Below are 72089 nucleotides of genomic sequence, written 5' to 3' on the forward strand. Positions count from 1 at the left end.
AGAAAACCCTAATTTAACTAATATAAATGGAACATTTTTGTACACATTAGGGGAGGCCAACTCCATCCACTAACCTAGAGTCAACACGTACAAATTCTCATACAAAAACTAACCTTTTTTATTATTTTTTTTTCTTCTAACAGAAAACCATTATAAACATCATCATCACCATCAGCTTAGGGGGGATTCGCAGCCAGAGGAGCAGGTTTATGGTCCGAAATTTCAAGGAAACGTGAATTTCGGTTTGCAGGTTTGGAAAGGATTCAAAGACTTCTGAGGATTCAAACATATCCCTGAATCATTCCTTGTCGTTCTCCAATCGCTAACGAAGCCAGAACGTCCAGAATCATTAACGGCACAGTCACGGTTTGCCAATTTTCAAAGTCTGATTTCAATCTTTCACGTGTTTTGGTTACAGTTTGACTGCATATATGTATTAGTATTGAGGTTTAGGTTGTGCCTGGGTTATTTGATTTGAGTTTTAACGCGGACATGGCGAGATGCCATTGTTAGGTCTTCGTGTTCTTCAAATAGGGGATCCCAATTAGAGGTGATTTTAGGACAAATCGGTAGGCATAATACGCTCGTGGGATTATGTACGTTCTTCCTGGAATGTTTTTGTGTATTTATTGATATTGAGTTGCAGATTTGGAGGGCGAATACCTATGGCAACGGAACAGAATCGTGGGAAAAACCATGCCTTTTTTCCAGAAAACGCAATAGGGACGATGATGCTCTACGTACGAATTGGTTTTTTTATTTTTAAAATATATTCGTGTTTTATATAAATTGTATAGCGTGCAATGTTTAATCAGCGTGGCGAACCAGCACAGTTGGTTGAGGCGTGTTGATGATAATCCAAGAGACCTGAGTTCGATCCCCAGGTCAGGTGTGTTTTTCTCCTTTATTTTTCTGAACTTGTTTTATGCTCACCAATGTACAAATCCCATGCGCGCACTCCATGAAAAGCTACCGTACACCCTCCCATAGCAGCCACAAGATCCCACCATTATCAGATCTGATGCGTGTGGATCTGCAGGTCCACCATGGACCATCAAGGATGAGCCACACAGGATCTCGCCCCAGGTTTCTTTATATTTTTTAAATATATTATTTATACAAATTGTTTAATTATATTAATATGCATTTAACTTATTTATTTAATTAGGTTTAGAATAATAAAAGTAGGATTACAATATTAAATTAGGATTAAATAATAAAATTAGGATTTGACTAGGGTTTAGGATTTCCTCCCGATTATATCGATTTAATCCATTTAAGTAAATTTTAAACTATTATAATCACAAAAACCCTATTAAAATTACCAACGCATTAGGGTTTGCCCCAATCGCATTTGGGCAAAAATTTCAATTGATTCTTGATTAATTTTAAATTTTCTCCTCGAACCGACTATACCAATTAGTCGCATTAGGCGAGAAATAATTTTGATCAATTCAATTTATTTGTTAATATAAATTTAATTAATTCTGATTTAATTCTCTCCTCGACCCGACTAAATCTATTAGTCGCATTAGACGAGAGATAAAAAATACATAAAATCCAAAACACATTTAATTTGCTGCCCGCGACGATCAATCTATCGATCTGAGTAACCAGCAATGCCCCTTAATCCGTTAGCTATACTGACCAAATCTATTGGTCATCGCATCTAACGGTGCCATATCAAATCAGGGTTGTACGCCCAAACATTCAAAACATACTAAACCACGACACTACGGATCTTCATCCTTTTCAATCAGGCAATTCAAAATGTCTTTCAAATCACAACTTCCAAAACTACGACAGGCCATTCAAAAAGCCTTCAAACACCTCCATAATCAATTCTAAGGCGTACAACCCTGTGCCCGAACTACGTTGACTCTGATTCTCCCTAAGGAGATACGTAGGCACTTGGATAACCAAGGCGAGTCCCCCTCCCTAAAATCTCAATTTTCCCCTATTCAATTCTTTAGCTATTAAACCTCAATATTTTAGCCATAAACCTTTGCCTTAGATTCAAAGCCAATAGGAAAGGGTTGAGGGTGCCTAACACCTTCCCTCGACCTGATTATAATAACTTACCCTGAATCTCATAACTGCGTAGGGTTTCCTATTCGCCCTTCAGAATAGGTGGCGACTCTAAAATCTTTAATTTTAGGCAGGTTGCTACAATAGTTCCTTCACTTTTATGATATTTGTATTTAACTGCATCGTGTGTGTGTGTTTAATTTTACAGTTACTTTGAAGTCTCTGGTTTCTACTTGTACAAGGCCGATTCAAACCTACCCATCTCCCACATCAAGTCTAACTCAGGTTAGTATCCCTTTCTTCTTGCTTATAGTTTGTTATTTTCTGCTTATAGTTTATTGTTTATGGTTCTATTTAATATCAATTTAGTGTCTCTCAACCAGTTTTTTGGTTTGTGGACTTATATTACCTTGAAATAAGGTAATGTCTTCTTTAAGAAATCGGGTATTCTGATTAGGTATTCTGATTAGGCATTCTATTATTCACACTTTATAAGATCTCATTAGGTATTCTGATCAAGACATAATGATGATAGCTATTTATTATCTTGACAGAATTCCTTAGTACCTGATAGAGAAACCAAGAAGCATTTGTTTAGCTTAATTAAGACATGGATAAGACATGGATGAATTCAAATCGATTGTCGAAAGAGTACGAGAAAGGGGTATGGGAATTCATTGAGTTTGCGGTTGCGTACTCCGAAGACCCGATTCGAATGTCGTGTCCTTGCTTGGGTTGCTGTTATGGGGGTAAGGTTGACGGGAATAAGTTGGCATCCCATTTACTACTGTTTGGAATTGATATAAGTTATACATGTTGGACAATGCATGGTGAGAAAAGTAACGGGAATGTTGAGTCGAGGTGTAATAGGAAGTATGCTTCAAACGACGATTGCACAGACACATACGATTGCGATCGAGTCGAAGAGATTGCAGAAGCGCTTGAAGAAGATCTTGAGGATTGTCCCAAAATGTTTGAGAGGTTGGTAAGCGATGCAGAGAAACCGTTGTATGATGGTTGTTCAAAATTCACGAGATTGTCTGCGGTGTTAAAGTTGTACAACTTAAAGGCGGACAATGGATGGTCGGATAAAAGTTTCACAGAGTTATTAGCCCTTATGAAAGATATGCTACCAAAGGATAATGTTCTTCCCAATCGAACGTATGAAGCCAAAAAGATGTTGTCCTCTATTGGCATGAGCTATGATAAGATACATGCATGTCCAAACGATTGCGTTTTGTTTCGAAACGGGTATGCAGCGTTGAATGAGTGTCCTAAATGCGGTGCCCCTCGATATAAGAAAAAGTTGTCTCCTGCCAAAGTCTTATGGTATTTTCCTATAATTCCGAGATTTAGACGCATGTATCGTAGTGAGACCGATTCAAGACACTTGACTTGGCATGCAGATGAAAGAATTATTGATGGAAAGTTGCAACATCCGGCAGACTCACCACAATGGATGAAAGTTGATACTGATTATCCTGAATTTGGAAAAGAAGCAAGAAACCTTCGCTTGTCATTGTCTACTGATGGAATGAACCCGCATGGTATTCAAAGTATCTCGCATAGCACATGGCCTGTGATTCTTATGATTTATAACCTACCTTTGTGGCTATGTATGAAGCGTAAGTACATGATGTTATCTATGCTAATTTCTGGGCCTAAACAACCAGGGAATGACATAGACGTATACTTGGCACCCTTAATCGAAGATTTAAAGTTTGTGTGGGAGAACGGTGTGGAGGTTTACGATGGGTATAGGAAGGAAAGTTTCAACTTGAGGGCGATGTTGTTTGGAACAATTAATGATTTTCCAGCATACGGAAATCTATCCGGGTACAACAATAAAGGTCAAAAGGCATGTCCTGTTTGTGAAGATGAAACCAATACAACACGATTGGAGCTTTGTCAGAAGAATGTCTTTCTCGGCCATCATAGATTCTTAAATTCTAATCATCACTACCGTGGGTGGAGAAAAGCATTCAATGGAAAGGCCGAACATCATACAGCCCCGCCTTTTTTGTCAGGTGATCAAATTTTTGAAAAGGTGAAAGATATGAGCACTCAGTTTGGCAAGCCTTTTGCACATTCACTTGTCAAGGGTGGGTGGAAGAAGAAGTCAATTTTTTTTTAACTTCCATATTGGAAGTCGTTGTACGTAAGACATTTCCTGGATGTTATGCATATTGAAAAAAATGTATTTGACAGCGTCATAGGTACGTTACTCAATCTACAAGGAAAGTCTAAGGATGGCCTTAACATAAGGAAGGACATGGTAAACATGGGAATGAGAACTGAATTGGGACCCGTGACGAAAGGAAGACGAACATATCTGCCACCTGCTGTTTACACTCTATCTAGAAAGGAGAAGAAAACATTGTGTAAGTTCCTCAGTGAAGTTAAAGTTCCAGAAGGCTACTCTTCAGATATTAGAAGACTTGTGTCCATGAAAGACCTCAAGTTAAAGAGTTTGAAGACGCATGATTGCCATGTTATAATGGAACATTTTTTACCAATAGGTATACGTTCTATTCTGCCAGAAAAAGTAAGAAGCGTGATCTTACCAACATTGCAAAAAGAGATAGTTGTTACTTTATGTGATCTTGAAATGTATTTTCCTCCCTCGTTTTTTGACATAATGGTTCATCTAGTCGTTCATCTTGTGAAAGAGACACAATTGTGCGGACCAGCTTATATGAGATGGATGTGCCCTGCTGAACGTTATATGAAAATATTAAAAGGGTACGTGAAAAACAGAAGTCGACCGGAGGGTTGTATTGCCGAATGATACGTTGTTGAAGAAGCGGTTGAGTTTTGTACTGAATATCTGTCAAATGTTCAATCAATTGGACTCCCCAAATCTCATATTGTCGAAAAAAAAAGGAAAAAGGCTAATTGGAAATAAAGCTGTGACAGTATCAATGGTCGAACGGGATCAAGCGCACTTGTATGTTCTGCACAATGAGATTGAGGTTGAGCCGTATGTTGAAATGCACAAGGTTATTCTCCGAGATTTAAATCCAAATAGAAATGAGAATTGGATAGTACGAGAGCACAATCGAAGTTTCATACCGTGGTTTAGGGATCATATTTATTCAAAGTATCGTTCAGATCCTGCTTCAGTAATAGAAAGGTTGAGATGTTTAGCCTATGGTCCAAGTGTAATTGTGTTTTCTTATAGCGCATACGCAATTAATGGATACACATTTTATACCAAAGAACAGGATGATAAAAGTACTATGCAAAATAGTGGTGTTACCTTGGTAGCTGAAGCAATGCACATATCAAGTGCGAATGACTTAAATCCGAAATTTGCAAATTTGACATATTTTGGGGTTATCGAGCACATTTTGGTGTTTGATTACGCGAAGTTTCAGATTCTTGTATTTGGTTGCAAGTGGGTTGAAAATAATAGTGGCATACGAATGGATAAGTCAGGATTTTTGCAAGTGGATCTCAATAGGGTAGGGTACAAAGATGAGCCTTTCATTCTAGCCTCTCAAGCTAAACAAGTGTTCTATGTCAATGATCCGACAAGTACGAAATGGTCTATAGTGCTTTTATCTAACAAAATAGTTGATGAAAACATTGAAGATCAAGGTGATATTGGTGTTGGCATTGAATCTTGTACAAGAAACGATCAAAATGAGAATGAATCTTGTATTAGAAATGATCATAATGAGGGTATTTGGATCAATCCAACCGTCTGCGTTGTTAAGAGACGCGTAGAACACAATCCTACCAAGAAAAGAAAGAGACGTTAGTGATAAAGGTAATAGTATACATATTCCGACTAATTTGCTTTATTCAATTTGTATCGATTGTTTTATTCAATAGTATAGTACTTATTCAATTTTGGTGCATATTCTCGTTTTGTACATAACTTTTGAACCATGTATCCGTTTGTCGACTTCTTTACATGTAACTATACTATTTTGACGATTCCGGAGCTGCTCATGCACTTATCTTTACATTTCGGGACTGTTTTTTATCGGTTTTGCTTCTGCCCGTAATCAAAAGTCGGGCTTAGGGTCTGAATTTCAGAAAACTGACTTTATTTTTGAGTCCGTGGGGACGTTTTACCATAGCCATGTAAATTTCGTTCAATTCCGACAACTTTCTTTTTTGACGCTTATTTTGATTTGTACCGATTTCGTTTCCGATTTACTTGTACATGCATGGTTTGACTTCCATTTGACTTGTATAGATTGTTAGCTTATTAATAGTGTACTAATGTGCTTTAGTTTGTTTGATACAGGTTCAATGGCTCCGGATATAGATGCTCCACCTGAAAACTCACAAGAAAACTCACAAGAAAGAGATGCTCAAGAAAGAGATGCTCCGGATACAAATGCTCCACCTGATACTGAAGCAAAAGAAGTTGCACGAGGCATCACCATTATGAAGGGAATCATTCGACATAGAGACCAAGGATTAGTATACCATTTGGAATGGAATTCTGAAAACCAACCAATTGGTCCTAATTCTGCAAAGTTGACAAGCTATATTGGTACACTTGTTCGTATGCATATTCCAGTCTCCGTAGCTAAATGGAATCTGAAAAGCGAAGAGTTGGATGCGGAAAAAAAAGCGATTTGGGACGAGCTTCAGGTATATATCATATATGGTTGTTGTTATTATCTTGACGATAAATTGTTTAAATTACTTATACTAACACACTATGCGTATGTTTTTTTGCAGAGGACTTTTGAGATACCAAATGATCGTAGACGCTACATACTTAGTTTGGCCGGAAAAAGATATAGAGGGTGGAAAGCTTTTTTGACAAACACCTATCTTAAGGATAAAGATGGAAACTTTCTTGAAGAGGCACCGGGACGGCCAAAAAAGTATGAGATCTTCATTGATGAAAAAGATTGGGTTGAGTTTGTAAATCAAAGAGATGAAGATTTTCGGAAAAGGAGTGCCACAAATAGTGCGAGAGCATCAAAACCCGCGTATCCATACGAAAAAGGGCGTTTGGGATATGCACGCTTAGAGGATAAAATTGTAAGTAAATAGAAATGTGTTTTAATTAATTGTCTAAATGTGTTTTATTTGACGATTTTATCATTTGTGTCAATGCATAGTTAGAGGAGACTAAAAGTGAGGAAACTTCACTTCCTGTACATGTGTTGTGGAAGGAAGCTCGTGTGGGCAAGAATCAAGTTGTCGATCCCGATGTTCAGAGAGTTTATACTGAATGTGTAAGTATAATATTGTGTCTTTAATTAAATCAAATGTTTTTTAATATATAAATGATTTTTTATCTCCACTAATAATTATTGAAATGTAAATGAATTACAGGAGACCTTGTCGCAATCGGTGTCCACCGGTGAGGACCAGGATGATAGGAGCGTACTTAGTAGAGCACTAGATGCTCCTGAGTATCCCGGTCGGGTGAGGAGTAAGGGTCATGGTGTGACTCCAACCTCTTTTTACAAGCATCCTAGGAGAAGAAATCCTACCAATCAAGAAATGTTGCAAAAATTGCAGGAATTGCAAGCACAAGTCTCTGAATTGCAAAGAGATAAAGATATGTATATGAGAGAAAAGTGCAATACTGCATCGGTGAAAGAAACTAGTGATAAAGCTAGTTTCAACTGTCAAAGAAAACTTCCCGAGGTAATTACAAATTTCTTTTCCTTACAAATTGTTCTATTTTATTAACGATAATGACTTTATATTTACTATTGGTTTAGGGCATTTCTTCTTGCCAACTATACTTATCGTCACCGTATTATCGCCTAGTTGGCAAGGGAAAAGTGCACAACACTGTGGGAGATTTACTTCACCATAGACCGCTCCCGGATAGACACCTGAAAGTATCAGTTGATGATGTATTAGATCATGATGCGGTGCTACCGGTACCTGACATGGTCTCAGAGACAACATTGATGCGAGATGCAATAGGGTCATTTGTTGCATGGCCCTCGGAGCTCATTATCATTGGTGATGAGGTATATTGAAAACCATTATGAATCATTTAATTTTCGAATGTCAAATCTGCACCGTTACGTTAATTATTTTTTACATTTTAATTTTAGACTGCTCCTACAAAACCCGCAATTAAGGGCAAAGGGATTTTACAGGAGGAGGAGTCTGTTGCATCACTAAAAGAGGTACATTTAAGGTGTTGATATATAATTTGAATCTAAAACTACATGATTTTATATTTTATCGATCGTTATATGATTTTTAGGCATCTGCTCGGGGGTCACAACAAGTGACACAGGTCGTTCGTAGCGTACCACCTAAGGGTCCTCCGAAGCAAGCGGCAAAAAAAGGTGGTGCTTTTGTGCCTCGATACCGGACGACGCTCGGAACACTTGTTGACATGTCCGATTTGAAGGAAGGTGCTCTCCGTCAAATCAATATGGAGGAAGGTATCTTTGGTGTTGAATTCATGTCACATATTGCAATAGATGACTTGGAAGAGATTTTTACGCAAGAACAACTAGGCATCGCTAATATGCACTCGTACATCCGGTAATATTCACTCATCCGATATATTATTTAATTAGTCGAACAATTTATTTACACATTATGTTTATTATGTTTTTCAATCATCCGGTAATATACACTAATATGCACTCATACATCCGGTTATTCACTCATCCGCTAATATGTTTATAATGTTTTTATTTAAGGTTGTTGCATGACAGAGTGTTGCGCGGGACTACATTGTCAAACAGATTTTGTTTCGTGTCTTCCACCCATTGCAGCGGAATGACAATTGCTTCGGAACCGGAATCAGTTAGACAGCGGTTAGTCGATAGATTCATGTCATCCGGCAATACAGAAAGTCTGATTCTTTGGGCGTATAATACCCGACCAGTAGGGTTAGTTTCTCATTCTTGGTTCATTTAATCTTTGTTTCTTTTACGTAGCAAAATTTTTATATAACCTATTGTTTTAATTTATAGAGCACACTGGTTGTTGCTTGCTATCAACCCGATAAGAGAAGTTATATATTTTCTGAATTCGGTAGATGGTGAGTGGAGCAATTATCCGGCTATGAAGGAAATTATTGATTTGTAAGTGGGATCGTTCTAAATATTCTTGTATATTTATATATTTAATTATTTGTGAGATTGATCTAAATATATGCTTTTATATTTTTGTTAGATCAATACAAGTGTTCCGAAGTCAACGAGACGCACAGGTATCCCGGACTAAATCAAACAACATTACTTGGATCAAAGTGCAGGTACATTATTTTTCACAATTTTGCTTATAATATTTATGCTTCTTGATAAAACAAGACAACTATAAAATCTTATTTGTTTTTCTATGTAGTGTCCGATACAGCGGAACAGTTCAGACTGCGGATACTTTGTTTTGAGGTTTATGAAAGAAATCCTTCAAATGAATCAATTAGAGATTCCAATCACGGTATGGATTTATAACTTAATTAGATAACTTCTTATAATTTATTACATTTAACTAAATCATTCATATTATGTTTTTATTCTGTAGTACTTTGACGAATTCCGTGCTGCTTCTTACACAAAACTTAAGTTGGAAGAAATCAAAGAGGAATTGTGTCAATTTTATATTCATCAGCTATTCATGTAGTAGGATTTGTGTCGATTTGAAGAGAATATTATAGTACTCTAGGATATATGGTTACTAACTTTGTTCATATTGTTGCCAATTAATATTTGAAGTATAATATTGTTGATGTTAGAGATTTAGTTTGATTGACATAATGATGTATATATATAATTTTGGATATTATAATGGTATTATATTAGTATATATATAGTCCTACCTATGGTTGAAAATATATCGTCGAAAATATATTACAGGTCGAAAATATTACAAGTTGAAAATATATTACAGGTCGAAAATATTACAGGTCGATCTGGGAGGCTAAAATTATAGGCTGCACTTTAAAATATCTCATTTAGCAACGACAGCGCTTTTAAAAAGCGCTCTTAAAGGTCCACATACGAAAGCGCTTTGTTACAAAAAACGCTGCCAAAGATTAAAAAAAGAAAAAAAAATGCAACCTACCAAAGCGCTTTTGGAAAAGAGCTCTAGTAGGAGGGGCTACCAGAGCGCTTTTTCCAGCAAAAGCGCTCTTATAGGGGGTCTACCAGAGCGCTTTTTCCAGCAAAAGCGCTCTTATAGGGGGTCTACCAGAGCGCTTTTTCCAGCAAAAGCGCTCTTATAGGGGGTCTACCAGAGCGCTTTTTCCAGAAAAAGCGCTCTTATAGGGGGTCTACCAGAGCGCTTTTTCTGGAAAAAGCGCTCTTATAGGGGGGTCTACCAGAGCGCTTTAAAAGCGCTTTCGTAGCCTACGCCAGCGCTGGCTTTGGCAGCGCTTTAAAGCGCTGTTAAAGGCCAAAAAAAGCGCTTTTGTTTGTCTTCCGTGTTGTAGTGATTGCTTAAACACACTGTATGTCATAGAAAAAATTATATTACAATTCATATTCATTATATGATTTTGAAATATTACTCTGTCAGTGCAGGTTGATATTTGTGGATTAAAGTTATTGTTCATCCCACTTAAATGGATTGGCATGAATGCGATGCTTGTGTATGTCATGGCAGCTGGAGGAATCTTTGCAGGATTTATTAATGCCTGGTGTAGTTCTGTTATTATCAGGTTAGGTATGTAATATAGGGGAAACATGCATAATGCCTGGTGTAGTTCTGAATAATTATAAATACACAAGTTGCAATTTCTAAACTAAGTTAAGAGGTTTAATGTTAAGTAAGGCTACATGTAATGTTTCTTCACTTACTGTAATGTAACAGATAGAAAAATTAAGACTAATGTTTCTTCATATTACTGCTCAATATATTTAATCCTCAATTCCTACTATCTAAATAAATTTCTTATTCTTACTCAAATAATATATATTAGATATGGACTTTTTATAGAGGAGTTTCGTAAATAAAACATCATTACCAGAGCAAAACAAAGGCAGCCCTCTATGAAAACTACACAAATTGGTAGGTCCAATATGGTACTATGCTTATTGTTTAGTCCTTCGAAGGTGTTCAATTCACGTTTATTTTCCTCTAGGGCGTTTATTTTTAATATTTCAGTATTTCATTACGTGTGTCTTCAGTTTTTATACCTTTTGTTGATTTATTAGTAAAACATCTTTTTTTAACTTATATTCATCTATTCAAGTAACTATTAAATCAATAATTTTATTTACACATTTAATAATCCTAATATCCTTCTATTTTGTCTTTACTGTAACAATTTATCTAACCGTCTTACTAGTTACTACTTGGATTTTTTACTTTTTTTTTATTTGACTTTTTTCATTTCATCCTTTTGTGGTGATAATTACTTAACATTAGTCACAATATTAATTAAACATATTTTTAGTTTTAACTTTAAAAATAATTATTTGGTCCAACCGATTCAGCCCACACCAATATGCGTGCGAACACAGGTAACACATCAGTATTATATGAACGCACAGGTAATACATCAGTACCGTGTGAACCCACGGGTAACCAAGTCAAAATCTGTGTGAACGCACGGGTAATACACCAGGACCCGTGTGAACGCACGGGTAACCATGCCAAAATCCATGTAAATCTACAGGTTATTACTTTTTTTTACAATTAAAGAAAATAAAAGTAAATATCTTTAAAATAATTTATGAATTCAAACACTAAAAAAATGTGTTGTTTTTTTATTATTTATGTATCTAATATTTTTATTGAAATCATTTATAATTTAAAATACAATAACTTTTGAGATAATGAATAATTGAAGTATATATTATTAATTTCTCTTTTTAAAATTGGAAAAATGATACATCTACCCCCACTATTTTTACATTCAATCTATAATTCCGCGGCTCTTTTACATCCAATCTCAATTACTATTTTTCCAATTTTTCTATTTTTATTTTGTCTCATTTAATATCATCTACACCCACTATTTAAAGTACCGCTCTATATATAATAACTTAATTTTTTATTTTTTTTTGCATGATTATTTTTTTAATGGGTGTATGATATTTATTTTTTCTGATTTACAACTAAATTTTTATATTTTTCAATTTTTTTATATATTTCATAATTTAACTGGTGACGTATTCGCGGCCCACACCAGAACCCGTGCGAACGCACGGGTTTCCTACTAGTCTTATAATTAAAACAAATCCCACTATTTTTTTCATGGAATATTTGTTTAATTAAATCTTCAGCACATTCTTGTATAAAACTTAACCAAATTTATCTTCAAAGCAAATTCAATTAGATCTTTTCTTCAATGTAAATCTAAATAGGGATGTCAATTGGGCGGGGGCGGGGGCGGGGGCGGGGGACACTTCCCCATCTTTTTCCCCGCCATCAAATTCATTCTCCGTCCCCGTCCCCGATCTCCGTCACGGGGGAATTTCTATCCCCATCCCCGTTCCCCGCGGGATCCCCGTAGATCATACATTTAATCATTAATATTTTATTTTTTAAAATGTTTATATTTTCTATAAAAATAAAAAGCACAACGAATTCACATATTTATTCTGTTATTAAAAAATACTAGTATTTGACATTTATTATTTTTTGTTAAAAATACTAATGGGACACAAAATAATAATTTTTTTTATAAATTTCTATAAAATACTATAAAATTCAATAACATGAATTATAATACTTTTTAAAGTAACAATATGCCTAAACAACTAAATAAATCCAACAACATAATTATGCTTAAAAAACTATACTTCATCAAAATTAATAAGGGATAATTGTAAAATTTAGCATCATGAGTATGCTTGAAAAGCTAAAAAAATACTTCATAATAAGTCAACTAAAAGCAAAAGTCAACATATCTCTATTTGCTCAATTGATAACACACATAAAGTAGGAATATCAAAATACTTAAAACAAAGTTACATATAAATAAACTAAAATATTAAGCAAAATATCCAAACAAGTAATGATCAATTATGTCTCTCTTTCCAACTTCTCCTTGCAAGGTTTTCTTCTCATTCCACAATTAGATATGACTTTCTTTTTCCTACGAAAAGTAAACAATCAATAATTATATTTACTTAAAAAATACTTTAAAAACTAAAAGGTAATAAACACTAATATGTAAATTACCTTATTATCATCACCATCATCCATATCTTCATCCACACATTCGAATTGAGTCAACGTTTTTGAGTAACCTAAGAAACAAATAGCTAAATTAAAATTTAAAAAACCATTTCAATTAATCTTGTAAAAGATAAAAATATATTAACTTTTATATCTTTTCGGATCCAATCTTGAGTGCACATCAAAGTCTCTAAAGTGTCTTCCTTCAACCTACTATGTTGTTGACTTAAAACACGACCACTAGTACTAAAGGCGGACTCTGAAGCAACAGTAGAGATAGGAATTGCTAAAAAGTCCCTTGCAATCTTTTGCAAAGTTGGAAATTTCAAACCATTTTGTTTCCACCATCCTAAGATGTCAAAATTTTCTTTTTTTTGTTTATCAAGCAAGACACCATCTTTCAAGTAGGAAGTAAACTCTGACTTGACATTTGTAGTTGAAGTATTTTCCATCACATATTCTAAATAAGCCTCCTCCCAATCTTGACTTGTGACATCAATGTCATCTACCAATGTTGATGCACCAACTTCACTACTTGTAGGAACCATATCATTATTTGGTTGATATTCTTCAACTAAATCTTCACACATTTGTATTACCTTTTCCAATTCTTTGGGAGCATTATTCTCATACATAAGTGGGAAGAAGTAATTCAACAATGTTATTTTATATCTAGGATCAAAAACAGCCCCTATTGCGATCACCCCATTAATCAAACTCCAATATTTGTCAAACTTCACTATCATACTTCTTGCCATACTTTGTATAGTATCACTAGAAGAGTCTTCCCACTTTGTTAAATCTAATCTTGTTTGACAAATTTTGGGAAAATAAATGTTTGATGTTGGATACTTAATACCCGAGAACAACTCAGTGACACTAAAAAACAATTTCAACTTGTTGATAACACGATTTTATATCGTATATTTAGCTTGAAATCCATAGATATTTATAGCATTTTCCGTTTATTATGCTGATTTATTATGATATTACGCGAGTTTTTGCTTTGTTTCAGGTTTTACACTCTTATTATGACTATTTGTGAAAAGGAGAAGAAATGGAGCTAAAACGAACTCTATTTATGCCTAAAAGATGAAAAATGGGTGCTGAAGTAAAAAGGGAGTGCAAATAAGGCCCAAATATGCTAAAGAAGACCCAAAGGCCCAAAGGAGACGAACCAACCCACTGAAGATCAAATGTGTGTGGCCCAAACCACATAAGCAAGTGGAGACGCACGTCTCCACGTCTCATTGGCCACGTCAGCAAAAGGGAGACGCATGTCTCTAGTCCCCTACATTCTCTCCACTTGAGACGCACGTCTCAAGTCTTCAACGAAGCCTCCCCAATAATCAGAGACGCACGTCTCCGAGTCCAAGTCTGCTGGAGCTGCTCTTTTCACGCAATCCAACTGCAAAGCCTCGCCTATAAATAGAGGCAGATACTTCACTTCAACCTGTCCGATTTCCTGCTAACGAAGTGCTGCCGAAATTGTAGCGTGCATTATATTTTCTGCCTTCCTTTAATTCAAACAGTTATTTTCTCACAACGATTTCTACACCGGAAATTGTTGTGAACCTTTTATAAATCTAGCCTTACGTTAGATTTATCGCCTTTTATTTTCCTTGTTTTATTTTCCGTCCGTTTAAACTCCGAAGAACGATCCAGCCAACCTGTGGTGGAAGTTCAATACTCGAAGATTCAATTGCAATTTATTTAATTCTGGTTTAATATTTACCGCCTTTATTTATATATTTATTTGCATGATATTTTATATGCCAATTAACATGCCTTTTATTATAAGCCAAATTGATTCATGCATGCTTAACTGTATTAATATGTCTGGCTAAATTACTAAGGTATCGGTATGTAAAGTAAGTTAACCGTAGGGATCCGAAATAAATTGGCATAATTATGTTTTGTTAATTATCACCTGTTTTTGGTTAGTATGTCTAATTTAATTAGTAAGTCTTAAAACCAATAGAGCGAAAGTTTGAGGTCTTAAGACGGTCAAAGGTTAAAATCAATAGAGCGAAAGTTTGAGATCTTTAACTGGATAGTAGACATAGGACATTAGTTTTAAGGATGGCGAAAGCGTATTAAAACTAATTAGAACTTATTTATTTTCAAAAATTGTTTTTACACCCGAGCGGGATGGCGAAAGCGTACGTTAGGGATATTAGCATGTTCCGAGTCAACAGAGCGAAAGTTTGAGATTAGGAGATTTAAATAGATAACAACTTCATAAAACAGGCATTTTATTAATTACGTTGTTTCCAAAAAGCTTTCCTAAAATCTAATGGGATGGCGAAAGCGTACATTAGGATTAGGATAGTAATCTAAATCAACAGAGCGAAAGTTTGAGACGAGGATTTTTAACCAATTGAATTAGTAAAGATTTTTAATTAAATTATGTAAAAGTCAATGGACCTTCGGATCACCTTAAGTTAAACGAAATACATACTGATATATGTCTTTTAATATATTCTTTATTTCTCACAATCACTCTCCCTTAGGAACAATCAAAATATTAGTAGCCCTAGCTTTACATAGTAACCTTAGATAACGGTAGATCGATTCATAGTCCCTGTGGATTCGATATCTTTTAAAACTACACGACACGACTGTGCACTTGCAGTCATCAGATTAATAGACACGTAAAGTCGCGATCACTTTGTCACAAATTTCTCTTGCCATTTTCCAATCTTCTTCACTTGGTGCACACTTATATTGGGAATCACGGCGTTGTTTTAAACGTTTAAAAACTTGTTCGTAAGGAAATGCAGAAGCAAGCATTAAATAAGTAGAGTTCCATCTTGTTCTACAATCTTGTGCAAGCTTCTTTTCATAAGTCATGTTCAATAGATTACAAGTTTATTTAAATTTCTCCTCCCTCTTTGGTGTTGCTACCCAAAAACCGACACATTCCCTAATCTTTTCAATTGAACTAGAAATTGTCTGCATGCCATCTTTCACTATCAAGTTTAATATGTGGGCGCAACAATGCATGTGAAACAATTTCCCTTTTAAAACAAAAGAAGAAGGTGACATCTTATCAATCAAATGGTCAATCAGAGCATCATTGGTACTACAATTATCAACGGTTAATATTGACAATTTTCTATCAATATTCCAATCCATCAAACAATCTACCAAAAAATCACAAATGACCTCAGCAGTATGTGGCGTAGGGACTTAAATTAACCTAAAAATAAATTATAATAAATATCACATAAAATAACTATACTATAATAATAACGTAAATTGAAGGGAGAAGTTACCTGATAATTCGATTCTGCAAAATCCAATTTTCATCAATGTAATGAGTTGTAACAGACATATATCCTTTGTCCTGGTTGCTAGCAGTCCATATATCAGTAGTTATTGCAATGCGGCGTTTATTCTTTGCAAGTATTTTCATTTGCTTTGACTTCTCACTTTCATACAACTTCATTATATCATTTTTCATGGTGTTCCGAGAAACTATCTTGAACAAAGGTTGAAGAGAATGGCTATAATTCTAAAACCAAAATGGTTAACCATCATGTTGGGATATTCATGCAATATAATCATCTTCGCGAGTTCATTCCTAGAAACATCTTGATTAAATGTATAATTTCCAACCACAAATGATTCATGTCTGTTTCCGGATTTTTTTTTGTCACTTTAAGCATGGCTTGTTTTGGACCTCTCTCTCTGTGCGTTTTGGACATATGCTAATACAATCAAATAAATGTTTAGTACCATTTTTTGTATCACCAATTTTCTTATCACAAGATTTGCATATAGCCTTCCAAAGGCCTCCTATTTTTTGCCTTTTAAAATAGGGCCAAGCATCTGATTTTAATCCCCTTTTGTTAGGACTTGTAGTGGGTTCAACAGGAGCTTCAGGATCTTGATTTTCTATATTTATTTCATTTGGAGTAGATTGAACTTCCTGTGTGAGTGAAACTCCATTACTTTCTATAGGATCTTCATTCCCTTCCAAAGCAACATTAGGACTATTAGATGATTGAAATTCACCAACCATTCTTTTACCAAAAACCTGGCCACACAAACACAAATTTTAAAAGACTACATGGAAGTAGAACAAAAATAATAAATATATGAAAAAATAATAAATAAATAAATAAATAAATAAATAAAATAGTAAATATATGAAATTCACACAAAAAATAATTAATAAGAAAAATCTTATATTTCTAAATATATGATGCATTACACATATTTCTAAATGTATGAAATGTATTTCTAAATATATTATCTCTTATTTATTGTAACTTTTCAATTAGAAATAATAACATATATTAATTAATTATATACATTGACAATACATGAGATTATCAATCCACTTTATGATTATTTACGTATATACATGATATATTTATTCATTAAAAAGGTAATATGTTATTATTTCACTTAATGACTTTGGTCTTATAATTAGAAATATAAGATATTTATTTTTTTATGGGTGATAGCATGATATATTTATTCATTAAAAAGTAATATTTTTTTGTTTAATTTAAAAAATTAAATTATAGTGTGATATATTAATAAAAAATAGGAAAAGTTCATTTTAATATTTTTTAAGGAAAAATTGATGACATTAATTTAATTACAAATGCATAGTATAGTTAAAAAATGAACACAAAAATATTTAAAAGGAGATAAAAATGAGTAATTTTTTTGATTATTTTATATTTTTTTAATATGCAAATGATTTGATAACTCTAAAATTACTAAACAATTTAATTTAACGTTAGTCAAAATAATCTATTTTTGCTATAAGCAATTACATGAACAGGTTTATGAGAATCAAGGAGAAACAATCTACTTTTTTCTATAAACAATAATATGAACAGATTTATGAGAATCAAAGAGAAGTAATCTATTTTTTCCTATAAATAATTACATGAACAAATTTATGAAAATCAAATCTTATTGATGAAATTGTAAGAGCTGTGAATAATGGAAGCACACCAAACAGAGGAGATGATGGACGGTGGTAAGCCTTGGCACTGGCAGAGAAGATGGAATTGGAAGAGGAAGATGAATGGAGATTTGACTGGAGAAGAAAAAAAGGAGTCTAACGTCTGAGACTCTAAATGTCTGGCAGAAGAAAATGAAACGCTTCAATTTTTTTAGGGTCTAATATTTACATTTCTCTCTCTTAATAAATACATGAATATTTATTTATTTATAAAAATAAACATAAAGGAAATGACTAAAAAACCTAATCTAAAATATATCTTAAATTAACTATATTAAAATAATAGGCGGGGAGGGAGATGTATTCCCCGTCCCCAAAATGTTCTCGGGGGAATTTTTCTCCCCATCCCCGCCCCCGCGGGGGAAAATTTCTCATCTTTGGGGCCCCGAACGGGGCGTTCTCCGCGGGGATCCCCATTAACAGGTCCAAATTGACATCCTTAAATCTAAATAAATCTTCCAACTCCAAATCTCTTTAATTCATCCATATTTAAATTAAATATTCTTCAAACTTATGAATTAATAAAAAAAAAAAAAATTAGCAAATATTACTGAATAATATTTGTTAAAAGATACAACAATCAATCTTCTTGGAATCAAACACCAACGCGCACAGATTCACTCACAAATCTTGGTCTACAGATTGAGATCAGATGCTAGAACATCATGTACCACCTGTTGCCTCTGCACAAAATACATCTTGTACATATGTTGTTTTACCTAATACAACCAATCAAAAGGAACAACATAGAGAATCAACGTTAGGTTGATGACGACCACCACAAAGAAGCTTCTGATTTGGTGACGACAGTTCTCTGATGACTAGAAAAGGTACTTGCAATAAAAACGATCACTGCAAAGAAGCTTCTTTGGTGACGACAATTCTCTGATGACTAGAGAATGTACTTGCAGTAAAAATAGCACTCTGATTTTCAAATTAGTATGGGATTGAAATGACTATTTTCAAATTAGTATGGGATTGAAATGAAACTCTACGAATAGAATTGTACTAGAATGTGACTCTAAGACACACTTATATAGAATGGACGGTTATAATCGTCCCCGAGTTACAAGATATGGAATGCATCAAGATTGTTAACATCAAGTTTATTAAAATCATTATATTTTATGTTTCAAGATACTTACAACTACTGAATTTTATATGAAAAATTTATCCGAGTCTTTCAAAATATTTAATCATCAAAATCAAGTGTGCATTACTTGATTCATGTTTTTCGTGTGCAATGAGTATTCTTTAAGCCTAGTAAAAAGATGATTATGATCACTTAAACCTTCATTTTCCAAAGTTTTTTTCTGACTAGCACCAAATAACTTACAGCTAAAAAAAATTACAATCAAAACTGTGGATACTAAAAAGTTCAAGCTCTCATCATTAGTACAGAAGTGCAACTATTACTGTATTACACAAACAAAATTTGAAAAACTACGGCTCTGTTGTAAATGCATCAAAGCAGTTCATTATGCTATGAATGTCTTAATCGGTCGAAACCTATTCAGCCAAGCCTCTGAAAAGTAAATACAATAAAATCCACAAGAACAAAAAGAACTCGCAGCTACATGCCATGCCAGATCATTCAGTTCTCTGCACGCAGTACAAGAGAAAATTCTTATGAACGTGTTAAGAGGAAAAGTTATAAGAGACCATGGTTGTGAGAATCAGACCCGTGAAGAGACTAGTTCCTTGTTTGAATGTAAGGGACCTGTTATTCAACCATATAAATCGTGCCATGGCTTCTTGATTTCTTTTGATGTCTTTTTTGGATTCCATATCACTTTGTCTTCTGAAAACTGCAGACCTGTACTGCTAGCCAAAATCTCACCTATTTCACAAATTGCCTAGCAGAAATCACAAAAAATTAGCTATGGAGGAGTTTACGCCTATTCATTGCAGAAGAAAATGGAAATGTAATTATAGGCATTTTTAAGGAAATGTAACTACATCATGTGCTTTAAAAGTGGTATGGAAAATGAATACCTCATGCTGTTTGGTAGATTTATTGTCCAAATATTGACTAGTTTGTCCGATAAGAAAAAAGGTAGGTAACTTCATTACACGAACAAAGTGAAGAAAACATGCAAAATTTTCATGTTGAATCCGCAATGAAGATGGTGGTTCCTGGGTTTTCTTTAGTAAGGTTTGCATTATGTCTGTAATTTGACCAATCTGTATGCCATAAGTTAAGGGTCTGCTTTCATCTGATTTTAGGGATTTACTGTTCCCTTTAACTTTGGATGATTCCACCAAAAATGGTACAAAAAGTGTAGGATTCGTCGATGGATCATCGCCTTTGAGAATTTTATTAAGTACCTCATTAAGAGCACATGCTAGTACTGGCGGCTCATAATGCTGCATAATCACAACTGACACCTGGATATGAAGAGGTTTAACAAAATCAGATGTATATCTAGAATGAAAATTAAGATGCAAGGATAACAAATTTTCAAGGAAATTATTTGAGGCTTAAGTTTAACCATTAATTTCTTTTAAAATCATATGAATCAAAATTTATATGAAAGGGATACCAGGGCCCTAAGAGTACTGGGGCAAGTTTTTATTGAAAATTGAAGCTAGTTGTTCTTCCTCAGGAAAGGGGATCCATTGTTATTTCATTTCTATGTTTATCCTTTTAATTTCACCACTTATGAAAGTAGCATTTATCCACTTCATCTTTATTTTGTTCTATAGTTATAATATGTGTAGTGTATTGATATTAGAATCTCTGTTAGTATCACTGTTACAACGTTAAATTCCAGTTCCTTTTTATTTTACTTTCTGGTTCCTATCAAATTGGAATTAAAGCTATGATCGGAGAAGCATCTAGTATAAAAAATATATTTGGATGAGAAGATTGGAAGAATTGAGAGTCAGGAGCAATCCAAGAAAATCAATTTCAATATTTCGAGGAAAATAGGAGTGCTTGAGGGTATGAAGCTAACTGGGTTGCTATGAGGGAGAAGCTTTGCAATGGTGGTCTTTATGGAAGCAAGACCATCCAATGTCAACCTGGAAAACTTTTGAGAAGGAACTGAGCAAGACCATCCAATGAAGGAACAGTAAAGAGCACTGCATACAAGGGTATTTTGTCAGAGGATAGAGACAACCATGGTGTGAGTATAGGCATCAGCCCGTAAGAGTGGTTCTTGAGTGTATCGGACGGCACATGGTTCCAAAACAGCCACTGCAACCACCTGAAATGTCAGAAGCTTTCTCGATTGCGTTACGCGAAAAACAGGTCGTGGGTAGCAGTTAAGCAGAGTGAAAGAAGGATTGCAGAGGTGGCTGGAAAACAGTTAGACATGGGAGAGTAATGCACTCTTGAACTGCCTATTGTGCCTCTTTTTATTTAACCTTGTAAACTTTGTTTTACTGGTTCTGGATAACTGTTCAGAATCTTTATCTTTAATACAATCGGCTTTTATTTCCCTTATTTGGTGTGTGAGATTATCTGGTACCTATCAGGATTTTAATAAAAGAGTGAGCCAAAACCAAACCAATAGAGAGAATGGAAGGGAAAGCACACTCTGAATTTAATGTGTCAAGCCCCGCCTATTAACTCTTGTGGTCCAAGAGGGACAATTTCCGAACCATGGTTTTCGAGTTGGGACATTTGGAGTGAGTACAGCAATAATAAAATCCAAGGAACAATCAATAGCATCAATTTATGATTTCAGCAGCAGCTGGGAAAGGCAAATGGGCGTGATAAAGCAAAGGTTACAAGCTGGCCAGTCTACTTCCTATTCGTTGGTGGCAGAAATTCCAATCCATGAACAACGGGATTCAGGAGGAAATTCACGTGTTTCACGCATAGCTCGGAGTCGGCGATACTGTTTCAAGTTATTGGACTCCGGTGGAAGAACCTGGAAGAAGAAATTGGGTACTTATCTCCTTCACTTTCAGAATAAGGCGAAACTCATTGTGGACAGTATTGATAGACTCAATAGGCTGGAACATAGGAGGCACGCGAGGATGACGGGAACATGTGCATTTGGTTGGGGAAAAAAAGTGGGGAAAACAATAGAAAGTGTTGTGTGGCAGAGGCCAGAGAGGGAGAGGTGAAGATACTGGAATTAGGGAATCAGAGGGGAGAATGAGGAATATAGAAAGGGAGGCGTGTAACCAAAAGGGTATCAAAAAGTTGTTAAAGGAATGTTGGGCTAGGCTGATTGAAGAAGTTGGTTCTTCTTCTGCGAGAAAGGGGTTCAATAGTTATGTCATTTCTGTGTTTATCCTTTTAATTTCATCACTTCTGTAAGGAGCTTTGCTCCATTTCATCTTTATTTTCTTCTATATTTCCAATTTCTGTAAATTACAGAGATTGTAATCTCTGTTAGTATCACTGTTACATCATTAAATTCCAGTTCCTATATATTTTATTGTCTGGTTCCTATCACATTCCTCTAGTTTAATTAAAGTCGAGGAGCAGCTTACAAATGTTTTTAATAAGTCAACCACAGTTGAAGCATTTAACTATTTGAAAGAAATGCTGAAGTTCAGTGTTTAGTTATGTCAAGAACAAAATGGCCCACTTTAATGTCTAAGAATATAGAACAAAACCAAAATTATGATTAATGAAGCATAACAAAGGTACAAGAAATAAACATCAGTTCATTTCTACCCGCTTCAAATAACCAATACCATGCCTTACACCCCCCAAGAATGGCTTAGCGGTAGCTATTACCCTAATAAGAAAAGTCATCAAAATTCGCAACGATGTAGTACCGCTATTTGGCAAAGTAAAATATATCAACCATATTTATGGTTGGGGAGGGCAATTGTAGCTCCAATATGAAGGTTTTAGGGGTTTCTACTTTCTACCAGCACAGACACCCGACACGACACAAACACTAACACATAGACACCAGTAATAATTTGAGAAAATAAATAGATTGGACCTCATCACAAGTGTTGGTGTCGTGTCAGACCTACATCGACATGGAGCCAAGCACACATTTTCTTCAGAGGTGTCGGTGCTACATAGCTTTCTACAACGGTATTTTCTATAACGGTATTACAACCGCAATATCAAGGTTTACATCGTAAACTACAACCGCAATTTCAAACCCTAATCCCCAAAACTGAATGAAATCTTACAAGTATAAGCCAACTTCATTAAAGCAAAAAAAAAAGATATCATTGTTTTTCTGCTCATTTGGGCTCCATTTCTTGAAACAAAAACTATGACATAGCAAAATGATAGAACAATTTCAATAGGTAAAAGCATAGTTGAAAAAAAAAAAGAGGACCTTGTAAATGCCTTGATTATCAACATAGTGAAGAACATTCCCCGATGCTTTCTGGTCCTTGATTCCATAACCCTCCAAAGAGAGTTCAAACGACTCCTCTCTGAAACCAAAATAAAATTAAGAAAAAAAAAACAACAGATTGATATTGACGTACAAAACAATATAGAAAAAGAAGAAAAGTTACTTACAGGCGGGTGAAGGAGGAAGAAGGATTAGGGTGAAGAGATTCTGAGATGGCAGAGGAGAAACCCTCTGAGTCTCTGAACAGAAACACTGTGACGGGAGCTAATTTCATTTCGGTATCGTGCTACGACCTGTTCGATCGGTGGTTCCAAACAACTGATGCGGTGGTTTTCCGATTTCAGTCCGGTAACAAAGAGTTATGATGTTTTCAACTAGTATTTTTTAAGACCCAAAATTGTCATTTTGAAATAATACTCCTTCTGTCCTTCCATGAGTGATTCATTGAGATATTTCATACACCCTCCGGTCACATTTATAAGCAAAAAAAAAATGGTTTTCACGATTATTAAGAAATTCAATTAAGTGTAGTTAACTTTTTAGATTTCGGAGAAAACATTGATTAAATTTACTATAATATCCTCTTTATTAAGTTTAATGAAGTATTGGAAAATGAAATATAGGGGTATCTTAGGAATTACATCATTAAATGATTTAGTAATAATTAATTTTTGCTTATAATAGTGACCAAGAATTAGATCTTTTTTTTGCTTATAATAGTGACCGGAGAGTGTATGTATTAAGAAAGTGTATAAAATTAAGAGAGAGAATAATACTTTTACTATAATACCCCTATTATACATTGGAAATGATAAAATTTTTATTAATTAGACGGTAGAATTAAAAAAAGTGTATTGAAAATTGAAATTAATCATTCATTTCGAGCACTATTTTATTCTAAATTGATCAATCATTATGCGACGGAGAGAGTAGTATTTTTGGTTATTCTATTAGGAAATGTCCCGATCCATAATACTTTTAGCCACGTTTATGTTCATGCTTTTGGAGATGCACATTTGGAAGTATTTTTTCTTGCTAAAATTTGAGTTTTTTTAGCGGTGTATCTACGGAAGTATTTTAAATTGAAAAACGTTCAGAAAAACTCCAAAATAAGAAAGGTTTCGTAGATATATCTACGAAACAAATCAATGTAGAATAAAAAATACTTTTGAAAATACACCACCGAAAACAAAAGGACATTTTTGACAAGGCACGTGGTGCCTAAGATGAGGGTAGATTAAGAGTTTCTCTTCTATTATCACATCTCTTTGTAAAATTAATTTTAATATAATTAAGTTTAATAATATTAGTTTTCTTTTACAATAGCAAAATTGATGTATATTTAAATATAATAATATAATACTATTAGTTAATGTTTTTTAAATAGTTTTTGTCAAAATTAATTTTGAAGGTATAATTATTAAAATAGTAATAATTTACATACAAAGCAAAAAGAAGAAAAAAACAATTGGTGAAAATTAAAGAGAGTAAAAAATAATAACTAAATAGAGTTGTAACTAAAACTGACAATGGACAGAGTTTGAGTAGGATTATGTAGTATATGTTTCCATACTCACGATTTTAAAAAAATTCTTGTACTTAAGCTTATACCCGAGTGGGCACTAATATTTGTACTTGTACCCTATGGGTACCTGAGTATCCATACAAATATTTGTTTACATATATTTCTAATAAAACAATTACCAATAAGGTACTCGTACATTCTAGTCTCTACGATTTTAGGGGTGGATTGGGTAGTCAATTGCCCTCTTTGTTTTTCAAGTAGGTGTGCTTACCTCTCTCTAGTCCGATATTTCTAAAGGTGGTGTGTCTCGTGTTTCTGGTGGACTTTTCCGTTTACCGAGGGATTGTCTTGTGCTTTTGTTTTTTTGAGGTTTTTGTGTGGGTTCTTTTTCTCTTGTTTGTTTTTTGTTTGTTGTTGTTGTTTGTGATTTTAGTACACCTCTGATGCGTTTGTTTGTATCTTGTACTCTTTTCTTTTTTTAATATATTTTCTATTAGATTTAGAGAGCAAAAACAACAATAAGTTCAACAGTAATGAAACCACAAAGTAAATTAAGGAAAGTAACTGAGTTGAGTTGTGAATTAGATTCACTGTCCTTGAGAGTTTTATTCAGGTATTATACTAAATACTCCCCAGGATTAAATAAAACCTTTTGATTGCAGTAACCAGAAACTTAAGAACTAACGAGAATCTCAAATATATATTGTCTTGGAACAAAGAAAGGAGGAGAAGAAGATAATTTTCTAGTATATTATTTCATGAGAAATAAGCCAACTATTTATAGGACAAAATTAGTGAATAACAAGATAAAGGAAGAAAATAAATGATGGGCGGCAAAGTTTAATAACTTGGGCGGCAGCACAGTAAACCATACTGATTTAGTCAAAGTGGACGGTACAAGTTTTAATGACTTGGACGGCAGCACAGCAAACCATGCTGATTTAGCACTGAACTTCCACTGGTGGAAGTTGTTCTAAAAAAAGCTGCAATAGTGTTTTGGTCTGACTTTGCACTAACTTCCACTGATAGAAGTTGTAGTAGTGTTTTGGCCTGATTTTGCATTAACTTCCCTCCTTTGCCATTAAAAAACAAAAATTCATGTCATTTTAATTACTTAACAATATTCAAAAAAATTTAAGGATGTTAAGTTAAAAACATAAACAAACATTCATATTAAAATGCTTACAAGTTTAATAGTGATGTATTTAATAAAATTGATAAGCATACATGTATCTATAAAAGTAAAAATATAAAATATATATTGTGCGGTTATAGCACGGGGTGGGTATTAAGGTACTTGTACCTGCGACCTATACCCGCTTATTTTAGTGGATAATTGCATGGGTCAATGCCCATATCTATTTTGAGAGTTTTTACCTTACTTATTGTAAGTAATTTTTGTGAGTACCCATTGATGATTGATCAAATTGTCATCCCTAGTTGTAACAACCAAAATATAACAAATGAAGAATTGATTCTTACTAACCTCAAAAATTATGAATTGTAACTTCTAAGAGAATTCCTTTTAGAAGAGGAAAGTTAATTTTAGAGAAAAACCCAAACAAAGAAAGAGCAATTTTCATGTCGAAGTGGACTAGAAGTAATTTTAGAGCTTGTAAAAGTCAATCCAAACATGCACTACATCAAATTTCTATTTTGTTTTCAAACAATTTTTTATCTTTTTTTAAGAAAATAAATTAATATGTCATAATTAATGATGAAGAAGATCAACATAAGTTTCTCAAATTAATGATGCCTAAATATGGTCATGATGTAAGGTTTGAGCTTCGAGTGACATTTACCATTAAATCAATTGTTAAAGAGGTTGCACTTCAGGAGAAAAACAATAGCAAAAGAATAGTTGTCAAGTGTGCTTAAGAACGCCCATTTTACATGAGATTTATCAAGAAGGTAGACAATCAGTTATGGCAGTTAGTGAGCCTAATTGATGATCACATTTGTCATATGATTGTTAGAAATAGACAAGCTAAAACTAAGTGGCTTGCAAGGAAATTTATCTTAATCCTAAGACATACCCTAAAATGAAACCAATGGGATTGATTGTTAAGGCACTTAAATCTAGTGATTTCTTAAGACATGTTTACTCCTGTCCTTCAGGTCCTAGAACATTCAATTGATGACATACATGTGAGACTCTTGTTGTGGTGTCACCTTTCTCATTAATTTTTGTACCTTTATGATTTGTTCAATTCTTCCCTGATGAGGTCGAGATCGGCTTGCGCTAGTTATGATCTATATTTATGGGTATGCAAGATGTTGGGACGATTATACTTTTTCCTTGATCGTGCGGAGAAAAAAATGTTTGGCGAGGGTGGAGTCATAGAGTTTTTTTATCATGTGCCTGTACTTTACAAATAAAATGGACAAGTTGTAGATGATCTACTCTATTTCCTTCGCTCAAGGCATCAAACCTGGTCAGCTGGCGGGGCTGTTACACCTTTTCCCTACAACTTTTGTACAATCATCTATTATTAAGTCTACTACAGTTGCCACCGATGTTGATAAAGTTACTACTGCCTATGCCACCCTGTCCGTGGAAGATCATTCATAGCCTTCTATTGATCAGGTGAAGAGAGGCCGAGATCAGGATCAACATTCCCTTTTGAAAGATGACTCCACTAAACGGGCACTATTGTTTTAATAAAAAATCATCATTATGTCATTTTATGAGCCTGTTTGTTTCAGCTTTAAAAAATAGATTTTTTTCTTTTTATTTTTGAAAATAGATTTTATAAAACCGTTTTTCAAACTATTACAAGTTTTGTTATATTCGTTTTGTCTAAATTGAAACACTACTTTTGACATCCCATAATATAAACAAACATTATTGAAGACCAAAACATAGTCAAAATTGAAATTTTTTCAAATAGTGCTATTTCAAAAATAATTTTTATAAAAATCTATTTGAAATAGTTTCAAAATTAAGTGAAATTTTGAAAATTTGATATCTAAAAAAAATTTTAATAAGAAGAAAGAATATCTACAATAATATTTTAAGAATAACTATTCAAACTAATTTTTCATTTAAAGCTTTAATGAAAAATTTTTTAAAAAAATATTTTTACACAAAAAAATTATATAACACTATAAAAATCATTTTTAGGAAAAAAAACATCCTATATCACCAATTTTAAAATAGCTTTGTAATTTGTTAGAGTACATATTGATCATTGATTGACATTATAAAATTATTTTCCATATTTAATACATCTACTATTTTCTATCATCTTTTAAAATGTTTTTTTTATACAAATGATAATGAAACAAATAAAATATAAATTGTAAAAAACAAAATATAAAATTGATGAAATGTTGAATTGTTTGATGGTAGTAATGTAAATATGTTAGCTATTAACTTTTATTGATAATACAGATATAGAATTATAGATTACAACTAACTTTAATAAAAATAGATTTCATAGAGATTAAAACAAAATAAAAAGGATCAGAAAATAAAAATTAACATATTCACATCAACTAAAAATTAGCGGTTAAAAGAAAAAAAAAATGTTTGAGCGTTATAAAAAAAAAAAATTAGGGATAAAAAACCTAGTAAAACCAAATATAACTTATATTTCTTCTTTTCGTTCCACTATCCTTTCTTTCATTTTCCTTTCCTTTCAATTTCCTTCTCAAACCAAACACGTCCTTACGATTCACCAAGGGTTTAGGGTTTATACACCACCAGAGTAAAACATAATAACAACAGAAACACAATCAGCACCGAGAGGAGGCAGCATAACACAACAATGGCCGAAAAGAGAAGAATAAGCCTTGTAGCAGGCTCATACGAACGTTTCATCTGGGGTTTCACTCTCAACCCCAACAAACAAACCCTAAACCCTCTCTTCTCCTACCCCTCCCATCTCTCCCTTATCAAATCCGTCGCCGTCTCCGGTTCCGTCGTCGCCTCCGGCGGCTCCGACGACACCATCCATCTCTACAATCTCTCCGCCGCTTCCTCCCTCGGTTCCCTCACCCACCACTCCTCCACCGTCACCGCACTCTCCTTCTACTCGCCTCCTCACCTTCCTTTCCCTCGGAACCTCGTCTCCGCTGACGCTGATGGCTCCTTGGCAATCTTCGATGCGGATGGTTTCGTTCATTTGAAGACGCTTCCGGTTCATAAAAAGGCTATCAATGATCTTGCTCTTCATCCGTCCGGGAAGCTTGCGTTGACGGTTTCGCGGGATAATTGTTTTGCGATGGTGAACCTTGTTCGTGGTCGGAGGAGCTTTTGTTGCCGGTTGGATAAAGAGGCGACGATTGTTCGATTTGATGATTCGGGTGATTCGTTTTTCATGGCTGTTGATGAGATTGTTTCTGTTCATCAAGCGGAGGATGCTCGTTTGTTGCTTGAATTGCAGTGTCCTAAGCGTGTTCTCTGCGCCGCACCTGCTAGGGTTTGTATTTTCCACCGATATACTGCAATTGATATTTCTGTTCAATGTTAAAGTTATATTGTCAATGGTTTAGTTTAATTCATTTTAGAGGTTTCTTAGTGATTTATAATTTAGGTATTAGTATAGTTTAAAAGGGAATAATGAAAAGAAACAAGTTTTAGGTTTGAAAAATTAAAAAAAATGAGATGATTTTGCTGCTGAATGTTGTGTACTGTGTTGTTGTGGGGCTTGTTTATATGTAAGGATCTATGTAGCACCGATAGCTCTGAAAAAAGGCGTGTCCGTGTCCGAAACTGACACTTATTATTACCTATGAAGCACAGACTCCGACACGGACACCGGGACACGACACGGACACTCCGACACCGATAATGTTGAAAACACAGGACACCGACACCGCTACATATAAGCTAATAATTGAGTTTCATTTATCCATATATTGATCAAAATTAATGTCTGAAATTCTTTATTGATAACATTGTTTCAATACATGTTTAACTCTTTTAGATGTGTGTTAGATTTGTCCAAAAAATATAGAAATGTGATTTGATCATTTGAAGCAAAGAAATAAAACAAATTATTGTTTGAAATATTTGTCTGAGTTGTCGGAAATATGTGGTATGAGTGTCATACGAGTGTCGGACACTGATTAAAAGAGTGTCGGTGCAAAGAAAAAAAACCATTTTTTAGGGGACACTTGTCTGACTTTTCCGACACTTGTTTGACTTTTTCGACACGTGTCGTACGGGTGTCATACAAGTGTCTGATACCGACGCGTGTCGGACACCGCGACACGCCTACTCCTAGAGGTGTCCGTGCTTCATAGATTATTACGGTTAATTTATTCGTTTTTTTAATTATTACTGGTGTCAGTGTCGGGGGCGTGTTTTCGGTGTTTGTGCTTCATAGGTTAGGATATCTATTTGATGAGTTTGTTATAACTAAGGTTTTGAATCGCAGCTGCATCACAATCGTTGATACTTCTCGTAGGAATAATGTAATCGTGAGACTCGGGTTTCATTGTGTAAATATCAAAAACCTTGGCGTATACATACTGTGGTGCGGAACTTTTTAATAAAACTTAGATTATATAATAGAAAAAAAAAAGTTATCATGTTTTATTCAGGCAAAGGTTATACTACTGCATACGTATTCTGCTGTTATTAAGCAATATATCAACCAGAAGTAAGAGATGGTGTTCAGACTTTTAATAGAATCAGGGTTCAGTTAACTAGGCTTTGTTGGTTATTAATATTATAACATAATTTAAATATTTAACTTTCATTAATGTGATTTTTTTGTTGCTCTGCTTATCATGCCTTTATAATATTTTATTTGATTGCCACTATAATGAGAGAATCAATGTTGTGTTGTTTTATTTACCATTGCATGATTTTACTTATTGATTGAAATCTCAATCTTTTGTTTCTAAACTATTTCTGCTAAAATATATAATGTTGCTTAATGAGGCTGATATACAGCTACAGAATTAACATGTTTTTACTAGTCTTTAGTCAGTTTCATTGGTGAAGTAAACTAAATGTTGCTCAGATGTTTTTATGTGCAATCTTGTGTAGTTATCAATGTTGTCAGTCACTGATAGTAGAAAATAGTAGTTTGTTCAAATTCCACCATGCTTTAGTGCTATTGCGCCGCTATTTGACAACATTTTTATAGTAAATAGGAGATTGTTTGTTTAATTAAAATCAGTCCATTGGCTTGCAATGTGGAACAATAACAGTTTATTCAAATTCTGCGATGCTTAAGCGATATAGCTGCTATTGGACAATAGTGATAGTTAATGTTTAGTTGTTTACTGCTATATCTTTATTTAATGAATATTTTTGACACCCAAAATTCATTCTATGTCGCAGAATGGACTTCTCTATACAGGCGGCGAGGACCGAAATATCACAGCATGGGACATAAAAAGTGGAAAAGCTGCATATTGCATAAAAGAGGCTCATTCTGCACGTGTAAAAGGTATTGTTGTGCTCAGTGATGAGGCTACAGGGGATGATGAACCATACCTTATAGCATCTGCATCATCTGATGGTACTATACGTGCATGGGATGTTCGCATGGCTGCCACAGATAAGCCAAATCCACTAGCTGAGTGTAAGACACAGTCAAGACTGACATGTCTAGCTGGATCGTGTCTGAAATGTAAGTTGAAAATCTTGCATCTTTGAATATAAACTTTGCTCATATTGCTTGAATTGCTTTTCTGCTGCATTGTTAGTTTTTAATATTCCCTACCTGATCAGTCTATGTTAGTGTGATAGATTTTGTATATAACCTTCAGGAGTGCTTTGAAATGTAGCAAATTTTGATGTCAGTGAAACTTAAGTTTTAAAAAAGAGTGGGAGAGATAGAAGTTAAATATAAATTGGCAAACAAGCCAAAATGCTTTATTTTATAAGAAACGAAACTTTGCTTTATATTGGAGTTTAGGAACTTTTCCTTTCAGATTAGTTTTTACTAGTTTCTATAACAGTATTTATTAGTGGTTCTATGCTTTATGCATGTTGGTTCTTTACTGTGATGTTAATTTTGTTTCAATTTTCCTTTCCGCAGCCAAACAACCCCAAGCTGGAAAGAATAACGCAAAAGTTGAAGATGAAAATCAAATGGTGACTGATCAATAGTTTTCTAGATGCCGTGCTTGAGAGAAGACCGTTTTACTGTATGACTAACGTGGTTTTGACCTTTGGAGGCTCCAATTAGCATGGCATTGCTTTGAGAAGACTATGGACACAAACGCATGGTTGATTCAATTTATTGGTTGCAGTTGCAGCGCACACAACTGCTTGGGTCATCATAAGTTACTCATAAATCTGCACTTCGTGCTAGTAATTCTGTATGATGGTTTCCTATCTGTTTTTGTACAAGTCTTTTAGAAAGCTGAAACAAAAAAGGTTCATATACTATTAATTTTTCATCTTTAGAATACCTTAGTTTTTATTTATGAATTTGTCCATTTAATGTGGAAGCAATACTATTATTTTTGGGTTCTTTTAGTTTATGTTATTTACAACCGAATGATTTCATAATCGTATACAGAATCATGTGCATCTTAATCTTTTATACAATAGTGATTAATCACGACCTTTCCTCCCTCTATTGATTATTAAATGATTGAAAGTTACATTTTCATTTCATATGTATGTTATTTTTAAAGTAAGGGAAGCAATGACAGACATTGGTTTATTTATTCAACTCGGACTGATTGTATATTTTGTAGTAATGCTTGGTTTGGAGTGAAATAATGGAATTAGACATTAGTGGCGTGGCGGTACTGTCAGTTATATCTCGCTAAAGCTTTTCATCAAAATTATTCAATCACTGATCAAGAATTCACTTTTTTTATGTAAATGTTGGATATTTTTTCAATTCTTATTTTAATTTTTGTCTTAGTAATGTAATGTTCTTTGTGATTGGATGTGAATCCGTTTATAACTGTATTATGGGAAGGACCTATCAGATCTGGCCACATCTACTCTTATGGCCAAGCAACACTTGCCGAAGAAGGGCATACCAATCGAGTGGAGATTTCAAAAAACCGGTAGATCTAGAGACTCACATTGAAGAGAGTCAGGAATTTTTTGAAAGCCAAATTTAAAACCGATGTGAAGTACACGACATGACTTTTCAACATGGTATTGATGCGTAACTCAAACAACAAGTGGTGCATATGCATTGACTACTTATATGTAAATTAAGTTGCCCAAAAGACGCATATCCACTTCCAAATATTTAATAGCTTGTTGATAGGATTAAGAGATTAAAGCTCCTCTCTTCCTTCTATGGATCTAAAATTTTAGAAAATTAAAGTTACTCAACTCAGTTTCTAGAGATTAAAGTTTTAGGAAATTATGAAATTGCACAAGAATCTCAAGTACCTCTAGCTACTCATGATTAGATTAATTAAATAGTTTAGGTGTTTTTTGTAATGAACATGTTTAATGTGTTGTTTTGTAATGATCTTTAATGATGAATTTTATGTACTTTGGTTGTAATGAACATCTTTGATTATGAAATATAAATATGTTGTTATCATGTGTTGTTCTTGTTATGTTGTTGTCAAAACTTACTTTATATGTTGTTCTTGTTTTGCTGTCAAAAAATGCACACATTGTGCAAGCTATATGCCAACATGCAGGCATATGCGGGAACCATATACAGGCCATATGCCCATATTGTGCAGGCCTTGTGTCATATGCAGGTCTTGTATGTATACTTATGCAGGTCTATATGTACACTTATGTAGGTTTTGCACTCAGGTCATATGCACACATTGTGCATACCTTATGCCATATGCAGGTGCTGTATGTACACTTATGCAGGTCTATACGCAGGTTCATATATACATTTATGTAGGTCCATATGCACACTTTATGCATGCCTTAAATGTGCAGGCCATCTACTCAGTGATATGCCATCCATATGCAGACCCTGTACTGTAGGCATATTAATGTGCAAGTCTTAAATGTTGTGTATCAAGACAAATTATATCATTAGGGTGGGTGGGGTAGCTCAGTTGGCACTTGCTGACTGAGCGGGTGTAGGCTGTTGGTGCAGGGTTCGATCCTTGGGACAAATTATATCATTCCTTAATCAAGACAAATGTGGGACACCAAAAAGTTAAAAACTTTTAAATAGGAGGATAAAACCAAAAAGTTAAAAACTTTTAAATAGGAGGATAAAAATGCATTTAAGTCTTTTATTAATTTGTGGCACGTATAAACTTTTGCATAAATAAATTTTTTGTCTCGCTTCACATGGAGATTCTTGATCAACAAGGACAAAAAGAAAAAAGTAGTAGTCAGAGATGCAGTTAGGAGAGTTTGTGGCAAAATAGAATCCCGACTAGAGATAATGTAATGAAAAGAGGCATCTTAGTCGAATCTCAAAATTTATGCCCGTTTGATTGTGGAGTGGAGGAAAGTGTCACCCACATTTTCTTCAAATGTCCGATAGCGTCAAGGACATGGAGATGGAGTGAGATCCTAGGATGGTTGGATTTTGCTTATGTTTCTCACAATTCTGCTATGCAGAATTTTTCTCATTTTTCAGAGAAACTCTCCGCCATATGGTTTGCCTGTATTTGGACAATATGGAGAAGGCGAAATGATAAATTTTTTGGAAGAAATGCTTGTCATGAAGATAGGAGTATCGATGCAATTCAATTGATATCTTGGAGATGGATGAAGGCTAAGGTGAGAGATTTGTTTTTCCGCTTAGTCAGTGGATTTCAAATCCAAAAAACTGCTTAGGATGGAAAGAATAAAAGTTGGTTCGAGAGGTGGGGGCAGCTGTCGGCTGCATTGGTTCTGTAGAAGCGCTGTCCAAATGGATGTCTAGCTTTCAAGCCGCAGTATCCAGGGAGGTGTTAATCGTAGAGGTTGCTCTGGCTGCTGCCGAGCTTTCGTAACCGAAGGTATTCCCTCCTGCGTTCCCATTTTGGTGTTGTTGCTGTACTATCTTTGAATTTTCAGAAATCAGGTTTACCGTGGATCATAGTGTGTGTCAGACATTTAGGACAAAGAATCCACCTGAAGCTATGGTGTTCTATGAATCTAGATAGAGAGTGAGAGAAGACCTCTTCATTGGTTCAATCTGAAAAATTACAAGAATAAAATTGAATAACTATTGGAATCAATACAAAGGTATATGTATAACTGTTTGTAACAATGGTATAACAACACATCAGAATATCTTAAACGTTAGTGTATGGTGAATTGGCTTATCAATTAACTTCTGCTTCAAACTCCAAAACCGAGTTCGAGATCATCATCATTCTCCATGCCCGCTTCAAACTCCAAAACTTTCAATACTGAATATATATCTTCTGCTCTTGAATGATTTTGATCCGCAACACGAAACTCATGCACTAGTCCATTCAACTCTACCCAGCTACACCCTGGTATTTTCTTTAGTCCTCTATCTCTAAGAAAACTCCGCATTTTAGCAACTTTCTCCCATTTTCCTGCTGCAGCATATATATTCGATAGCAGCACGTAGTTTCCAGCATTTTTCGGTTCCATATTTATGAGTTTCTCAGCAGCAAGTTCGGCGAAATCGCTTTCTGAATCGTGCATCTTACATGCACTTAGCAAGGGTCCGTAAACCTTTGCATCTGAATTTAATCGACTGTTTTCTATTATTTCGCTTGCTTCATCGATTTTTCCAGCGCGTCCTAACAAATCCACCATACAAGCGTTATGTTCCTTACTAGGTTGGTGACCGTAAATTTCCACCATCTCCTTGAAAATCTCCTTGCCCTTTTCCACAAGGCCTGAATTAACACAAGCCGTGAGAATCCCGAGAAACGATACTTGATCTGGTTTAACATTTGATAGCTTCATTTGGTCGTATAACTGAAAACATTGAAACCACTCTCCATGGTTGGAATATGCAGTGATCATAGAGTTCCATGCAATTATATCTTTATGGCTGTTTTTCTCTTCATCAAAAAGCTTTCTAGCCATCTCTATGCAACCACATTTGGCATAGCTACTAAGAAGCGACGTCTTAAGCGATTTGAGCGAATCCAGATTGGTTTTCAACGAGTAACCATGTAAGTATCTTACATAATGCAATGCCCCTATCTTTGCAAAAGCAGGCAAAATGTTGATTACTATTACAAAGTCAACTTTAGTACCACATAACTTCATTTCTACGAACAGAGAAAGCGCCTCGAAACACCGACCATGCATTGCATACCCTTTGATCATCGCACTCCACGAAACCACAGTCTTGTCCACTATCAATCCGAAAATCTTCTGCGCCGAATTTATGTTGTCACACATTGAATACATGTCAATAAGAGAATTATGAACAGAAACCTGATAATCTGAACCATTTCTCATCACTTGAGCATGCATTTGCTTCCCCCACTCGTTAAACTTTAGCTTCGTGATCGAAGAAATCGCGGGGATCGCTGTGAACAAGTCGGGTCTAACCCCCGATCTAACCATACAATACAAAAGTTCTAACGATTCCTTAGAGTAACCTTTCCCAGAATACGCCGAAATCATAATGTTCCAAACTACAACATCCTTCTCAGGCATTTTCTCAAACACCATTCTTGCATCTTCTAAATCACCCAACTTAACATACATCGACAACACCGCAGTATTCACTGTTAAATCCTTACACAAATCACTCACAACAACCAAAGAATGAAGAACTTTCCCCATCTTCAACGAGTTCAATTCAATACTAACCCTTAACAAGTTAATCACAGTAACTGAATTGGGTTGCACATTCTCTTTTCTCATCCTACAAAAAAATTGAAAACTTTCCACAAATTTCCCACTTTCATAAGCCTCATAAATCAAACCATTCCAACATTTCAAAACAGAAAAACAAGAATCCTCATCTGGGCACATTGATTTCTCAACCATTTCTTTATACAAAAAAAGAGTCTTTTCATATTCACCAAACCTAAACAAGCTTCTAAGGTAAGCATTGTAGAGAAGTGAATCTGGGTTTTCGGTGTAGTGGAAGAGTTTGTGAGAGAAATGAAGGAGTCCGAAGTTGGAATAAGAATCGATGAGTTTGGAGGAAAGGGAAGAGTTTTGGTGGAGACCGTGGAGGAAGAATCTGGCATGGATTTGTTGAAGGTGTTGTGGTTTGGTGCAGAGGTTTAGTATAGAAGAGGTTGTGGTGAAGAATCTTGTTTGAAAAGGTTTGATGTTGGGGATTTTGGTGATGTTAAAGTAGAACATGTCTACAATCTAACCAACATACAACAAACATGTTATGTTGATCACAACTCACTCATAGCAAACAAAGAGAATTCAAATATAATCTAAAAAGCAAGGTTGGGTGAGAATATATATCATGCCAAATTTTGAATTATTTGACACCATAATATATTTTATTAAAAAAATTTCTTAATCAATTTTATTTAAACTTATATTAAAATAAATAATTTTTTTATATCAAAAGCTCGATAAGATAACGCAGACTTTAACTTTGAGTTGTTAGGGTTTGGGGATGGAAATCCTCTATTAGGGTTTGTGGTTGAAAAATATGGAATCTTGCAAAATAAACAAGATCTTTTGGAGTGATGTTCTAAAAAAGTTAAAGGTTGTGATCAAAATTTCAAGAAAGGTTCGAACATGCATTTGGTGTATGAGGATGCGGTTGCAATGGAGAAAAATGATCAAGAAGTTTTTGCATTTAAAAAGTCCTATAAGGATTTAATGAAGGGAAATTCTAATGGAGACGAGCAGAATATTGGTAAGATGATTGTTATTTTGACTGATGAAGAAATAGAGAATCACTCAAGGTATGATGAGGAAAAGTGTCTACTTGTAGAAGAAAGAAATATGGATCAATATGATTGTCCAACTTTCATTCACACTTTCGGGCAAAGAAGAGAAAAAAATTATCAAACCATGGAAATCGAGAGTTATTGTTAAACTTCTTAGTAGGAAGATTGGATACAAGACCTTAGAAACTCATTTGAAACATATGTGGTGAGGAATGACATTATCAATAATATAGATCGGAGTAAAGATTATTTTTTTGTAACTTTTTCCGATAAATATGATCAATATCAAGTTTTAGTGGCTGACCTTTGACTAATATATGATCACTATCTCACTATTAGAGAACAGAGCCCTAATTTTCATCCGGATAGTGATCAAATTGAAAAGGTGGCCGTTTGGGTGAGATTTTCAAGGTTGCCAATTGAATATTATGATGTAAGAGTTCTTACATTCAATGGTAGCAGAATTAGTAGAACAATGAAGGTGGACAAGAACATTCTTCTTCAAGAATCAAGCAAGACCGTGTGTGGAGGTTGATTTATCAAAAGGGCTAATTATTATGTTCACAATTAGAGATAGAGTCTATAAAGTGGAATACAAAGGGTTACATTTGTTATGTCTCAACTTTGGGAACTTTTGTCAATATATAAATGGATTTGGGAAGAAACTAACTCAGGTAGCTAAGGATGGGGATGGTGTCCAAGATGTTGAGAATCAAGTGTGAGTTGTGTTGAGAAACAAGTGTAAGTTTTAAGTCCCATATTGCTTATAAAAATGATGGTTGAGCATTTTATAAGTGAAAGGAATTATACACCTATCACCTTAAGGTTTTTTGGTAAATATGTGGTGCCTCTTTCACTTATTTGTCGCTTTTAACCTAATGTGAATGATCCCTGTGATGACCCAACATAAAAGGGAGAAAAGTGTGAGCTATTGGATCGAGCTCTAGTATGGTCGAACGGTAGCTTCTTGATTCGACAAATTGATAGGTTCATAGCATGCAGTCGAAGTCTATTCCCATGCTATAGTCGAAGTATACTATGATTGTTAGCATGCTGAATTGGGGCGGTTTGTTATGCCCAATTTTTTAAGTTAGCTTGTTCTCTAGGTTAGCTTATGTAATGGGCCTGTATGAAAAATCCCATTAGTTTAGTGTGTTAGTTTTTTTATAAATAACATGTTAGATCCATGGTTTTATGGTTAGCCTAAATTTTGCTAAAACATGGTTCTTATTTGATGTTGAGTAAGATGTTGTAACATCTTGACCAACTGTCATGACATGTTCTGTTGTCATGAGTTTTGACAGATGTTCTGCCAGGTGTTGTGACATGCTATACCAGAACATCATGACAATGCAGACTGGTTTTTAATCTTTGAATATTTGATTGAAAAATATGAGATTCTGGAAGATTCTGGTTTTCATACAGGAGCATGCAATCAAGGAGTTTTTAGGGACAATGTAGATTTGGTTTAGTTTCATAAAAAAAATGATCTTTGAGACTTTTTTTAGGAAACTTGGATTGGATTTGTTCCTTTTTTGTATAAAGATCTTGTAGCTGATTGAAGAAAAGGAGATTGGATTTGTTTCAGAAATCCAAGTCCATACTATAAGAGTCTATAAAAGGAGACTTGCTAAACCTAGTATAGCAAGCATTCACAAAAGGGAACTCGTGGGTGCAAATAAGGGTTTAGGTTTTGGGAGTCTTTTCAGTGTTTTTGTTTGTATGTCACTCATGTATCTTTTGATGCATTGAGTTTGACTGATTGTTACTTGATTGTATATCAAGTTATTGTTCTCACTCTTGAAACTTTTAAGCACTTATGTGATTGTGGGAAGTGAGAGGGGGTTCTCATAACTAGGGGGTTCATGGTTAGAAATTGCATAGAAGTAATGATTAGGTGATAAGTTGTAAATTTGGAGTGTTTAGGCTTTAAATTAATACTATTATAATGGATCTACTTCCTGGCTTGGTAGCCCCCAAAGTAGGTGATGTTGCACCGATCTATGTTAACAATTGATTGTGTTGTTCGTCTTTTTGCAATTTATTTTTCTTCACAATCTGTTTTTTGTCAGCAGGTGATGTTATAACATCTGCCCTGATATTGTGTATGTTGAGACATCTGTCTTGACATTTGTGTTGCAAGTGCCAGAATTTCATTACATACTAGTCTCTCATCATTGCAAAATGTGAATCCTAATTAGGGTGAGAGGCATTGTTTGTTATTATGTAACACTGGTAATCTTGCTTTAAAGAGAAATTAAAGAATAACAATTTATACCCAAATCATTGTGTTCTTCTTGCTTCCCTTTTTTCCACCCTTGTGGGTTTCTTGTCGATAAAGAAACTGATTATACTTTGTTATTCTGGAATCATTTTTTGCAACAAAATATTGCTTAAAAAATGATGGTTGAGCATTTTATAAGTGAGAGGAACTATATACCTATCACCTTAAGGTTTTTTTGGGTAAATATGTGGTGTCTCTCTCACTTGTGTATCGCTCTTTAACTAATGTGGATGCTCCTCGTGATGACCTATCATAAGAGGTAGGAAAGAATATGGAGTCCAATTGCATTCAAGGTGGTAGTTATTTGACGATGACAACTTATCTAGAGGGGGTGAATAGATTCCCAAGTTTAAAACTGTTTTAGAAACGTGCAAAAATTATGGCAAGCAAAAGTGAGATCGTAGATCAAACAAAGTTGTCTAATCCGAACCGATTATTAAAAACTCGGATATGCGTAAGAAACCAAATAGAATGCGAAGACAATGATAAAACACAATACAATATTTTGTCAATAAATTGTTTTATTATGATCACGATGATAACCTATTTCCAATTAAATCAATCAATACCTAAAACACAAATATCCAAATTATCAAACACTTGGTGTGCATTTTGATATTTGAAATTTTCCTTTTGACTATGTTGATATGAAAACTTAATTACAATTCTAAGAATTGTAATCTAATCACCAAAGCAATTTCAAGTTTGACACAAAGGATTTTTCTATATGTATCATTGCACAGTCAATGAATTTAACAATTTGCGATTAAACGTAAAATGGAGAAGTAGAGAGATAGAGAGAGGGCACATGAATTTGTTTAGGCAGTTCACCAATCACCACTACTACGGAAAACCTAATTAACAACGATTGGGAAAGATATATAACAACGCGGGCCCAGGCGTTGTTATGTAGAGTATCATTGAATATGCCGCACTTGCAATCATGGTCCAATGACTGTCGTAGTAAATAGGAAAGTGAGCGCTCTTTAAAAACGATTATTCCTAATAACCGTTGTGATATTATATATGAATAAATGTCAATCGTATCATACCAGAACCAACACTACACCATTTTCAAATTGTTATCAAAACTTGTATTATAAGTATAGAATAAATTTGAACAGCTCGAGGTATGCAATATTTCCAACTTACAAAGAGAATAGAAGGCATATAGAATTAAAGAAACAATAATGAGCATCTTTGGTTTCTAAACTTCCAAGAGAAGAAGATGAAGAATCAGAAGGAACAATATAAAAGCGGAAGAACCAAAACACAAAAACAACTTCATTCAAAGGAATCAACATGTGTTATCCTGCTTAAGCTACCAACAATACTGAGAATCCAAATGTTGTTGTAGAGGATGCTGTGGTGCAAAACCAGCTTGGGCCTCAAGATGCTGCTGTGGATGGTGTTGTGGTGCAAAACCAACATCAGATTCAAGATATTACTGAAGAGGGTGTTGTGTTTAGATTAATGAGAGCTCTCAGGGTGAGGAGAAGAAGAAGAAAAAGACATTCCAAAATTTATGCTTTTGCCTAGACTCGAGCATAGGCCATCTTGATGGCAAGCAATAATAACTTTCCACTAAACCACTTCACAGTTGATGTTCGTTGTTTCATTCAATTATATTATCAATATTATTATTATTAATATTATTATTATTATTATTATTAATAACTCATTTATTATTAATTAAGAATAAAATAAACAAAATCATTCATTTATTTTCTTCAATTATTAAAATTACAAAATTCATATAAACAACAAATCAAACATTGACACAACATAATTTTCTAAGGAAGAATGAAGAAAACTACAATTAATAATAAAAAATAAAAACATTCACATCTATTTTTTCCAAAATTAAGATTACAAAATTCATTCCAATTATGATGTCCATTCTAATTCCAGATAAATGTTTTAGTCATTCCATGAAGAATAATTTGTTTATACATCAGTTAACAAAGGCTTTTCATATTCGTTCTCTCATAAAACTTTCTCTGAGCCAGCATTGCAATCCATCATAGCATCTTAATCCATCTTAGTTTGATTATAAAGTCCACAGTCTGATATAACTTTCTTTTGATTGGGGAAGGTTTCTAAGATCCAAATAAATAAATAAATAAGTAACAAATGGACATGGAAAATAGATCTAGAAAATAAAAAAATAAAGGAAAACCCATATCTGTGAAACAATAAAATGAAGGGAGCTAAATCTGAATCATCTGTGGTGGCGGTGGTGACAAGTTTGTGGAGATTGAATGGGGATTTTGCATAGTTGAAATCTTGCTAAGTTTGATCATTTAACTCCATCACAAGAAGCTTGTCATCGTCGCTGTTACTCGTCATTTCTCCGACTCTTATCTAATGCGACGATGAAAATGAACGGAATGGAAGAGAGATGTGGCATAGTGTTCTTTATGATTTTAATCTAAGTTATTGTCTCTGTTTTTTTCTTTTTCTTTTTAAGAAGGAAGAACTAATGTTTAAAGGAGAATAATAATAGTAGTAATAGTAATAGTAATAATAATAATATTGATAATATAACTGAATGAAACAACAAACATTAATTGTGAAGTGGTTAGTGGAAAGTTATTATTGCTTGCAGCCAAGATGGCTTGGGTTTGAGTCTAGGCCAAAGCATAAATTTTGGAATGTTTTTTCAGAATTTAATGAACTTCAAGATTTCGGAATGTTTTTTCAGAATTTAATGAACTTCAAGATGAATGTGTGCCAACTCACGTGCCACATGTATGACCAAGTGCCACGTCAGATGCCACCCAAGCAAAATTTGACGCCGTATCAAAAAAATGGACGAAAAGGACTAACTCGGACCTTTTTGAACAATTAAAGGACCACTTTGGAACTTTTTAAAGATAAAGGACCCGAATGAACCCCGAGGTTAAGTTAAGGGACCAAAAAGGGTATTTAGCCTTAATTTTTTCGATTATGATGATGATGAGGCCGACTATGATTGGTCTAATTTTATCTCAGCGAGAGGATTTAGATATGATTATGGTTTTTGATTATGTAATAAAAGTTTATGTAATGAAGTTTTAATCTTTCTATTTAACTGTCTTAAGGTTATTAACTTAAACTATCATCTTAAATTATAAATTAGAGTAACTAACAAATAGATAATTGTAATTGAAAATTCAACAGCTTGCGATGAAATTACTCGTAAGAAACCGTCTTTTAGTTGCATTCCTATCAAGTTCACTGCATCTTCAACTATTACATTTCATAAAAAAGTAAATAATAAACATAAAGCAGATAATAATCAGTGTAAAATTTTCAAATTTCAAACACTACTTCAACTATTACATTTCATAACAAAGTAAATATTAAACATGAAAGAGATAAGAAAACACAACAACTTCAAATTTCCATAAAATCTCTCTGACTTCAGTTTGTTCTTCAAGTTCTTGTTCTTATTTTTTGAATCTTCATACATAACCTTCAAATAGCCCATAACTTCCAACTCTAATTTCATATTACTCTCATCTTCATTTCCTAAGTTTTCTCTCATGTCTTCATCCTATATGAACAAGTTACATGTTTCATCCCTCCTCCAAAATGGACATCTCTAAAAAAGCCTTCATTTATTATGTCCCTTCTTGCATTGGTACCAAACTATACAACTATCAGAACCACATAAATTTCCAGATCTAGATTTTACCGTGGAAAAGACATGGTAAAACTTTTGGATGAGTTTGTCTTCAAATGTAACATTTTGAAATGAAACTGAACAATAACAATGAGTATGGATGTTCTTGTCTTCTTTCCGACGATGTCGACGACGTTGGTGTTAAGGTTTATTTCTTTTTTCAGTGGAAAAATGGATACTTAGTATTTAACGTATATAAAGAAGCTCTAGTGTGTAACAACAACTTTATAAAGGAGCCGTAGTGATATACCTATTATTTTTTAATTAAATATAAATAAAATTGAATAGGCGCGCATTAACGTAAAATGGATTAACTATTTGAGGAACCTGAGGATTAAACCCAGGAAAGTTGGGTTATATCACCACGGTTAGGTAATTAACCGTAATTATAATCTTAATATTTTTAATAAGAAAATAAAAAACAATTGTTAACGCATGGGTTTAGAACTGTCACCACAGTTTTGGAGCGAACCTTGTAAGAAACCATCGTTCTTCAAAGCTTTTACTCAGTCGAATCCAAATTTCAAATTATTGTCACCCGATATTTCTAATCGATTCATCATCTCACGCTACTCCTTTATAAGAACCTCATGTTCTTCAAAGATTTCACTCAATCAAATATTAATTGCAAAAATCTTGTCAAAACCCCCAAATTAACACCATGATCTTGAAGGATAAACCCTCATAGTTTTTTCAGTGAAACCCCTAAATATTCTCATCCCAATTTATCCGGTACACAAACCTAAATTAGACGTTATCAAACCGAATCTAGATGGAACCCAAACAAAAAAATGATCATGTGTAGTTTGTTTGTTTGTATGCATGGATTTTGGAGTTGAAGTTGAAGAGAAATCTTTGTATGTGTTAATAGCTCCATTAATTTGAAAAGATGCGTGTATGAGGTATTTATATGTGTGCAGGTTGAAGGAAAAAGGAAACAAGAGGTTTAGAAAAAGTTATGCAAAATTTCAAGTTTTTAACAGCATGTGTCGACACATACAAGTTATGTATCTACTCATGTTGATGCATGTGTGGACCTATATCAGGTCATGTGTTGACACATGAGAAACAGAAGCTACTGGCTTTAAAAATGGGTTTCACATGCCAACACGTAAGTCGTATGCGTCAACTCATAGAGGCATAATTCCTTCTATGTGTCAACCTGAAGGCACCCATGTGTCGACACATTCAAACAGAGGCTACAACCTTTAATAATGTAGTACATGTGTCGGCTCATAGCTCGTTTATATCGATACATAGACTGGTAGATCAGAAAAATTCTTAATTTTGATGCATGAAAACCTGTTTTTAATGTTTAAATCCTTTTCTAAACTTTTCTAAATACATTCTAAGTTACCAAATGCAAAGGTGCACATAAAAAGTCGGAGATACCGTCCAATATATAGAAATGCTAAAGTTATCCTAGTTTTTACATCATGCAAAACATCTAACGGGAAAGTGCACTCACATACTCCCCCTTTTTTATGATGGAAAAACTTGCAACGATGCATTTCGTGTCTTCGCGAAGGCTCCCCCTGAATGTGTGGATCCAACTTCGTCTTGCACATGCTTCCCCCTATTTAACATCATCAAAAGAGACAAACAAGCCATGAGAAGTATCAGTTGACACACAAATATGAATATATTGAAGGTAGAGAAAAACACAAGAAAGATGAGTTTGAATTGGGTTTTCAAAACTTTTCCCTTTAGAAACATTATTCATATAAGATAAATAATAAAGACTGCAATAAAGAGAAAGATGACACATTCAGTTATCCAGGTTCCCCTTAGAAAAGGTTAATCCCGTCCACCCGCTAAAGTGATTTTGCCTTTGAAAAAGACTTAATCCACTAATCATCAAAATGATTACAATTGTACGAGCCAACTGAAGGTGACTAACAACCAAAGCATTGATCAATCTGTTAATGATCTCTTAAGAATTCTGACCCAACTGGTCCCCTAAGAGATATAAAGATCAATGACTCCTTTAAGAATTCTGAACCAACTGGTCCCCTAAAGTAGATTTCTCCATGATGACAAATTGTCAAAGTCTTCTTGAGTATATAGACTAAGACTAGTCACTCAAGGAACAAACAACTAACTGTTGCTTAAAGTTTGTGTTTACATGATTGCTTCTATTAAGCTGATTACGCAAATGTTTAAGTACAAAGATAATACAAAAGTGTTAAGCAAGATATGAGCAACAACTCCTTGATTTTACATGATTCTACAAAGATGTATCTGATAGAAGTTTAGGTAGCATCTTGTAGTAATCTTCTTTCTCTTCTTTCTTTTCTTTCTCTTCATTCTTTATCCTCTTTTCCGTTTGGCTTCAGCTTTCAGCTTTGGTGAGTATTTTTTACTTGAGCAGCATAAGCATGTAACACCCCAATTTACCCCGTCAAATAATAATAATAAAAATCAGAGTATAATACTAATAAAGGTAAATATAGGTTGTCATATTTTCATCACAAACATCAACAATCAATTGCAATTAAAGCATATACATAACACTATTAAAACATATCCATCTCATGTGATTCATAATTTTATTAAATAATTCACAACCACACTACAAAATAATTAATTAAATAACCGGGCGTTACAACTTGAGCATCATTAGCAGCTTGGCATTTGCTATTATAGCATTCACAACCTTTCTTCTGAAATCTTGATCTTCTTTTATAGTCTTCAGAGAAAGAGATATTATGAGGATAAAAGAGTCATTTCTAAAAGCCAACAATTACTTTCCAACATATAGTTTCAAGTGTAGATGTTGGATAGTACAACACGTTACTTCCTTAGCCTGTAGCTTGCAACTTTATCATGATAGCGTGGAAGAAAAATTCTGAATAGTATGAACGTTTTAGGAATAGTGGATTTATTCAAGCATATCATTATACTGGAATCTTTTTGAGAAAGTTTCTTGATCTTATCTTCAAATAATGTACTTATAATCTGAAGTAATAAGCTTGGAAGAGATCAACTTCTTATCTTTGTTCTACTGATGATTTATCTGATGAGTAGTTTAGAGACTACTTTGTTATGATGGCATGAAAACATCAGAGACATTTAGGAATAGAACTTTGTCTTTCAGAAATAATAGCAACAACTTTTCTGAAGTGCAACGCAGGACTTCCTAGATCAAATTTGTATCTGAAGTAAGATAACTGATTTTAGAAGTGAGAAAGAATTCATATATCTTTACATGCAATAGTGTCAGAGTCTTTCAGATATATAAAGCAACAACTTTTCTGAAGACAAGTCTTGATATTTGAACTTTGAGTCATGAAAACTAATTCGTATTTCTGATTTTGAACTTTATCAACTGATCTTGATTATGTCATCAGAGTTGAAAGCAACAACTATTTTGACGATTATATCTTGGCATCTGATCTTTTGAAGCAACATCTTGTAATTGATGTAGACTTATTTTCTGATCTTGAGATACTTGAAACTTCTGCAGCAACAGCTTATTGAGAAGTACACAAGAGATCTTATTTCTGATTAGCATTCAACATTCTTCAAAACTACTGATGTTTCTTCAAGAGTGGAAGCGAATAGTCTTTCTGTCGACAACATATCTAATTATTCTTTAGACAACAGTCCTGAATCACAAAGAGCTTCTGATCTACACCCTCAAGAAAACATTAGAAACAAAATTATTTGCATATAAAATATATGTGTTGTTATCACAAAAACTTAGCGATAAAGTGCATAATGAAATCTTGTTCTAACATAAATCACACAGAGGCGTTTGCAAAGAAAAAATTAGCACTCACATACGTGAAATGACACAAGATTGAAATACTTAATCATAAAAAGAGAAAAGTCAAACAAGCAATGTAACATTATTGCAACAGAATATCCAAATACATAAAGAATAAGTTATAGAATAGTGAAACATAACATGAAACATAATTTTACTTCAAGGAAGTGATACAAATGCCCATGAACATGAAAACAAGGTAAGAGAGAAACACAAGATGCACACGACTTAAAAACAACAAATGCATGATACAAATGATTCATAAGGAACTTAATCCAACACTATAACGACTCAATATATCGATGTCCTCTATGACCTCTATGTCTCCTAGGTTGTGGCCCAACACCCCGATGCATAGAAATAAAATCGAACCAAAACAAACTAAGCCAATGCGGTTTGGATTAATTCATTTTTTTATTAAAAATTTATTGAGTCATACATATACATATAGATGACAACATAACTTTGTATTTAGTTATTCACACATTATCATATAACAACAAAATTCATCATATATGAATACCAACTTTCCATTTAATATACAAAAATTAGATTAGAGAAAAGTGAAATAAAAAACATAAAATAGTAGCACAAAACAATATCAAAAACATTATAATGAAACTGGAAAAATAGAAGAGATGAAAGATTAAAGAAGATGAAAAAGAAAGTAGAGAAAAAAAAGAGATTAGAGAAGAAGAGGTTAGTTCAAAACGTAATTTGAAGAAAGAACAGTAAAAGAGGGAACCATAAAAGAGGGAACAGTAAAAGAAGAGGTTAGTTCCAATTGCCTTCATACCAATCCCTAAAGAGTCGATTTTGAGTTTAGAACCATAAACAAATTCCAATAAAAGAGGGAATCGGGCCTGAAAAGATTGAAGACCAAATCGCCTATGCCTCCAAAAATTGATCTCGTTAACTGCTCCTAGTTTGCAAGAGACACAATTGCTAAACTTGCTTTCAATCTCACTACTATTGAACAAAGCAGTCATATAGAAGCAAATTTGTTACTGATTGACCAATACAGATCTAACAACAAACTTTTGATATCACCATATATGAACGAGAGAATTGAGCATCAGATAGAATAATGGTTGTTAAGAATTTTCCATGTCTACTTGCTCAACAATGCTTGATGCCCAAACCTCCATTAAACTTAGAGTTACAAATTGAAGCACACAAAACCCAATTAGTTCCCCTTTCAATGATTCTAAAAGATCATAGATCATTTTAACCTATGAAATACCACCATTTAGGTGTTTTCATTTTGATACAACTCAATTTAAAATTTTGAATCAAACAAAATAAAAGACAATTCAACATAAAAGACACATATTTTGAAACATTTGGTCGAGGAGTAGCATGGTTACATTAAATTAATTGAGTTAACTTCAAGGGTTGAAATTTCTCAATTAAATACAAAAAATAAGGAAGATTAGTGTCTATTTAAAAATCAAATGAGATGTTGAAATATATAAATATAATTTACTGTAATAAAAAAAATACTAATTATAAAAAAAATGAAAATACATCACTCCCCATGTGTGAACGATATAAAGACAAAAGAGCATCACAAGTTTGTTTCATGAATCACCACACAACCTTTAGCTGTCAAATTCTAAACCTCATAATTTCCCTCTTCCACCAAGATCTCTCTCAATCACAAATAATTATTAATTTTCCAATAAAAGAAAATCCAAAACTCATTAAAAAATTAAAAGAAAAGTCTAGTCCATTTCTAATTTCTCTTTCCACATCCATTACCCCCGACATTAATTAGATTCCAAATCCAAAATTTGAATCTTGAATCACAAATATTATCTTTATAAATTATCATTTTTGTAACATTGTTTTAATCCATAACTAAAATTAATTATAATTTAAAATTTAATAAAATGAAATTTAAATAGGTATATATAATTTAACATAATATATTAATTTATAAAAAAATAAATAAATAATTTTTTATTTTGTTTTAATAACAACTCTAAACTTTACTAAAGGTCGTGAATTCAACTTCACTTGTCTTCGCTTTAAGGATATCTTTGGATCTATAAATAATTTTGTAAATGTTTTATAAATTTTCGAAATCTAATTTATTTAAATTTTTTATATCATTTAAAATCCTAAATTTTAATGATGAATAACTAGTAAAAAATTTAATTATGAATAAGTAGGACACACAAATACAAACTGGTTTAACCTCAAAGGGTTGGTTCAGTTGGCAAATGAGCTTTCTCCAAAAAGGGACGGAACATTTATTAGTAAATCGATTTAAACCCTAAATTTTAATGATGAATAAGTAGGATACATGAATACAAACTAATTCTTGTATAAGATATCTCTGCACAACTATCAGCAAATCGATTAAAACACTAAATTTTAATGATGAATAAGTAGGACATGCGAGTACAAACCAATTCTTGAATAAGATATCTCTGCACATCTATCAGCGAAATAAATGATTAATCAATTTTTTTTATTTTAAATAAGCACACTGTTGTTGTTTTAGTGTGGACAAAATAGTGAAGCGAGGTTGGAGTGACCCAATTCTAACCGAATAGTACCTCTTTCTTTCTCAATCTTTCATTTCTTGCACCTATTTTGTGCAAGTTTGTATCTTTGTCTTGTTCACTCCAAAAAGTAAGAGAGAGAGAGATTCTTCTCACCACACCGCACCATTTTTTGTGTGTTTGTGGTTTGAATTCAAAGAAACTTGAATCATGCCTTCAGGTGCAAAGAAGAGGAAAGCCGCCAAGAAAAAGAAGGAAATACAATCCTCTACTTCCACCACCAACAACCCTCACGGTACTGCTTTTTCTCGCATGCATACCTTTCTCCTTTTCAGTTTTCGTCTATTTCGCGCTAGATTCAAAGCTAGATTCTCTATTTTGGTAGTGAAGTAGGTGCTAACTGTTTTTCAGTTTTTTTTTTTTTTAATTTGATTGAAATTTTTAGGTTTATGAAGTTTTTTGCATGTTTATGTTTTTGATATTTATGGATATGTATGATTTGATTCTTGATTGATTGATTTATTGTGTTTGTGTTTGGGGTAGTTAGGTTTTGTTAATTTGGTTTATTGGTTGATTGATTGGTAATTTGTTGTAATTGATTGATTTTGATGATGATGATGTGTTTAGGGGAGAATGAATTGAAGTCGATAGACGAGAAAGGAAGTGATGGTGGAGAGATTGATTCGCCTCGGGACCTTGATGATGATCATAATCAGTTCAATGAAGGTAGTGAGGAGGTGGAGGAGGTTGAACCAGTGGCTGCTGTTGTCAAGTCTACGGAAGACGTTCGTAAGGATAGTAAGGTTGATGAAGGTGAGGGAGGAAAGGAACGTGTTGATGTGATAGAATGGGATATGAAATCTGATGATGGTAGTGAGAACAAAGATGTTAGTGTTGTGCGAATTGAGTCTGATGAGGGATTGAATAATGGGAGTGGGAATTCTGGCGGTTCTGATGATGTAATTGAAACCGGCATTGCGAAGAACTTAAAGGATGAATCTTATAATGATTCAGTAAAAGAGACAGCTGTATTTGATGAAGAGGCTGTTAATTCGGTAAAGGAGGGTGTAGTTGAAACCGGTACTGCGAAGAACTTAAAGGATGAGTCCTATGATAATAATGATTCAGTGAAAGAGACAGGTGCATTTGATGAGGAGGCTGTTAATTCGGTGAAGGAGAGTGTTAATTCAGCGGCGGAATCTTCTGCTGGTTCGGTCAATGTTGTGAATTCGATCTCTGAGGTGCAAAGCGGAGACACTGGAAATGATTTACTTGAGAAACCATTGGGCTCTCAAGGAGCGGAAACTGATCTTGCCTTGAAGAGAAATGAGGATAAAGTACATGTCTTACCTGATGAGATTGTTAAAGCGTCAAGTTTGGAAGAACCTGAGACAAGGGAATTCGGTAAAATATCATCATCACAGGCGTCTCAAGGAGAGGAAACTGATATTGTCGTGAAGATAAATGAGGATAAAGTACCTGTCTTACCTGATGAGAATGTGAAAACATCAAGTTTGGAAGAACCTGAGACAAGGGAATTCGACAGTAAAGTATCATCATCACCGGTGTCTCAAGGAGCGGAAACTGATATTGCCGTGAAGAGAAATGAGGATAAAGTACCCGTCTTACCTGATGAGAATGTGAAAACATCAAGTTTGGAAGAACCTGAGACAAGGGAATTCGTTGGTAAAGTATCATCATCACCGGCGTCTCAAGGAGCGGAAACTGATATTGCCGTGAAGATAAATGAGGATAAAGTACCCGTCTTACCTGATGAGAATGTGAAAACATCAAGTTTGGAAGAACCTGAGACAAGGGAATTCGACGGTAAAGTATCATCATCACCGGCGTCTCAAGGAGCGGAAACTGATCTTGCACTGAAGGAAAATGAGGATAAAGTATCCGTCTTACCTGATGAGAATGTCAAAACATCAAGTTTGGAAGAATCCGTGACAAGGGAATTCGACGGTAAAGTATCATCATCACCGGCATCTCAAGGAGCAGAAACTGATCTTGCCGGGAAGAGAAATGAGGATAAAGTACCTGTTATACCTGATGAGAATGTTAAAACATCAAGTTTGGAAGAACCGGAGACAAGGGAATTTGACGGTAAAGTATCATCATCACCGGTGTCTCAAAGTCCTATCACTGAATCTAATAATGGTGTAGAACATGTTAAAGATTCCAACACTGCAGAAAGCTCTGGAAATCAGGTTTTGTGTCCCTCTTAAATTTTTTTAACATTCTCCCTAACTTTCTAGTGTATGTGATTTTTGTTACACTTTCAGTTTCTGAACTTTTATGTTGCCAATTATTAAAGGTTTTACTTTGCTGAATTTTCTTTTCTCAATTGACATGCAGCCTCCGGCAGCATCAGCTCCACTTCTGGTGCAAAAAACGTCTTGGTTGAGTTGCTGTGGCTTGTTTGATGCGGTGTCAAGCTCCAACAGATAAGTTCAGGTTAGGCATTAGTTAAACTTCAAAGTTTATGCTTGTAATTTGTATAATTTAAACTCTTCCATAACACACACACACACACACACACACACACATACTCTTGCCTGTTTGTGATTGTTTTCGGTGCTTACCCTGTTACATAGTAGCTAACTAATCTTCGAAGAGGTTTGATGGTGTTGTGTTCCCTAGTTTACTGCTCAGTTCATTATGATATTCTCTGGTATCATCTCATATTCTGTTTTCATATATGATGATATTCCTCCATTTTCTGTCATGGATACTTTGATTCTTGGTTTTCTGATTTGAATTTTGATAATCTGATATTTCAGTTCTTGTATTCCTTTCAGTTAATGATATACAAATATAGCATTCTCTAATTTATTCCTTGGATCTTTTTGTTTAGTCTGTATTTTAGTTCATCTTTGGTAAAGTAAAATTGAGAACTGAGAAAAAAATGTTTTCAAGTGATTATGAAGCTCAGTTGCAGACACGACGCCAACACGTTAGACACCGATAGTAATTTGAGAAAATAAATTAATTGAATAAATTCCCATGTATTATTGTCGTATGCTGACATGTGTAACACGTGTCGGTGCTACAAATTTGTATGTGTATGTGTACATTATATTGCTTTGTCTGCATGCATATATCATCTATTTAGGAATCTTCCTGAATTCTTTCTATAATGCTGACTCTTGAGGATTATTTGAATAGTGCTAACATTTATTCTGAAACTGCAAATTGAGTTGACAATTTTGTTAATTTGTTTATGTTGCAGAAATACGTGCACGTGGATCTCAATTGATGTGTCAAACCTGTGAAGATTTTAGGATTTGGTTCATAAAATTGTGATATGTGTTGTTTATGATTTTCCAAACAAATAATGGGCAACAGGCCCAACTATATGAGATTTATATACAGTGAGGTTTGTTGTAGTAATTGTGTTAGCAACAGTTTCAGCTCAAAATCTTTCTTTTATAAACTTTTCAAACTACACTTTTGTTAAACCTGCAAGTGGTGTTCAATTATTGCTTATACTTTTACACTGACAAAGTAAGTTATTTTAGTGAAGGTATTTAAAATATAATACTGCTAACTTTAGATGATACTAATATTTAATGATTAAACATCTGGGTAAATTTTAATTAGACTGTCGGCATCTATAGTTTGTGTGCAGTCATGATCATGGGTTAGGTGCAAATTACGTGATACAGTTAATAGTACAGTCATGCCTTTTCATCATTAATTTGATGTACTAGTAGCTTATAGTCAAACCTGACCCTTTAATTATTTTGCATAAAAAATAATTGAAGAGGAGAGAGATAGTAAGTTCTATTTTGGGGACATATTTGTAGTCACATAGTGGATGCTAGGCATGACAACCCTGAATTTAAACAGATAGATAATTGAACTTAGATATCTCCGTCTCTCTTTAACTCTTGGATGAGAATCCAATTTTTTAATTGAATACTCCGTTTTCCTTAATCCATAATATATATATTGAAATTTAAAAAGCATTAGAAATAATAAATTAAAACAATATGAGAATTTTATTCAAAATTACATTTTAAATGATAAAATATAAATTAAATACTAATGTATTACCTAAATAATTAATATTTTAAATTATAAAAATTAAATATTTTAAATCATCAACGGGTTGTGTTCGAGGTCGAGTTCGGAGTGAGTATTAGTGTCCTCATTATTCGTCTCATATCTATATTTTGAAATCAGAGAAAATCTAAATCCATATTCGTACCCACTCAAATCAGATTTTTCTATGTCAAATTTGGGGTAGGTTTGGGTTGGGTTGATTAGATTGTTCCTTAGAACATTTTGAATAGTATGAAGGCCATCCATTCCCTAGTATTGATCATGGGGGATCAGATTTTTCTATGTCAAATTTGGGGTAGGTTTGGGTTGGGTTGATTAGATTGTTCCTTAGAACATTTTGAATAGTATGAAGGCCATCCATTCCCTAGTGTTGATCATGGGGGATGTGTTTGTATATGGAGTGACAGAAATAATGAAAATTGTACTATTTTAAGTGCTTTTGAGAAGTTAAATTGTATTGTTTAAAAAGTACAGGTGTGTGCGTGTCCCCCTACAAAGGAAGGGAGACTCAAAGGTCTTAGTAGGTATATAACATATTTAGGGGTGAGGGCTAGCACACGGAGGCGAGTAGCTATGTACGGTGGTTTCTGAGGCTGTTTAAGGGACCGACTCACGTGAGGTAAGAGGACCTGCTAGTGGCCGACGGGCAGCTGCGTGTCCCCCTACAAAGGAAGGGAGACTCAAAGGCCTTAGTAGGTACATAAGACATTTAGGGGTGAGGGCTAGCACACGGAGGCGAGTAGCTATGTACGGTAGTTTCTGAGGCTGTTTAAGGGACCGACTCACGTGAGGTAAGAGGCCCTGCTAGTGGCCGGCGGGCAGCTGGATTGACGGTGTTAGGGTTACTAGGAGCGAAGTGCTCTCTGAGTAGTAGTGGGTAATATTGAGTGTGTATGACATGAGAGTCTCCCTTAGCCCCTTGAAGGATAATGTATTTATAGGCCCTGATCCTTAGCGTTTTCTTGTAAAAGTTTGCCACCCTCCTAGTCAAAAGGTTGACAGTTGAATCTCCATTCCCAATGACGACTTTGACTTTCTCTTTATCCAAGACACATTTTATCCCATGTTTTTCCTTTCTTAGATGAGGGAAACTTAAGGGTGAGACGACACCTCCCTTCTTGTGACCACGTGACGTCGCCTTTTTCTAGGGCGATCTAAAACTGTCGCCTTAGGCAAAGTTATTTGCAAATATAACACTACATAAGTCATAACAATTTGAACACTAATATAATTTGGAGCAGAATTCAGAGGCTTAAGGTACTAGAAAAGGTCAAAGCTTTTGTGTAGATACGATAACCTTATAACAAAATAGAGGTTGCATTAGGTGCAATTACACGAGCCTTATTGTACTGACTTTATTGGTGTAGAAGATTCTTTTATTCATGCAATTCGTGATTGCATCATAGCTAGACAAGTGTTGGTGTCAACTATGAAGGCTAATCACTAGGAAACTTTCTTCAATGCAAATTTACACGATTGGATAAAATACAATTTCCGGTATAATTTAGGTTATTGGGGTCAAGATGAATGACAAATAACAAGGGCAACAACATGTCATTTGATCTAGTATTGGAGGAATCAAATAGATCATGTGGATGACTATGTGATTCCCACATATTTGGTAGCACACGTAAGATTAAAAATCAGAAATTAAGAGAAGAACATGGGTATAAAACAGGTGTTGCGAAACTCTGGGGAATTTTTATCTCTAATGGCACCATTGTAGAAAACAGAGTATAAATGAAAATAATACTGATGATATTAATCTTTAAAATATCTTATACACAATTTATTCTTAATCAATACAAATCCAATCATGTAAAATATACCACACCAAAATAAATAAATGAATAATTCAAGCTTGTAAGAAAAGCAACAAAAAAAAAAAATCACACAAACACTTCAATCATATTATTCAAGTTTCATCTCCTCATTCCAGCAGCACCATGAATAGCAGCTATGTAGAAAAGCTGTGTAGCTGAAAGAATAATCAGAAAAGCCTCCATTGTTTTCTGCAAATTTCAACAATTCAAACATCTTGTTAAGAAAACACATTCTTTACATTTTGACAAATTTAAGAAAACATTCTTAAAAACATTAAAAAAAAGACAGTATAAATAGATTTTTCCTGTCTTACCAGACGAGAATTTCTGACGTTCAGTTGAATCTCTTTGCATCCAAACCTGCACAAATCATATTCCATTTTAGGGGTCGAACTCTGACTCTAACGGTTGTGTGTGTGAGTTTATAGTAGTTATGCCTAATGATATAATGAATGTGAGATTACCCCATGGCAAGAACGGTAAGAGCCCATGCAATGGAAGCAACTGATGCTGCAGATGGCAAGGTTTCGGAAGTCCATGAACCGATATGATTGAGACCTGAAATCAATGATCCAACTCCAACAACTCCAGCAATCAAAGCAAATGTAACAAAGAATCCAGTGGCAGCATTTCCCATCGGGAAGTATATCGGTGAAAAATGAGCCGGAAGATCAAACCCTGGACCTGCATATTGCATAGTTTTTCACATCAAATAACAAAATAATCATTTGTCGAGTATCCTCTGCATGCAACTACAGAGACTAATCACTCGAGCTTGAGAAGACTACAGTAGACGAAAAAACTCTCCCTCTAGAGAATTTAACACCGCCGCGTGACTAGGATTGAGTTCGAACCTCAACACCTTTGGTTAAGCGGTAAGAGATCCTTTACGAGTTGATTATAATTATAATTAAAAGTAAGCATAATGAAAGATTGGAGAAAGTCTCACCTATGATAAAACCATGATCAATTGCTCTATTCATAGCCCATCCACCAATGCCCAAAACTATGACATACATGCAAAAATTCAGCCCCAAAAGAAGAGTTGCAACAGGCTTCATTTGCTCATTTGCCATCTCTCAAGTATGTGATTTTTATCCAAACAAAAAGCTGGTTGGAAAAGGAAATTTCAGAAAGACAAAAAGTTGTCAAGGAAAATCTTAAGCACAGGACTAGAATACAAATGTTTTGTGTAAATGAGAGCTCTTAAGGCCTATATATATGTATAGAAATGATGGAAAACAAAAGAAAGGTTTAGTTCTTTACTTGCTAAGGCTGCTAGATCAAAGGGCTATGAAGGGTTGTAAAGATAATAAGATTCATGCTTCAAATTCAAGGCAAGATGAAATATGCTAGAGAGATACTGATTCTTACTTGCATAACATTTCTTACTGTTTTTTAATCCTAGTATTAGTACCTTGTTGATTTGTGTAGTTGTTTGTTCTTACAGAAAAGTTATATTCTTTGCCTCTTAATGACTCTTGTCACTTACTTTATCATATTGTCTTCTTATCCTTCTAATTACATTACACTTTTTCCAAGTTAAAAAATTGTTTTTTTAGTACAAAGAATAATTTTTACAGTGGATTGAATAAAGATACCCTTGCACATATTATTAAAGTTAAAAGTGTAATTTATGTAAATATACTACAATATCAAGACTTTGTTAAAGACAAGTTGAGATGTTTTATAGGAAAAAAACAAATAAAATTGTTCATGTATGTTTGAAGGAGTGACATAAAAATCATGGTGGTAACATTGGTGAAAAAATAAGGAAGGTTAAAGACAGATGATTGGTGTTGGTCTAAAGGAGAAGAACATTCATTTGATGAAGAAATTTTAGAGCGGCACAATTTAAACTCAAAGATCTTCTCTTTATTCAGAGTTAACGCTACTATTCAATGACAAAAACTAATAGTGTTATGGATCTTGGTCATGTTAATTCAAAGTTTTTCCAATATACGTCCATTTATCGTAATGAGCGTCCGTCATCGGAAACGGTTGCCCTTTGACTGTATTATTCGCCCTCTTGCGAAAATGCTAGGAGTGACGTGTCCACACAGTAATAACATGAGACAAATAAAGATGAGGGGCATGTTATTTAGAAAGAATAAGGGAATAACCACTCATTTTCCATGCTCCTCTAGATACGAGTGTTGGTACTTAGAGCTTAAGATCCAGAACCAAGAGACTCCAATAAATACCCAAACTCAAGATTGAGGGAGATATTTATTTCATTATGAAAGTATAATATATAAAGCTTCTCACCTTTGTTGTGTGAGTTTGTTCTAACATCACAACAATCCTAAAATCCTCTAGAAGCCCTACAACACAAGAGGTTGTCATGCATTGTATTTTTAGCAAGTACCATTGGCGCCTACCATGAATTCCGGTAAAACTAACTTGAGTCACACTCATCATCAATCACCACCCATTTTTGTCATATTTCCCTAGAGGATGCAAAAATGAAATTTTAAGATTACTATCAATATCATTTCCATAGGTTTCATCGACGAGGGAGAATCCAACTCTTCTCGCAGAAAATATGCCAAGCAGAGTTTAACGATAAGCATTATACCCGCCAAACCAAAGAAATCCAAAAGAAAGAGCCAGAGTCCAAAATCACCATCTCCAGCAAAGACCTCATCAATATTCTCTCTCAAAACAATTATCTCATGGTCATCATAATGCAATACAGTGACTGAGATATGAAGTAGGTATTGATTGGCCCTGGAAGCTTATCAAATATCTTATTCTGGAGCGTCTTTCAGGGGCTTTATCTTGACCCATACGACATTCGAGCGTTCCAAGGTTCTTTGATTTGGCATGTCAAGCAAACATGTATAAGTGAAAGGTCACATAACGCTCGAAACAATGATTGGATCAGAGGCAAGCCCAAGAACAATCAAATTAAAATATCTTATGGTAGATGCATTGTCCTCGTAACATCATCATACTTGGGTGACCTGCCCTCAACTTGTTAGGGGCGGTCTTGTCCATCCTTCATTTGAGCCAAAAATATTCCTGACCTAACAGACGAGTTGGATTGGTTTACGGGGACCACGAGTTCTCCTAGGAATGTTATCAAAACAACTTGTAAAGGAGAAGGAAGCATGTTTTCGCAGACGATGCCCTTCATCTAGATGCACGGGAGGTAGATGCAGCAAGTTAGGAACCTATGTTAGCAGCTGAGAACGAAAGGCTCACCCCCACAAAAGACCTATAGGAGGCCCATATTGGACCCTTGGACCATCGAGTAACCAAGATATGCACCTCTTTATCTGATTTTGAGGAGGAAGAGAACTTGGTCGCCCTATTGAGGAGGACCATAGACTTGTTCTCTTGGGCTCCCTATAACATGTCGAAGATAGATACAAGAGTTGGATGTCAATGCCTCATGTTTGATTCCATAGTGAATCCAGTTTCTTAGAGAAAATGTAAGGTGGGTGATGAAAAGTGAGCAACCATTGATGAAGAAGTCTAGAAGCTGAAAAAAGTCAGCATTATAATTGAGGTCAAGTACCCTAATTTATTGGTCAACATAGTCTTGGTACAGAAGTCAACAAACAAATGTGCATGTGCATCAACTTCACCGACTTAACATCACATGCTCTAAATATTGATATCCCTTACCAATATAGATAAGATGATTGGTGGATTCTTTGGCTACAAAATGTTGAGCCTCATGGATGCCTATTTTGGCTACAATCAGATTAAGATGGATCTTATAGATGCGCCCAAGACAAAATAATGTCCAATCGCGACAACTACTATTACAATGTCATTCCCTTTTGACTAAAGAACGAATGTGCCGCCTATCAAAGGCTCATGCACATTGTATTCTCAAAGAATACATGGAAAAACCTGGAAGTCTATATCAATGTTATGATAGTCAAGACATCAGAAATGAGGAGCTACATTACAGACCTGAAAGACATCTTGAAATAAGTCAGAAGCCACAACATGTTCCTAAACCCCGCTAAGTGCTCGTTTGGCATACATGCAGGTAAGTTTCTGGGCTTTATGTTAATAAAGAGAGGTATAGAGGAGAGTCCAAGTAAGTTTGAGACCATTATCAACACGAGGAACCCTTCAAACGTTAAAGAAGCAGAACAACTAACAGGGTGCTTATCTGCCCTAGCTCATTTACTTTCTTGTGAAGGTGACAAGGCTTTCCATTTCTTTGCCACCTTAAGGAAAAAAATATAAGTTCGAATGTACAAGTGAGTGTGAGGAGGCGTTATTAAACTTAAAGGTCTTTTGGCGTTTTCACCCATTTTGACATGCCTAGTAGCAAATTTTTCCATCTACTTCTATATGTCTATTATTGACCAAGAGATGAGTTATGTGCTCATTGTAACGGCCCCAAACTGCTTTCGGGACGATCGACTGGCCCCACAAACCAACACGGGTGTTTTCAGCATGTTTTGACATCATTCGCATGCTTTCCGGGAAACTTCGCAGAATGTCACCCATCCAATAATTGCTCCACGTCAAGCACGCTTAATTGTGGAGTTCTTATGGAACGATCTACCGAAAAGAAGATGCATCTTGTTGGTATAGGTATCACCCATCAATCTTTTTTAAGCTTTCCTTCAACCATGCAGAGTCTCATACTTGCACGGTCTCAAGATTCCTCTCATTCTGATGTGGCGACCACCCTTGCCCTCTTCGGCCTCAGGTGTTACATGCGGTGCAACCACCCCTTGCCTTCTTCGGCCTCGGGTGTTACATGTCCACCAGCTTCCGCATGGTTCGTCCTCTAACCACATCGTATTAGGAGAGGTCTCCTTTCCATATTCAGCCTCGAGTGTTACATGCGGTGCAACTACCCCTCGCCTTCTTCGGCCTTAGGTATTACATGCCCACCAGCTTCCGCATGGTTCGTCCTCGAACAACATCGTATTGGGAGAGGTCTGGCTCTGATACCATTTGTAACGCCCCAGACTGCTTTTAGGATGATCGACTGACCCCACAAACCAACACGAGTCTTTTCAGCATGCTTTGGCCTTACTCACATGATTTCTGGGAAACTTCCCAGGAGGTCACCCATCCCATATTTGCTCCAAGTCAAGCACGCTTAACTGTGGAGTTCTTATCGAACGAGCTACCGAAAAGAAGATGCATCTTGTTGGTATAGGTAGTATCCATCAATCTTTTTTAAGTTTTCCTTCAACCATACAGTCTCATACCTGCACGGCCTTAGGATTCCTCTCATTCCGATGTGGCGACCACCCTTGCCTTCTTCGGCCTCAGGTATTACATGCACTACAACCACCCCTCGCCTTCTTCAGCCTCAGGTGTTACACTCATCAAGAGAAAAACAAAGTTTAACGACCTATTTATTTCATGAGCAAGGTATTTAAGGGCTTTAAGGCCAGGTATCGTAAGATTGAGAGGCTTGGCCTAACTGTCATAATGCAAGAAAACTCAAGCCTTATGTTCAAGGGCGGGTAATGGTAAAAACTAACTACCCAATTCAACAAGTGCTGAAGATGCAAGATCTAACAGGAAGGACAATATCTTAGTCATTTGAATTATTTTGGTATGATATCCACTATATACCCATATGAAGTTTCTAGTTACATACACAAGTTGATTTTCTAATAGTTTTTAGCTCGTTTGTAGGTGAGGAGGCTCCCTACACACGAATACTCTAAGAAGATGGCGCTTGAAACTTAAAAGTAAATCACTATGGGATAGTATTTGAAGGACCAAATGACCTATTGATCAAGCAATCTCTAAAATTTGAATTCAAGTATAGCAATAATAAGGCTAAGTATGAAGCCCTAATTATCGGGACGGTCCTCACCTTTGAGATGGGCACTTCAAATTTGAAGGCCAATAGTGTCTCCTAATAAGTGGATAATCAGGTCACTGGGGAATATCATGCAAAGGAGCCCGAACTTAACAAATATATGAAAAAGGTACGTGATTTAGCTTAATGTTTCAAAGCTTTTGAAATAATGTATGTGAACATAATTTTAGTTTTGATTTTCTTTCCAAGCTCACCAACACAAAAAGAGTAGACTATAACTGCACTTTAATTCAAGAGACTTTGGCTACCCCAAATATTGATGCAGATGAAACCAACACTCTTGAAGTCACCTATACCACTAACTGAATGACACCTATAATACCTTATCTATAATCAGCCAAATTACCGTTGAACGAGTTAGAAGCTAAAAAGATTTGAAAACATGTAGAAAAGTACATTGTGATGTCAAGGAATCTTTACAAAATGGGAAGGCTTCCCCCATGTTGAGATGTCTAGGAGAACATGAAATCTTCTTAGTCCTCACATAGGTACACCAAGGGGCTTGCGAAAATCACATTGTTGGACGTGCTTTGGCCCATAAATTGCTAAGTGAGGGATATTATTGGCCATTCTAATGATGGATAATGAAGTATTCATCATAAAATGCGACAAATTCCAAAAGCACGCCAATCTGCATCATGCATCATCTGAAATCCCCCTTCAGTCGCGTCTCCTTGGCCATTCTACCAATGAGACGTAGAAAAGTTGGGCCCTTTCCCACTAGCGCCTAACCACCTAAAGTTCTTTATACTTGGAGTACATTATTTCACAAAATGCATAGAATTTGAGGCCATCTCCAAGATCACAATGGAAAAAATTTCTATTGCTTCTATTGGCAGTGACTCACTTTCAGGTTCAGTTTTCCAGGAGTTATCATTTCAGACGTTGGTACTCAATTCTCCAACTCTACTATGGTCGATATCAATAAACAAATATTGATCAAATCATTAATCATAAATAAAATATCAAAGTAAAGATTCTAGAAATACATATTGAAATGTGCTTTAACTTTGATCACAAACGGGAAAATCATCAACATCTCGTGGTAATCCATGCAAACACAAAATGCAACGTGATGGTAGTCATTTTTTGAGAAATTATGACCATTAAAAGTAGTATGGAAATGAGTTACTCTTTTATTTATACAGAGTGAACCACTAAAACTCTGATACTCTAATTTTATACTTTTCAAAAATAAACTCAATTTGTACTTAATTACTCTTTTAATTGAATATAAACTATTAATAAAATAAAATTATATTTAATTTAACTAGTTGTCAATGTTTAAATATTTAATCAAATAAATTTTAGTTAAATACATTATATGTGTTAATAAATGTAAGTTCTCTAGTTTTAGGGTTGGCTTAATCATCATAAAATATAATAAAGCAAGATGAGTATTTTGGCAAGTTTGCCAAGTGTCCAATTTTTAAATGCCTTGCTATTTTAAAATATTCTATTAATAGTAATCTTACTATATTTGTCTGTAATTATTTTTAAATATTTTAATTTATTAATTCTTAACAACTCAATAATTAATAATTCCTTAGCAATTAATGATTTTTGATACACTTTTATACCTTCAAATATTTGTATTCAATATTCAATATTTTTGATACATTTCTACGCTTTCCAATATCTGTATTCAATATTCAATATTTTTTTCTCATAAATAAATAACCCAACAAATAATGACTGAAAACCCTTCATATAGGATTCCAAACGCTTATCGCGTTCCAATAAACCAATTCGGCGCCGCTTCAACTATAACGTCTGGAAATCTACCCTTTGAATTCAATTCTCTCTTCTCCCAATCCATATTGTGTTGCAAATATCTTCTCTTTTCCCAATCTATTTTCTCTTTTCCCGTCCCTATTCATCTCATCATTAATTTCTTCTCCCAATTCATATTTTACAATGAAATCTTGACTCCAATTTTCCAGGTATTCTGTATCAATTTATATTGCTTTAACATATATAAATAGGAACAATTTCATCGATTTTCAATCACACTCCTTCTGATACGGAGGGATTGCTTTTTCGATTCTTCCAAAAGGTAACTTTTTGATCGTTTTTGTGCTGAAAAATATTGCCTTTTCTATTTAGTTTGAAATGGGTTTTGCTTAATTTGTGTTGTTATATTTGTTTTTTCTATTGTTTTGTTGTGAAAAATATCATCTTTAGGGTTTAATTTGAATGGGTTTTTCTTTCTCTGTTAACAAAAATAGTTTTTGGTGATTCTTCATTCTGATTGTTCCTAATTCAATAATCCGAAACAATTGCATATTGATTAATTTTTTTTGTAGGTATAAGGAAAGGAAATAGGATAAAAAACAATTGATTGGATCTGATGGAATGTTGTCTTCACATTCAGCTATATGTTCTTGCTACGACGGTTGGATTTCATGAAGGATTTGTTGGACCGCTTTTTGCTACTGCTTTGGTTCTAGCTATCATGATATGATTTTTTTATTCTAACCATAAAATTCGTAAACATTTTGATGTATATATTTTGTTTTTCGATGTGTTTGATTTAATACTTGAACTATTTCTACAATGGAATTTGGCAGGCAAGTTCGTTTATGCTCATGATTCCTCAATAAATATATGGGAGTTAATATAAAAATGGTTAATGAGTTTGATTTCTTATGCAGGATTCCTAACCAATTTTTTTGAAAATGGGGAGCAATTATTTGAGTATGAAAAACATATCTTATGCTGATTGAAATATGATACAATATAACTTTACTTTGTTTAAAAAATTGGATCATATAATATTTCAAGCAAATGGTGGTTTCATCTTGAAGTTGAAATAATTGACAATCTGTTCTTGCAAATGTCAATTAGCAAAAGCCTTATTCACCTGGTTTACCTCTCAGCTTGGCTTTCATGTTATCATCACACTAACTTAGAAGTAGTTGAAGGAATATAAATTAACCCTTAGTTTTCTGTAGATGATTCTATATTCTGGTTTTAGTTTGTTAAACTGAGTTAGCGTTTGATAATCAATTAGTTATTCAAGTTGGCTTAGTAGTTTGTGCTTGAGCCTTTGCACCTATAAAGCCTATATAATTTTTTTTTACGTAGGAACTTAATGGAGCTACACAGAGCCAACACAAAATGGAAACTAATTAGTCTCAACAAAACCAAATGGATGGCAACAAAGCTTGTGTTGATCCTGACTGTTTTTTAGAGTCTTAAAATATTGTAGAGTCCAAGTTCTACATTTATAGTACAAAACATATTTTCCTTGTGTATTTATAAGGATCAATTTGATAGAATTAGTGTTGTTCATGTTAGGATGATTTTAAACTTTTGTTGTTGATAGCTTGGTAGATTAACATGTCAACTTAATTCTTGCAGAGAGAAACTAAGATAACTAGAGCAAGGGGATGCACATGATTATGTAATGGACTATGGTCCATGAGAAGCATATCACTCACAGAAAGATAAAAATGTTTATTTTATTACCACACTGATACAAGTATTCTTATTTCTCTAAAATTTCTAATTGTTAGGATATCTCAACCATGATTTCGCCAAAAAAAAAAACAAGTATGATAATAAGTCACATAGATACACTTTCAAATGTACTAATTATGAGTTATATAGTGTAAGTATTGTGATTTTAAGTGTATTAATCAGGAACGGATAAATTTTATTAATAAAGACTGTTATAAGTATTATACTATAGTGTAATAATATCATAACAATTTAAAAAAGAAAAACAATCGGACTAAACATTCATGAATAACTTTAAATTATAATTAATAATTAAGAAAGGTGTATTTAACAAAATTGATTTATATAACTACTTTTAAAAGAATTAATATGAAATAATAATTTATTGATATCACACTAATGTTTTTTAACATTATAACATAATTTTTCATATGATAATATTATAAAATAATTAATTAAAAAATTTGTAAAAAACAATACATAATGGATCTATGCAAAATAAACTATTTTTATTAAAAGGTAACCTCTAGGAAAGTTAGAAAAGTTTGAGATAATAAAGTTAAAAATTAATAAATCTCAACTATCGATTACACAGTTGTGGGAATATTGTGTAACCAGACATTCATTTCATTAATAAACATCTATGCATATTTTAATAGGCACAAAATATTTTAAAAGGGAAATAAATAATAATCATTAAATAAAAAGAGTCATGCAAAATCATATTTATGTTTTTCGAACTTTTTATTTGAATAGATATTTAATAATTATAGTTTATAATATAATTTATCATTACCTGACTTACTTTTAGTATTCAATAAAAAATGATTTTTATATATTGTCATACCCCAAATTTGCCCGCCTTATTTCTAACATTTAAGTTATTTTTTAACTTTGATTTTATAAGTTTTTTTTATTCAACATTACTAACATTTAATAGTATTTTTTATACAGGTAACAGTTACTTTGAATTATTTGTATTTTCTAAATAATAACAAATATTTGTGTTTTTCCTTCATATACTTGTGAATGCCATTTTTATCTTGAATGAGCATAATGGTATAGCGGGTAATAAAGTGAATGTAAGTACTTGCCTGTGTGAAAAGACTAGAGTTTGAATCCTATTTTCTTTATATTTTATGTTGTTTATTATTTCACTTTATTATTTTAATAAGAACATTAGACTTTTACATTTTTCTTTTTTAAATTATGATTTTAGGGGGCATTATGTTTAATAAATAGTATAATCAGTAGAATTTTATTTTTATTAATTTTTTGTTAGTTTAGAAAATATTTAATTAAGGATTTTTATTAGTAGTTTCTTTATTTAGGCTATAACTAAAAGACAAAAATAAAAAAATATTATTATTGGTGATCATATTTTCTTTACAGTTTTAAATTTCTTTCTAATTTTTACTATTATATTAAGATTTATTATTATTAAAAAATATAAAAAAAATTAAGTTGGTCAAAGATATTTCTCTATCACGTATGATCAAGCAACATCTATCTTGCCAAAAGTTCCAAGACATTCACGACAAAATCATTAAAAGTCTTTCCAAAACCAGAGACGACAATATCAGTAATATTCCAAAACATCCCCAAAACAAGAATCATCAAAATTGAAAGAAATTAAAATTATAGACAAAGCTCATAATATCAGTTAATGTGCTTGTTCAATACCATTTTTGTGGCGTGATTTTAAGACTATAAGTACAAGAAAAAGCTCGTACAAAAAAGGGGGAGAAAGATCGGAACCAAGAAACCAACAACTATCCTCTAACAGTCACACACACGCCCGTATATACATATCACCATATCTCTCAATCATAACCTTGAATCTCCCTCAAACGCCAAATAACATGTAAATAAAAAACACAAAGTAAAGCGATAGCCATCACCCAGCTCGACACCGAAGCCGTCTCCCTCGACGCACAAAAACGCAAATACGTGACCACCGTGGCAGCCACGGGTCACGATATCACCACCACGCCGACCGCCTCCGTTCATCTCACCTACCGCGAGCACCGCCATACACCGTCGTTCAAGTTGTTCCGCCTCCAGGCAATACTTCCGATCTACACCACTGGTGGCCGACCCTCCACCTACGACTTCTACCCTATTACTGGTAATCTCTTCACTCTATATTCTTGATGTAATGATCTGTTGTGTTTGGATGTGGTAGGATGAGATTATTGACCACATTGGAAGATCTGCTTTTTTTCTGAAACGTATTTCGAGAAGCGTTAAAATTTTGGAGAAAGAAGGAAGTAAATTGTGGAAGAGAGAGAGAGTAAAGTCTCTTTGCAATTTTAGTTTATTCTGCTTATTTTCTATTAATTTCATTTTTTTTTTATTTTTAATAAATGGCCCTGCCACATGGTATTGATTCAATTGGATGATAGATTGTTTTGAATTTTTGAACTGGTCAATTAAGGATGCTGTTACGTTAAAAAAGGCACTGCATATTACATATTGTTGATTTGGTTTTATCTAGGGATGTCAACGGGGCAGATATTGTTCGGAGGATGCTTCTCCACTCCCCGCCCCGTCCCTAAATTTAGTCCCCATCCCCATCCCCAATCCCCGCCACGGGGGAATATTTCCCTCCATCCCCATCCCCACAGATCCCCACGGATATCCACGGAGATCGAATTTTAAGAAAATTTCTCCACTTTTTGATCAAAACTATGACACTAGTATTTTGTTTTTTTTTTCCGTATTTTTTAAAACGCATATATTTGCATCTTTATTTTATAAAAAAAATCAAAATACATCTTGCATCAATAATAAATAAAAAAAGCAAAAGAACTTGATGTTACTAATATTTTTTATGTAAAAATAAATAAATAGTAACATAACTTCTTGCTACCGTGCTTCCACTAATTTACCACCACAATACCAATGTCGTCCAGCGCAAGTGGTTGATTATGTGTGACAAATCTATAACTTTTAATGACTCTTCATTTTCTAATACATTGTAAAATTATATAATTATATAATATATAAAATATATAAATTAACATATATCTTCGGAGTCGGGGAATCCACGGGGACGGAGGATACAATCCCAATCCCCGCCCCAAAGTGTTATCGGGGGAACTTTTCCCTCCATCCCCATCCCCATGGGTAAAAAATCCCCAACTTCGGATCTCCGCACAGATATTCCCCACAGGGATCCCCATTAACAGATGCAATTGACATCCCTAGTTTTATCTTTAGTAACTTGAAAAAATCACCATGTGTTTCTATTTATTTATAATCTATTACTAATATTATATATATGATAAGGAATTAATTGTTTTTATACAATCAAGGTGAGTAAGTTTAGTTTTAAGATAGAATAAATATTTAATAAAAAAGGTTTTGTTTCTTTTAATCCATACAAATACAAATAATAGGTTTTATATCATTAGGCTATTTAATTTAGTTTAATTATAAAAAATATATAAAAATACAAAAACATGTAAAATGAAAGAAATACAAACAAATATGTGTCTTATTTTAATGAACAAAAATTAAACTTATTTTATTTAATTCAAACATAACAAAATTCAATATTATTTTTTAAAAAAGATTGTGTGATTTCTTTTAAATTGAACTTCGAACCACGCCTACGACTATGCAATTTTCAAACCTGGCGTATTTCAAAGGATCTTTTGAAAACAATTACATGATCCTATAAAAAACACCAACCTAACAATATGAACTACGGTACTCTGACTTCCTCATTGCACTAGAGGATACGTAGGCATAGGGTTTCGAAACCCTAGCGAGTATAACTATAAAAAAATACTAACATTTGGTTTAAATCTCTTAAAAAGTCATTTTTCTGATATGGGTAGATGAACGTTTACCGTATCTAAACTTTAAATCTATATAACAACCTAAACCTAGAAGGGGTCCTCTTGAATACAAGGGAGACGAAGGGTGCCTAACACCTTCCCTTCATTTAACCGACTCACGAACATAGAATCTCTGAACCATAGGGTAATCCGTTTAATTCCCTTCCTTTAGGATAAAAATAAATGGTGGCGACTCTTTACCTTAAAATTTTAGGCCGGTTCCTACAGCTGGCGACTCTGCTGGGGACCCTTAAACTTAGAGTCGACCCTACTTTTAGGTTTAGGTTTTACTTGGGATTTTTATTTTAGTTGGTTTTATTTGTTTAATTAATATTTCATTTATTTTATATATTATTCATCTTTCATATGTATCTGCTTATTTTTATTTTATTATTTGTGTGATGGGAAAAAATTTTGTGATGAGAAATGTGGAAGTAACCATAGAAAATGAAATGTCAATTGGCCACGAGGGCTAATCTGCCCCCTGTGCGTTGTTGCGACTATTTCACCTAGAGTCAGTCTTATCCTAAGAAGTATCTTTAGAAAGAATATTCTTTCGGAGGTAGGACTTTGGATTTAACCTACGACTCTTTGTAAAATCCAAAACAAAAATTATGGTGAGACCTTTGTACGACCTAAGAGACAAAATCTCGGTTTACAATAAGGCTCCACTTAAGGGAGGCCCTTGTACCTTTCCCTTTGGTGTTATCCATAAACCCCTTAAGAAAAAGACTACCTTTATGGGAGTGTAGATTGCCCGTAGAACGAACCTAGGAACTTACATACTTAAGGATACTCTTTATCTCATCACTACAAATAATTTCATTCACATGAATACAATTTAAATATTATTTTTAACTAAATCAATTATTTCTTTCCTTAGTGTGTTTCTATTTTATTTAATTGGTGTTATTTCCATACTCGTTTTAATTGTTTATTTCATTAATTTCTTTCATCATTATTATATATATTGGTGAGATTTTTTTGGTGTGAAGAAATGGAAGGAACCTTAGAAACGAAATGTCAATTGGCCACGAGGGCTAATATGCTCTCTGTGTGTTGTTGCGACTATTTCACCTAGAGTCGGTCTTATCCTAAGAAATACCTTTAGAAAGAGCACACTTTCGGAGGTAGGACTTGGGATTTGACCTACGACTCTTTGTAAAACCCAAACAAAATTTTATGGTGAGACCTTTGTACGACCTAAGAGATAAAATCCCGGTCTACAATGAGGCTCCACTTAAGGAAGGCCCTTGCCTTTCCCTTTCGTGTTATCCATAATACCCTTAGGGAAAACTACCTTCATGGGGAGGATAGAATATCCATAGGACGAGCTTAAGAGTACACATACAAATGATACATTTATCATCCCATCCTTCATAAGAAGCCTCCCACAATGGGGCATTCTTTTATAATCCTACACCCGTAAGGGTTACCTTCCGTCTATTACTACAATCCAAACTGGTTTAGGGCAGTACTGCCCTAGCATTTATATGCGTCAGTTTTTTTGTCGTATTCCCTAGTCTGTAGGGATTTCCTCTTTTATATTATAATACCTAGCCTATAGGGGTTCTTTTTTGTATGACATTATCCATAACCCTTAAGGGGTTTCTATATGTTTATCCCTTAAATAGTGTGGGGGTATCCTTATGGTAATCTTCACCCTACGCCACATTGCATTGCATGTCCATGAAAATTGTAGCATCCTCAAAAGTAAAAACAAAATATATATTCGCGTACCATTACATCAAACATCATATGAGTTTATTTCTCTTATCATTCATGCATCTCATGCATTTCTACCAGGAGCTTATTTCGCACCTTGACTTGTTATTTAGAATCAAAAGACCGCAAAACTGATTTTACGACATTCGAGGTTTATCATGGAACAAATTCAGACAGAGATGGCAGAGATTAGGGATCAGATGGGGACTAATATGGGTCAGTTTGTGGAAGCTGTTCAAGTCATCTCCAGTGGACAAGAAGGGTTGAGGCAGACTGTTCAGAGGCCAGATATTACTGTTAATCCAAGTGACGTTCATAAGAAATTTGTCTATCTTACCCAAGAGGTTCCTTTGAATCAGAATGTCAGAAACACTGTTCAAATTCCCGTCAACGAGACTCTACACCTTGAGAATCTTTCTGTTTCGTCTTATGACACCTTTAAGTTCCCGATGGATGAAGATGAGGATAAGTTTCGTCTTTTGGACAAGAGATTGAAAACTATTGAGGATCGTGATTCCCTTGGTTTAGATGCTGCTAGTTTATGCTTGGTGCCTGGTATCAAGATTCCTCCTAAGTTCAAAGTCCCCAATTTTGAGAAGTACGAGGGTACCACTTGCCCGATGACACACATAAAGGCATTTTGCAACAAGATGGCTCCTTATGCAGAAAATGATAAGCTTCTAATACACTTATTTCAAGATAGTCTTAGTGGGGCGTCTCTTGAATGGTATACCCAGCTTGAAAGGACCAACATACGAACTTGGAAAGATCTAGCCAAAGCCTTTTTGAAGCATTACAAGCATAACAGTGATATGGCTCCTACCAGAATTCAACTTCAGGGTTTGACTCAGAAAGTTGATGAGTCTTTTAGACAGTATGCACAAAGATGGAGAGAGCTAGCTGCCAGAGTTCAACCCCCCCTTTTGGAACGAGAACTTGTTGACATGTTCATAGGCACTTTGCAAGACCCCTATCTGAATAGGATGGTTGGATGTACCGCTTCTGAATTCTCAGCCTTGGTTGTCACAGGAGAAAGAATTGAGCACGGTCTTAAGACTGGTAAGATTCAGGATGTTGCTACTACTTTTGAATTCCCAGAGCAGGATGATGAAGAAACAAGTACAATTTCTGAAGTTGAAGAAGAAGGTCATGCTTATTCTCCAGTTCAGATCCTTTGTTATCAGATGACAGAAGTTACTCCTAATCAGGATGCTCCACAAATCTGTGCCGCAACTATTAGTCAGCCACCAATTCAGTTTGTTCAACAAATGCCATATCAATCAGTTAAGTATGCTCCTCTGCAGCAAAACTATCAACATGATCATCATCAACAGGGTAGGCAATGGTACAGGAAGCCAAAGAGAGTGTTTGACATGATTCCTATGCCTTATAGTCAATTGTTATCTCAGTTACTCGAGCTTTCTTTAGTGGAAACCAAGAAGTTGGATCCTGTTATTCCTCCTTATCCGGTGAAATTTGATCCCAACGTCAGATGTGGTT

The 72089-nt window shown here is 34.3% G+C and overlaps 6 protein-coding genes and 1 pseudogene across 8 annotated transcripts in view; 3 read left to right on the plus strand and 4 right to left on the minus strand.

The window, feature by feature from the left end:
* Nucleotides 1-15981: 15981 nt before the first annotated feature.
* Nucleotides 15982-17137, minus strand: LOC131597082 (zinc finger BED domain-containing protein RICESLEEPER 2-like; annotated as a pseudogene).
* A 2327-nt stretch (nucleotides 17138-19464) lies between these two features.
* Nucleotides 19465-23776, minus strand: LOC131594714 (uncharacterized). 2 transcript variants are annotated; one of them, XM_058866912.1, is made up of 5 exons: nucleotides 23550-23776; nucleotides 23362-23461; nucleotides 20093-20485; nucleotides 19780-19953; nucleotides 19465-19699 (listed from the first exon to the last, which is right to left on the minus strand). In XM_058866912.1, exons 1-4 carry the CDS (start codon nucleotides 23654-23656, stop codon nucleotides 19825-19827), a joined length of 729 nt encoding a protein of 242 aa, XP_058722895.1. In that variant the 5' UTR covers nucleotides 23657-23776; the 3' UTR covers nucleotides 19465-19699; nucleotides 19780-19824. The 2 variants fall into 2 exon arrangements, with proteins under 2 accessions (XP_058722895.1, XP_058722894.1); XM_058866911.1 differs by having other exon boundaries at nucleotides 19465-19953.
* A 4797-nt stretch (nucleotides 23777-28573) lies between these two features.
* On the plus strand, nucleotides 28574-32435 carry LOC131594715 (uncharacterized). Its single transcript, XM_058866913.1, has 3 exons — nucleotides 28574-29331; nucleotides 31206-31497; nucleotides 31909-32435. The coding sequence occupies exons 1-3, from the start codon at nucleotides 28678-28680 to the stop codon at nucleotides 31977-31979; spliced, it is 1017 nt and encodes a 338-aa protein (XP_058722896.1). The 5' UTR covers nucleotides 28574-28677; the 3' UTR covers nucleotides 31980-32435.
* A 2100-nt stretch (nucleotides 32436-34535) lies between these two features.
* Nucleotides 34536-37125, minus strand: LOC131599068 (pentatricopeptide repeat-containing protein At1g08070, chloroplastic-like). The gene has a single exon (XM_058871563.1). The coding sequence runs from the start codon at nucleotides 37062-37064 to the stop codon at nucleotides 35097-35099; it is 1968 nt and encodes a 655-aa protein (XP_058727546.1). The 5' UTR covers nucleotides 37065-37125; the 3' UTR covers nucleotides 34536-35096.
* Nucleotides 37126-49847: 12722 nt separating this feature from the next.
* On the plus strand, nucleotides 49848-53330 carry LOC131594716 (uncharacterized). Its single transcript, XM_058866914.1, has 4 exons — nucleotides 49848-50140; nucleotides 50473-52058; nucleotides 52207-52305; nucleotides 53081-53330. Exons 1-3 carry the CDS (start codon nucleotides 50056-50058, stop codon nucleotides 52297-52299), a joined length of 1764 nt encoding a protein of 587 aa, XP_058722897.1. The 5' UTR covers nucleotides 49848-50055; the 3' UTR covers nucleotides 52300-52305; nucleotides 53081-53330.
* Nucleotides 53331-55657: 2327 nt separating this feature from the next.
* On the minus strand, nucleotides 55658-57162 carry LOC131599069 (membrane protein PM19L-like). Of its 2 annotated transcripts, XM_058871565.1 has the most exons (5): nucleotides 57006-57162; nucleotides 56689-56849; nucleotides 56204-56423; nucleotides 56054-56099; nucleotides 55658-55928 (listed from the first exon to the last, which is right to left on the minus strand). In XM_058871565.1, exons 2-5 carry the CDS (start codon nucleotides 56813-56815, stop codon nucleotides 55839-55841), a joined length of 483 nt encoding a protein of 160 aa, XP_058727548.1. In that variant the 5' UTR covers nucleotides 56816-56849; nucleotides 57006-57162; the 3' UTR covers nucleotides 55658-55838. The 2 variants fall into 2 exon arrangements, with proteins under 2 accessions (XP_058727548.1, XP_058727547.1); XM_058871564.1 differs by lacking the exon at nucleotides 57006-57162 and having other exon boundaries at nucleotides 56689-56975.
* Nucleotides 57163-70747: 13585 nt separating this feature from the next.
* LOC131597083 (uncharacterized) overlaps nucleotides 70748-72089 on the plus strand; it is a 1455-nt gene continuing 113 nt past the window's right edge. The window contains exons 1-2 of the mRNA XM_058869798.1: nucleotides 70748-71144; nucleotides 71256-72089. The exon at nucleotides 71256-72089 is cut by the window's right edge and continues 113 nt beyond it. Coding sequence (XP_058725781.1) covers nucleotides 70748-71144; nucleotides 71256-72089 — 1231 coding nt within the window. The remainder of the gene's footprint in view (nucleotides 71145-71255) is intronic.

The sequence above is a fragment of the Vicia villosa genome, linkage group LG4 (assembly GCF_029867415.1).
Source record: "Vicia villosa cultivar HV-30 ecotype Madison, WI linkage group LG4, Vvil1.0, whole genome shotgun sequence".
NCBI classification, from domain to species: Eukaryota; Viridiplantae; Streptophyta; class Magnoliopsida; order Fabales; family Fabaceae; genus Vicia; species Vicia villosa.

Bases quoted from the DNA above. Each gene is read 5' to 3' on its own strand.
- LOC131594714 (XM_058866912.1), bottom strand. From the start codon at position 23,656: ATGAAATTAGCTCCCGTCACAGTGTTTCTGTTCAGAGACTCAGAGGGT. The intron at 23,462-23,549 runs GTAAGTAACTTT...TTTTGGTTTCAG, and splicing joins TCTTCCTCCTTCACCCGCCT to AGAGGAGTCGTTTGAACTCT. The intron at 20,486-23,361 runs GTCCTCTTTTTT...CTTCATATCCAG, and splicing joins ATAATCAAGGCATTTACAAG to GTGTCAGTTGTGATTATGCA.
- LOC131594715 (XM_058866913.1), top strand. From the start codon at position 28,678: ATGGCCGAAAAGAGAAGAATAAGCCTTGTAGCAGGCTCATACGAACGT. The intron at 29,332-31,205 runs GTTTGTATTTTC...TCTATGTCGCAG, and splicing joins TCTGCGCCGCACCTGCTAGG to AATGGACTTCTCTATACAGG. The intron at 31,498-31,908 runs GTAAGTTGAAAA...TCCTTTCCGCAG, and splicing joins AGCTGGATCGTGTCTGAAAT to CCAAACAACCCCAAGCTGGA.
- LOC131599068 (XM_058871563.1), bottom strand. From the start codon at position 37,064: ATGTTCTACTTTAACATCACCAAAATCCCCAACATCAAACCTTTTCAA.
- LOC131594716 (XM_058866914.1), top strand. From the start codon at position 50,056: ATGCCTTCAGGTGCAAAGAAGAGGAAAGCCGCCAAGAAAAAGAAGGAA. The intron at 50,141-50,472 runs GTACTGCTTTTT...TGATGTGTTTAG, and splicing joins CACCACCAACAACCCTCACG to GGGAGAATGAATTGAAGTCG. The intron at 52,059-52,206 runs GTTTTGTGTCCC...ATTGACATGCAG, and splicing joins CAGAAAGCTCTGGAAATCAG to CCTCCGGCAGCATCAGCTCC.
- LOC131599069 (XM_058871565.1), bottom strand. From the start codon at position 56,815: ATGGCAAATGAGCAAATGAAGCCTGTTGCAACTCTTCTTTTGGGGCTG. The intron at 56,100-56,203 runs GTAATCTCACAT...TGATTTGTGCAG, and splicing joins CTTACCGTTCTTGCCATGGG to GTTTGGATGCAAAGAGATTC. The intron at 55,929-56,053 runs GTAAGACAGGAA...TGAAATTTGCAG, and splicing joins ACGTCAGAAATTCTCGTCTG to AAAACAATGGAGGCTTTTCT.